At 44.3% G+C, this 71790-nt stretch overlaps 3 protein-coding genes across 5 annotated transcripts in view; all 3 read right to left on the bottom strand.

Annotated features, from left to right (window-relative positions):
* Positions 1-18452, bottom strand: part of LOC126509108 (protein argonaute-3) — a 92349-nt gene extending 73897 nt beyond the window's left edge. The window contains exons 1-2 of the mRNA XM_050154791.1: positions 16937-18452; positions 8178-8349 (exon numbers count right to left, since the gene is read on the bottom strand). Coding sequence (XP_050010748.1) covers positions 8178-8349; positions 16937-16955 — 191 coding nt within the window. The 5' untranslated portion in view covers positions 16956-18452. The remainder of the gene's footprint in view (positions 1-8177; positions 8350-16936) is intronic.
* Positions 18453-24969: 6517 nt separating this feature from the next.
* LOC126509654 (protein argonaute-1) lies at positions 24970-56904 on the bottom strand. Of its 3 annotated transcripts, none has more exons than XM_050155672.1 (19): positions 56699-56904; positions 52017-52200; positions 49975-50095; positions 49346-49527; positions 48838-48974; positions 48485-48619; positions 48263-48350; positions 47502-47649; positions 42778-42897; positions 42279-42410; positions 42020-42153; positions 36668-36852; positions 34172-34331; positions 33908-33998; positions 32818-33012; positions 31171-31305; positions 30499-30600; positions 30006-30205; positions 24970-29794 (listed from the first exon to the last, which is right to left on the bottom strand). In XM_050155672.1, the coding sequence occupies exons 1-19, from the start codon at positions 56721-56723 to the stop codon at positions 29686-29688; spliced, it is 2583 nt and encodes an 860-aa protein (XP_050011629.1). In that variant the 5' UTR covers positions 56724-56904; the 3' UTR covers positions 24970-29685. The 3 variants fall into 3 exon arrangements, with proteins under 3 accessions (XP_050011629.1, XP_050011640.1, XP_050011651.1); XM_050155683.1 differs by having other exon boundaries at positions 42288-42410; positions 56699-56902; XM_050155694.1 differs by lacking the exons at positions 49975-50095; positions 52017-52200; positions 56699-56904 and having other exon boundaries at positions 48838-49056; positions 49346-49484.
* A 3301-nt stretch (positions 56905-60205) lies between these two features.
* The window catches only part of LOC126509628 (protein argonaute-4), a 58890-nt gene continuing 47305 nt past the window's right edge, over positions 60206-71790 (bottom strand). Inside the window, exon 16 of the mRNA XM_050155669.1 lies at positions 60206-61281. Coding sequence (XP_050011626.1) covers positions 61258-61281 — 24 coding nt within the window. The 3' untranslated portion in view covers positions 60206-61257. The remainder of the gene's footprint in view (positions 61282-71790) is intronic.

Raw genomic sequence — 71790 nt, 5'->3', positions numbered from 1 at the left:
AAAATTTCCTTTTATGAGTTGGGCACTGGTGGCGCACGCCTTCAATCCCAGCACTTGGGAGTCAGAGATAGGGGGAATCTCTGGGTTTGAGGACAGCCAGGGCTACATAGTAAAAGTTTCCTTTTGTGGCCATTATTTTAAAGTCCATTTTTATATGCCACTGCCAAATAAATCAAAAAAGTGTACCAACTCCTAGAAGCCCAAACCACTCCAAACAACAACATGGTGGGGAGACAGAGATGGTAGGGAGACTGAGATGTTAGGGCCAAAATACTTGGGAGATGAAAGCATCCTGCTTTGATATAGCACACAGCATTTCCTTAATAAATCTCTAGCAGTAGAAATTTACTTCAGTGGCCTTCCAAAGCTGAGCGGAAAACATCTATGGCTGAATTCAAAAACTTTACTCCAGAGTTAAATCTGGTTTTGTTACCACTTCTATTTAAGCAATGGTGCCTATGCCCTCCTCAATACCCAAACTCCGAACCTGGCTGGTCTCCTCCCTCACGACCTGCCGACCCCACCTCTGCAGCATTCCTAACTCCAGCCTTCACTTCCCGTGCTTTACCACCTCAGACTAAGACTTAGTCCTACGACTTGGCTTACCTAAGTTTTTTGTTTTTAATGTCTTTAGTTTTTTTCTTCTCCAATCCTTGGCGCTATTTATGCAAGGCAGTATAACTAAATGGTTGTGGAGACCACCTGGGCAACAGAGACATCAACAATGTCTCCAGTCTCTATAGCCCAAGCTGGTCTCAAATTCATATCAACCACCTACTTCAGGCTCCCTCCTAAATGCTGGTATAACAGGTCTGAGCCAACACATCTAGCTTCTAAACATTCTAATACCAAGAATGAATTCTAGCAATTATTTGTCTTCTGTTATAACAATATAAATGGGGAAGGTGGGAATATGGTCTTTTTTTTGTTCAAATGTAGAATTTTTAGCAGAACACTGGAGTATATTGTTAGACAATTTCTTAGCTTTATAAGAAGTGAAACTACACAAATAAAATACATAACATTTTAACTTAAAATTTTTAATTAAATTATTTCTTGTGTGTGTATGTATGTATTATGTATTATGTATGTATGTTCGCAGGTAGGTGCACACACCATGGCATGCATGTAGAGGCCAGAGGACAATTGGAGGAATCAGTTCTCACCTGCTGCCATGTGGGCCTCCGGGATGAAACTCAGGAAGTCAGGTCATCAGAGGTGCTTTTACCCACTTAATTCATTTTGTCAGCATTTTTAATTTTTTTAAATGGGGTCCTATGGTATAGCTCTGGCTACACTGGAACTCACTATGCAGACTAGGCGGTCTGTAACTCACAGAGATCCAATTTCCTCTGCTTCTGTGCAAGGATTAAAAGTGTATGCCACTACACCAGGTCAATAAGCCCAACATTTTAACTTAAAAAGATTGTTTAATAAAAATAACTTTGGAAAGAAAATTTAAGTAAATGGAGCTAAGTTTTACCAAAATTTAATGGCTTCCTTTTACTAACAAAATTAACTCTGGGGAAAGGAGAATTCTTGCAGAAAATAATATTCTTTATTCTTCCTAGAACTTCAAACTACAGTTTAAAATTAAGAATTTTTCTGGCACTTATTCTAAAAATGGAACTTAACCTGATTATATTGAGTCTTATAAAGGGCTACAGCCTACCTTCCCACTCCTACCTCAACTATCACTTCCTACATCTTAGTACAAAGTCTGCTGATGCCATCATGCTGTGGAACACAGACTGTAAATTATAATTTAATAAACAAGTATTTAATTTCAACATTTAAATACTGGATAAACCTGAGTAAGGGGAGGCTGCTCGTTCGTTCCCTCCTGCTCAGACTTGAAATAACCACACAGAAACTGTATTAATTAAATCACTGCTTGGCCCATTAGCTCTAGTTTCTTACTGTCTAGCTCTTACATCTTAATTTAACACATTTCCATTATTTTGTGTATTGTCACGTGGCTGTGGCTTACCAGCAAGGTTTCAGTGAGTCTGTTTCCTCTGGTGGCAGCTTATATGAATTACATAGCATCTCCCTGACTCTACCTACTCTCTCTATATATCTTTTCCAGCCTGGCTATATTCTGTTAAGCCATTGGCTGAAAGCAGCTTATTTATTAACCAATGGCAATAAAACATATTCATAGCATACAGAGGGGAATCCCACATCGCCTGAGGTTTTATTTTCTAAAATATATGGATTGATTTTAGTTATTGTGACCACTCACTTCTTTAAAAAAAAAAAAAAAAAGGGGGCTAGAGAGATGGCTAAGCAGTTAAGTGTGTGCCTGCTTTTCCAAAGGTCCTGAGTTCAATTCCCAGCAACCACATGGTGGCTCACAACCATCTATAATGAGGTCTGGTGCCCTCTTCTGGCCTGCAGGCACACATGCAGACAAAATATTGTATACATAATAAATTTAAAAAATATATATTATTACATATATATTTTAAATTTACTTATTAAACCCACCTTCTTTTACCAAATGTCCATTATTTTTCTGTTTTTTATAATTAAAATTTTATTTCTGTACATAAGTGTTTGCCTGTATATATGTCTACGCACTATGTGTATGCCTGGTGCTCACAGAGGCCAGAAGAGCATGGTAGATCCCCTGGGGTTGGAGTTACAGATGGTTGTGAGCCACCAAAGCAGCCAGAGCTCTTAACTGCTGAGCCACAAAGTAGTCATTTTTAATCAAAACAACAACAACAACGCAAAAAGGAGACAAGGCCAACAACACATACACCCAAAAGCAGAAAATAAGTCTAGAGAGAATCTTTGCAGAGAAGCTGACTCACGGAATGACTCATGAGCATTTCCTGGGTATTTCTCCAAGAGAACTCCTCCGGCTACAGTGGAAATTCATTTGGCTAGGATACCTACTCGAGAATTATGATTAATGCCTTAGTGCTAAATATCTGTTTGTGCAGTACAAGAAATGCCTCATAAAGTATTAGAGATCTCTAGCCATTTACAAAGATCACTTGATATTATAGAAGGTAGCAACACAATCTTTACATCAATAAGAAACAATTTGATGTAGCTTTATCCATTTTGAAAATGTTAGCCAGAACTAATTGCTGCATTTTAACCCCTAACTATTTTGGTAATGTTCAGAAGGAACTGAACAGGCGCATGCCCGTAATCCCCATGCTTAGAAGACTGAGGCAGGAGGATCACTGAAAGATCGAGATAAGCCTAGGCTACAGAGTAAGATACTGTCTCAAAAGGGATGGGAGGTTGTAAAAGGTCTATTTAGTTCCTGTTATCCCTACCCCTTGAAGCAGATCTCCTTATATAGTCCAGGCTGGCCTGGAACTTGTTAGATGTAGACCAGGTTAACTTCAAACTCACTGTTTAACTAAGGCTGGCCTCTTAACTCATGGTTATCTTCCTGCTTCAGTCTCCTAAGTGCTGGGGTCATAGGCACACATCAGCCAACCAGCAACAAAGACTGACCATCACAGGTCCACCCTTTGTCAACATAAAAATTATTATTATTATTTTCTTTTTTTTTTTTTTTTTTTTTTTTTTTTTTTTTTGTCTGTGTTTTTTTTTTTTTTTTTTTTTTTTTTTTTTTTTTTAGTTTTTCGAGACAGGGTTTCTCTGTAGCTTTGGAGCCTGTCCTGGCACTAGCTCTTGTAGACCAGGCTGGCCTCGAACTCACAGAGGTCTGCTAGTCTCTACCTGCCAAGTGCTGGAATTAAAGGTGTGCACCACCACCACTATCCAGTGAAACACGCTATTTTTATCCATAGTATTCTATCCCCAGTCCTCAAAGGTTGTAGCAGCTTATGATGCAAAATGCACTCAGTTAATCTAGAGGAGGTGTTCCCCCCAAATCTGAACAGTTCTAACATTTTCCAAACACCCCAGTCGAAAGTGTCTTCTGAGACTCAAGGCAATCTCTTAATTGTGAGCTGTTGTAAAATAAAAACCCAAGTCCTATATCCCCAACAAATAACATCACAAAGAAAATGTTAAGAAAAGAGAGGAATGGGAATAGGAAGTGAAGACCAGGCCAAAGACTGCTACCCAGCAGGGAAAACACCAAACTCTGTGGTCCCAGTGACTCACAGTCTTGAACTGAGCTCAATGGCCATGGGTAGCCCCACCCCTCCCTTGGGCTGGCCGATCCTATGCCTGCAGCTTTTCTAGGTGTGCTTCTCAAGATCCTGGCATCTCTAACATCAACAATTTAGATTTTACTTTCAATGACCTCTCAGGGCCCCTTTGTAGGGACTCTGGCACTGTACTGTGTAGCCTCAGTGGCTTTCCGGAAACTCAGTACAAAGTTTTAGAACCATGCAACCTTTGAATTTTTTCACCAAATTGTGCTATCAGACCAAGATGTAGTCTGGTATTCTGCTGCCACAGGTGAAGCGGCTTCTGTGCACCCTGGTGCTGAAACCAAGAAAACACTTCCATGGGCAGTTGTTTTCTTTCTTTTTGACTTTTCTTTTATTTATTCTATGTGTCTCTCACATCATGCTTTTTGATCCCATTCATTTCCCTGTCCCTTTACATCTGCCCTCTGGCCCTATAAACACCTTCCCCAATAAAACATTATTTAAGAGAAAAAAAAGGGAAGAAATTAAAAATCTCATCATGGAAGCTGCAGAATGACACAGTGAGTCACACAGTAAAGCCTTTTGTCCATGTATCTTTACTCACAAGTGTTCATTGCAAAGAGTCATTGATTTGGTAGAATCTAGGCCTCTGGTTTCTACACTATCGATGGGACTTTTCTTGAATATCCTGTAGTTGCCTGTGTGTGGAGATCCTGCAGCTTTGGGTCTGTGGGTCAGGTCCCTTCACACGCTCCAGCAGATCAGAGATGGGGGGATTTGTTGATGCGAGCCAAGTCATAACCCTGGTTTTAGGCCTGGGCAGCTGCAGGATTGGTCCACGGCCCACTTCTCCCCTGTCCCCATCACTAGGGTGAGCACTGCTAGAGCTAATTCACCCCTTGTAGCAATGAGCGAGGGTCAGGGTCAGTTCTCCTGCCTTCACACCCTAGGGCTGGCTTTCCCACACCTACACCACAAGGGCCAGCTCCACTGTGTTGCCCAGGCATGGTACAGGGACCATTCTCCAAGGCACTACAGTTGGTGAGGGGCAGGGACAGCCCTCCCTCTCCCGTGACCTGTACCAGCCATTGATGGGTGAGGAGGGAAGTGAGGGAAGGACATCTCTCCTCCACCCATGCCACATATCAGATGAGTAATGGGAACGGACCCCCTACATCAGGGCTGGGTCACCCACACCTCTGACAACAGAGCCACCTCTACTATATTGCCTATGCTAGGAGCCAGGCCTGCTTTCCAGAGTATTGCAGCTGGTAAAGGTCAGCTCTCTGTTGCAGGTGGTAAGGGGCAACGAGTAAAGGGGGCATCTCTTCCTGACCCACACCGCCACATGACAGACAAGCCAACAAGGCTGGCTCTATTACCCAGGGCCCGCTCTCCTGAGTCTTGTAGCTGGTGAGGCACAGGAACAGCTTTCCTGCTCTTGTGACTTCAGGGCCAGTTCTCTCACCCACCCCAGGAGGGGATGGGCGGGGTGGGATGGAGAAGGTGGGCGGTTGTCTTCAAGGGAATCCCTGCAGCAGCATTCTCCACGCATCCTCAGTTAAGGCTCTCTCCTTTCAAAGGAGCTGCATGTTCACAAGATGGACTCTTTGATGGTGAGTTTCTGAACTCCTGGCACCTTCTTCTTATCCCAGTACAAGATGAGAGATTTATTTATTTAGAGATAAAGTCTCTCTCTGTCTGTGTGTGTGTATGCGTGTGTGTGTTTTGAAACAGGGTTTCTCTGAGTAGCCCTGGCTGTCCTGGAACTCAAACTCACTTTGCAGACCAGGCTAGTCTCGAACTGGGAGCTCCCTGACTCTACCTCCCAAATGTTGGATTAAAGGCGTGTGTCACCGTCACCTTGCTCTGAGATTTCTCTTTACTGACCTTACTTTCTTTGACAATGGGTCATCAGCAATCAGGTTTGGTGGTACGCACTTTTACTCTCCCCTCCCCTCCCCACAATGACGTTTATCACAGCAACAAATCCATGAGTACTAGTTTTCTGCATTATTTTTCTTGCAGTCGTGACAAATATCTGAAAAACTATTTAAGAAGGGTTTTTGAGAGGTGCAATCCACCACAGCACACAAGTCTTAGCAGCAAGAACAGGAAGCGTTTGACCACACTATGTCCATTCAGGAAAGTCAAGAAATGAATGTTACTACTCAGCCGGCCTCCTCCTTTTTCCTCTTTCATTCAGTTTGGAACCATAGTCCTTGGGATGGTACCACCTACATTCAGGGTCGGTCTTTTGCCCTCAGCTAACCCTCTCTAAAACTTTCCACATTTATAAATGTGGATGGAGTATCTTCTCGGTGATTCCAAACCCAGTCAAGAAGACCAGGACGACTCACCAACACCCCTAGGACATTTGCTCTTCTCTACCTTCTTCACTTTATAATGGCTTCACTGTTGTTGCTTTGTGTTATTTGAAACAGGGTCTCCCAACACAGCTCTAGCTGTCCTGGAACTCACTCTGTAGACCAGGCTGGGCTCAAACACATAGAGGTCCATGTGTCTCTGCCCCCTAAGTGCTGGAATTAAAAGTGTGTGCCACCAAGCCCAGCTATGGCATAAACACACACACACACACAGATGCACTTTGGATAGATGGGCAGACAGGGTCTAATTATTTTAGACCAACTAAATTCATTTTCTTCCAAGTGAAGCTTCTGCAGCTCTGATTCTACCTTTTCTGTTAAAGTGTGTTTTTAAGTCATTTTACCTTTCTGGATTTCATCTATATTGGATTAACTGAACTCTTAAATAACCTTAAGAGATTATTTCTAACAGTTCATTCCAGAATTTTTGTTGCCCTCAAAAGGACTCTGTATTACATTATGTATTAATCATGACATTCATATAGTTACTGTTTTAACATCGTATAATTAACATCATATAATTACATATAGTTACTGTTTTAACATCATATAATGACTCAGTGCTCATTCACTTTCAGTTATAACAGAAATATTAGTAGTTAGAACGGTAAGTCCAAGAAAAATTAATCCAACATTCATATTTCTTTTTTTAAAATATTTATTTTATTTATTTATTATGTATACAATATTCTGTCTGTGTGTATGCCTGCAGGCCGGAAGAGGGCATACAGATGGTTGTGAGCCACCATGTGGTTGCCGGGAATTGAACTCAGGACCTTTGGAAGAGCAGGCAATGCTCTTAACCACTGAGCCATCTCTCCAGCCCAACATTCATATTTCTTACATGTCATACTATTAAATTACAAATTCCTTTTACTTTTCATTTACTTATTATTTTTTAATTTAAAAATGTGAGAGAGGGCGTATACTCCCGCCACCATCGTTTTAAAGCGAGCATTACAAAAATGGTAAGATGAAGTGTGGAGAAAAAAACCACAAACATAAATTAACTAACAGCGGCTGCGGAGCAATCTCCGTACGCTGTAAAGATGTTACTCCCATTGGCTCATAAAGAGCTGACTGGCCCACAGCTGGGCAGGATTAGGTTAAGCGGGAGAGTAAGACTAAGAGAATACTGAGAAGAATGAGGAGGAGTCCGGGGAAATGCTATGAGATGTGGAGCGAGCAGGATGGGAAATATTACATGAAGTAAAGGAGCCCTGGGGCAGCAGGTAGATTAATAGAAATGGGTTAAGTTATAAGAGCTAGCTAAAACCAAGTTTAGGCTATCGGCCGAGCATTTATAATTAATATTAAATCTGTGTCGTTATTTGGGAAGTGGCTGGCGGGACAGGAAAGTCCGCCTACAAACAGAAACACAAAAGACATGCTCAGAATATTTGACCAGATTTCAAACAACATGTGGATATGACTTGGACCTTTTCTATTACCACATGAATAGCATGGAAACTCATACATAATGAAATAATCTGAAGGAAGTTTACAAATTTATCATCCACTGCTGAAGTGAAAAATTCAAAACAAATTACCATGTATTCCTGTCATGTATATACATTCCGTGTATACCATGTCAAAGTGTTATGTCTTATCACTTATTCAAACATGTAAGAGAGAGACACATATAATTTACTAAGGCAAATACAAACAGCAAATGGCAGTTAGACTTCATGATTCTTACCTGTTCACTCTCCTAGGACACTTGTCTGGTTTAATATCTACCTCATAGAGGTAGACATCAATCTTTGGGATTTCAACTTGAAAACAGTTAGCCAGCAGTTTAATGGGTTTGCCCATAGTGCCATATCCAGGTCTTCTGGGCACTATGAGTAGGGGCTGGGCCCCAATGGGTCCTGTAGGAAGGGGAAAAAAGTGTCCCACAGTTAAAAGCCATTTTTATATACTCTTGTCAACTACAGTAGGTTAGAACTCTAGGTACAGCTGGTAGATGTAAAACTTAGTTCCGAAAGACGACGTTATCCTTAGAATTTCTATTTCTTCCTCTCATTTTATTCTCTTCATTAAAAACAAGTAGCTAGGCTCTGGGAGGGATAGACAGAAGGACCACTGTGCAAACTCAAGTCAGCTAGCTCAGAGCAGACCCAGGCAACAAGGGACCAACAGCAAAACCAATGAAAAATAAAATGAAGAACAAAACTTATTATAAAAAGTAAAATGGGGGCGAGGGAGATGATGGCTCAGTGGAAAAGTAAGTGTACTAAGTTCATCTCCAAGTTCAACGTGATGAGATGCGTGTGATTTTATACCTTTGGGCTCACGACTAACCAGGACACACGAGCATGGAACTTCTAGTACGCTCAGAGCTGCTATTCCAAATTCCACTCAATTATTCATAAACTCATCCAAACAGACAGCAGTTACAGTCATACTGCCTACGCCTAAATAATCTCTTGTACAATATTAAACCTGTTAAGGGTTAACTGCCTCAGATGTTAATAGAGGGAAGAATATTTTACGGAATTTTCTCCCTTGAAAATAAGAGCAATCGGGAGGCAGAGACAGGCAGAGTCTCTGTGAGTTCGAGACCAGCCTGATCTACAAGAGCAAGTTCCAGGACAGGCTCCAAAGCTACAGAAAAACCCTGTCTCGAAAAACAAACAAACAAACAAACAAACAAACAAAAAAGACAATAAGAGCTAACATTAAGTAGCCCATTTTGCAATCTATCCATTAACTATTTTGAAAATACAAATAAACACGCATAACTTATGCTGTTAGGAGATTTAGAAATCAAATAGAATAGAGCATCAAAAATAGTATTTAAACAAAAATAAAATTAAAAATAGTACATACATTTAATGTGAATTTTTTTTTTTTTTTTTTTGGTTTTTCGAGACAGGGTTTCTCTGTGGTTTTGGAGCCTGTCCTGAAACTAGCTCTGTAGACCAGGCTGGTCTCGAACTCACAGAGATCCGCCTACCTCTGCCTCCCGAGTGCTGGGATTAAAGGCGTGTGCCACCATCACCCGGCAATGTGAAATTTTTATTGCAAATTTTCTTCTAAAAATGAAAAAAATCTAAAAATGTCTCATTTATTCATGTTTATAGTCTATAAACACCTTCTGATTTCCCAAGAATTTGACAATTATGAAGTGAATAAAATAAGTGTCTGATATAAAATTAAAACTTTCAGATTACTTTATTAAACTGATATTCCAGTCAAAGCTGTGAACCAAATCACAAAATCAACATAATTATAAACTGACATCTATAAAAATAAACTAATACATGTCAATACCAACTTATTAAGCAAACTCTGCTCAAGGAATAAAAGGAAGCAGTACTTATTTATCTTTTCATTCATTTTACTGTTTGTTAAGCAAACTACAAAACTCCACATTTATAAAAAAGAAAGCATTAATTGTGTGAATCTCAATAGTCTTTTTTTAAAAGCATTGGCTAGCCAAAGAAAGTCATTAATATTAACATAGACAATGCAGAAAACCGTAGAAACTCCAAGTACAGAAAGGCTGTTCATGTATCCTAACAGCATTATCATTATGGCTAGAACACACACAATATTCTTTCTCACATCTGTTCTGTTAATAAGTCAAGAATGAGGGTCTATGAGCATCTGAATTAGAAAGTAGGAGTGTCTGGTAAATGCTGTCCATCCTAACACTCTCAGACCAAACAGGTCCAGAAAAGGAGTCAGTTGCAAATAAATTATCTTTTTAGTTTTACTTTCCTGAAAACAGAACTATCACTTTGGCTTTTTTCTCTTATATATTAACTATTTAAAACAAATTACCTTCTAAGGTTTAAGAGCTGTAAAAGAATGTTTTGTTAGATTATCAAAAACACTGACTTCAGTCTTTCAGGTAGAGTAAGGATTTTAAGAATTTAGAAACCAAATGAAACCAGATATCTATATTATAAAGTAAAATAATTTTCAACTAGAATCCAAGAGCTAAAGACAATTTGGAAAGAATTTCCTCCGAGCTAGGGTTTTTCCATATACACGAGGGAACTCTTCCAGGAGCCATTCCCAGGCCTCTTTGCATACTGTCAGGCCAGGCCTACAAAACCAAACAAATGCACTGTTCCCAATGAGAAACACAGCTAATACATATTAATACCAACTTATTAGGCAAAATTTGCCCAAAGAATAAAAGGAAACAGTATCTATTTATCTTTTTATTTATTTTAGCTGGTTTTCACAACAGATAGTTGATTAGTTTCTAGCTTGAATTTTAAAAGTAAGTATTGGTTGTATCATAGTGATAGGCTCATGGTTGTTTTTAAATATCTTCATTATGTTTATAAAACTACATTTTACTCTCTGAGTTCGAGGCCAGCCTGGTCTACAAGAGCTAGTTCCAGGACAGGCTTCAAAGCTACAGAAAATCCCTGTCTTGAAACACTCCTCCCTCCCTCCCCCCAAAAAACCCTACATTTTAAGGTTAAATTTGTTTTGTTTTGACCAGTTCTTTAAAGTCTTCAGTTTTTGAGACAGGATCTCATTATATACTCCTGGCTGACCGGAAGCTCATTATGCAGACTAGCCTATCATAAACTTAGAGAGTCTGCCTCCACCTTCCCAGTGCAGGGCTAAAGTGGTTTGTCACCATAGTGGGCCCTAAATTCTTTTTGGGGGGGGGTTCTTTTTTTTTTTTTGGTTTTTCGAGACAGGGTTTCTCTGTGGTTTTGGAGACTCTCCTGGAACTAGCTCTTGTAGACCAGGCTGGTCTCGAACTCACAGAGATCCGCCTGTCTCTGCGTGCGCCACCACCGCCTGGCGGGCCCTAAGGCCCTAAATTCTTTAAGAGGAAAAAGGGTGGCTATAATCAAAGTACATTATATGCATATATGAAATGGGTTAAAATGTAATAAACTATTTTCCACATTATAAACTTATAATTTCTTTAAAAGAAAAAAATGATGCTTCTTGTCTCCTAATATTCTCTCAGGGTACCCTATTATTAATAGAAAAATTAAATTCTGAAACAATAATCAAAATAACCTTGCATGTTTTTTGTAATTCAAGCTGTCAGTCTTTTTTTTTTTAAATATTTATTTATTTATTATGTATACAGCATTCCTTCCATGTATGTCTGCAGGCCAGAAGAGGGCACCAGACCCCATTACAGATGGTTGTGAGCCACCATATGGTTGCTAGGAATTGAACTCAGGACCTTTGGAAGAACAGTCAGTGCTCTTAACCTCTGAGCCATCTCTCCAGCCCTCAAGCTGTCAGTCTTAAATAGCAAATGCTAAAATGTTGTAACAGTCATTTCAGGAGAGCACGAACAAAATTTTCAGAGATAATACAGTAGTAAAAAACCCTTAGTATTTCCAAATTCCCAACCAACACACAAAGGTGCAATATGACATTTTCCCCCTCAAAACAAATCATAAGTATAAAATTTTATATGACAATAAACACTTCCAAAATGGCACTGTGTATATTAGTGATTGTGAATCCACCACTTTCAACCTCCTCTTTCAATCCTCCCTCTTATTTTGAGGCAGGGTCTCTCTATGTAGCCCGGGCTGGCTTCCGAATCTCAGCTCTCCCCTCAGCCTTCCGGAGTGCTGAGAAGGCAGGAGTAGGCCATTCCAGTATGACCGACTCCATGTCTCATTCTTGATCTAGTTCTAGCTTCCTTTGCATCCAGCTTTTGTTCTTCTGAAATGTAGTCTCAAATGAGCTTTGCTTTTCCTGCACTTTATTTAAGTGTTTTTGTACACGTGCACCCCCATGTCTGTATCTACGTATGTCTGTATTGGTGGAACAACTTTAGGAGTCAGTTTTCTCCTTCCACCATGTGAGAGACCTCAGTTGACCTTGGTGGCAAGTTCTTTTTCCTTTACCCACTGAGCCAGTCATCTTGCTGGCTTCTAACTGACTCAAAAAAAAAAAAAAAAGCCTTTTTATTAATAAAGAAATACAGGGTTCCAGGACAACTATGTTCAGAGAGGAATTAAAAGTTTAACTTAAGGAGACTGGAGAGATGGCTCAGCAGTTAGAGAACTTCCTGTTTTTGCAGAGGACCCAGGTTCAGTTCCCAGCACCCACAAATGGCTGTTCACTAAACTTTATAACTCCAGTTCCAGGGGACCCAGTTCCCTCTTCTGGCTCTGTGAGCACCAGGCACACATGTGGTATACACAATATATAGATGCAGTCAAACACTCATAAGGTAAAAATAAATAAAAAAAAAGTTTAGCTAAGATTTCCCTTTTCTGCAAGATTGTATAAAACTCTCAGCTATGACAAATTGGCTTACATATTAGTAACTTATGATAAAAATAAACGATTTTCCTCCTTAGACATCTTCCCCTCTGTTGACTGTTTCTGTCCTGCCTAGTTTCCGCAGTCATTCAGTCCCAAAGAAATCACACAGAGGTCTACATTAATTATAAACGGATTGGCCTAGTATCTCAGGCTTCCTATTAACTCTTATAATTTATATTAGCCCATAATTCTTGTCTGTGTTAGCCACATGGCTTGGTACCTTTTTTTGGCGAGGCAGTTACATCTTGCTTCCTCTGTGTCTGGATGACAACTGCAGACTGAGATTTCCTCTTCCCAGGATCCTCCTGTTCTCCTTGCCCTGCCTCTACTTCCTGCCTGGTGGCCCAGCTACTGGCCAATCAGCGTTTATTTAAAATATAAGTGACAGCACCCACAGCACCCCTCCGATGCTGGGAATGGAATTCTGAGTGTGCTCGCAAGCAATCTATAACTGAAACCCCCAGGCTTCCCACAGATTACTGGAGAATATTTACATTTAAGTATAATTCATTTCTGAACAACAGCTGGACTTTACCTAAAAATATAAACTAATGTACTAGACTTCAAAATATAAGTAGCATTTAAATAACCATTTCCTGGTTTTCCTATCTCATTTTATTTGGACACAAAGTACAGTTGTAGACCAGAAATACAGCTCAACTGTAATTAGACCAGAAACATAGTTCCATCAGAAGTACCCTTAAGGAATCATAGATATGCATGTAAATTATTACACAAAAAATAATTACTCTAGGGGCTGGAGAGATGGCTCAGAGGTTAAGAGCATTGCCTGCTCTTCCAAAGGTCCTGAGTTCAATTCCCAGCGACCACATGGTGGCTCAAAACCATCTGTAATGGGGTCTGGTGCCCTCTTCTGGCCTGAAGGCATACACACAGACAGAATATTATATACATAATAAATAAATATTTTTAAAAAAATAATTACTCTATTTTTGATTAAATCAATGTTCGGACGGTAGTGTGAATAAAAATGGCCCTATAGGCTCATAGGGACTGGCATTATTGGTAGGTGTGGCCTTGTTGGAGGAAGTGTGTCACTGTGGGCAGATTCTGAGGCCTCAGATGCTCAAGCGAAGCCTAGTGTCTCAGTTCTCTTCCTGCTGCCTGCTGATCAAGATGTAGAACCTCAGTTCCCTCTCCAGCACCATGTCTGACTGTGTGCCACCATGTTTCCTGCCATGATGATAATGGACTAAACCTCTGAAACTGTAAGCCTGCACAATTAAATGTTTTCCTTTATAAGAATTGCCATGGTCATGGTGTCTCTTCACAGCAACAGAAATCCTAAGACACATGGTACTAAATTGGTGGGCTGTATATGAAAAATCAAAAAATCCCTTACAAAGCTAGGCACAGTCATACACATCTTTAATCTATGCAATGAGGCCTAGTCTCAAAAATAAAATAAAACCCTTGTAATATTTCATGTGAACAGGAAAGGAAGGATAAATATTTTTAGTGAGGAATGCTCCATCATGAAATCATTACATGATATTTATATTTAACGTCCTCCATTGCACTACATAAATTTAAGATTTCTATGTATTCACATAATAAACAATCTATCAGCAAGTGATTCCTGAGAAGATCCATTCAAAAGAAAAACAGAAGTTGAGAACCAAAAATTTCAGTACTAACCTAACGGGCTATTAAAGAACATCTATATCTAGTTTTTTGGGGGCAGGTTCAAAACAAGGGTTCTTTGTGTAACAGCTCTAGATGTCCTGGAACTTGCTCTGTAGACCAGGCTGGCCTCCAATTCACAGAGATCCTCCTGCCTCTGCCTCCCGAGTGCTGGGATTAAAGGTGTGTGCCATCACTGCCTGGCATATATCTCAACATTTTTAATTTAAGATTTATTTTATTGTTTAATGCGCATGAGTGTTTTGTCTGCATGTATGTATGTGCATCATATGCTTGCCTGATGCCGTTAGATGTCATAAGAGGGTACCAGATCCCCTGAGACTCGTGTTACAATTTTAAGCCACCGCATGTTGCTAGGAATCAAACCTGGGTCCTCTGCAAGAGCAGGCAGTGCTCTTAATTGCTGAGCCAACTCTCCAATCCATATATCTAAGAAATGTTAAACCAAAATATGTATTTGTCAAATTTTGAATAAAAAAATCTAGTTGTCAATTTTCCTAAGTATATTTCCAATTTCACATTCACCGTTAACAATTACACAAACGATGCAAGAACAACAATAAAATATCTCTCTCTTTCTTTCTCTCTCTCTCTCTAAAACAGGGTCTCACTATGTAGTCCTGGCTAGCCTTGAACTCATAGAGATCCACCTGCCTCTGCCTACCAAGTATTAGGGTTATAGGTGTGTGCCACAATGCCTGGCCCAAAAAATCATTTCTGATGTTAACATTCTTGATCCTGATACTAGACAACAGCCAATCACAGATAAACTTTATTGAAGAATAAACTCTGTGTTCCACGATGACCAAGCCGGATTGACAAAACTTTTTGTTTTAATTTTAGTTTGTTTGTTGAGACAGAGTCTCACTATGTAGCCCCCCTTGGCTGTCCTGGAGCTCTCTTTGTAGACCAGGCCAACCTCCAACTCACAGAGATTGAACCATCTCTGCCTCCTAAGTGCTGGGACCAAAGGTGTGAGCCACCATGCCCAAGCTAGTTGGTAAATCTTAACTATACCTGATGTGAAGACACATCAATTACTCTATATTTTATCAGAAGAATACCCAAAAAGAAAAGGTAAAATTCATTTTCCCTAAGTGTATCAGCTGACTAGGTGGTCTGATATCACAAGTACTTTCTAGAATGTTGTCAATATTTTCATGTGAAAATACTTAATTTGAGGGAAATACCTTCAAAAGTTTTAGACAGATGACTAACCAAGTATTTGCTTTCATGCTTAGTTTTTCAGGCTTGACGACAAGGTAGCTATATAAAAATCAGATCACTGGAAATAATCAGTTATCTTATAAAGTAAGAACAGTACAGATAAAACGTAAAGTTTAAGAACAAGGAAAAGACAGGCTGGAAATACACAAATTGGTAATAAGAGTCTAAAACTTCAGTCTAGACAGATTTTGCATTTTAGAAAATATGAAGGAAGATAGAACATAGAAGGAAAAAACGGTAGAGACACTGTGAAGAAATTCCGTGTGATAAAGGAAATGCCTGTTTGTATCCACTTGACAATCATGTCACTAGTTTCTTTCATATTAGGTTTTCTTATATTTGGGGACCTTTCAAATTGGCAAAGGAAGATAAAAAAATTATGGGACTTGTTATACCATAATAATAAGACAGTCCCCCAATTATTATGGAAACTGTACATTACTGATCTTGTGGATGAAGAGAACTTTCAAATTTAGGGAACAAGGGCGATCACTTGGTAAGCAAACCGTTATGTAACACCTATTTCATGTCTCTCTCTCTCTCAGTTACTTTAAAAGCGAAGACTTCTTTTTCCTTTTTAAAGACAAGTCCTGCGCAGGCTGCCATTTTTTTCTCTCTCTCTCTCAAAAGGCAAAACTGTTTTCTAAATCCGGATTTCCAGGTATATGCCAAGTGCTGCTGTAGGGAAACAGCGGCCGCATTCTGAAGATCTACCTTCTCACACAAGCAGGGATGCAGACTGAGAGAGCATCTCTTAGCGCCTCGGAGACTACATGCCACACTGCCACAGCCGCTGCGAATCTCGGATGCAAGCAATGCCATCATCTTGCATCGGACGTTGCCCGGACACCAATTTCAAACTCAATCCCATCGGTTATCTCAGAGTATCCTCACGCTACTCTAAGAGGGGAGAAAGGGTGGTGACTGACTGTCCAGCCTGCATGGGACACGCGACCCGGTTAAAGGATACGCGCGGTCTTGAACATTTCCAGCTGGAATTACAAAAGCAAGGGCAAACTCCTCCATATCCTCAGGGGAGCAGCACTCCAAGGGATGACATCGCCGGGATAAACCCAAACTTCAACCCTCCGGGTAGTTTTGCCAACTCAGTGGTCCCCGGAGAGTAGCTGCGGGGCTGTGGAGAAGCCACCCGCGTTGGGCCCGAAAACCAGCTACTCCTTTCCTTTCACGACGCACGCTGACAGCACCCGAAGTGGAAGGAGCGAGGATGCTCAGGGGACACCCGTGGGGTAACGACCTCGCCCGCCCCGTCCGGCGGCCCCGACTCACCTGCGGAGCCGATTTCCATTCATGGAGCTGGGGGGAGTGCTTCACGAGAGAACGGTGCCGCCGCTGAGGCGACGAAGGGACGCCCTCCGAAAGCTCGGGCGGGGCAGAGGAGCCGCTGTCAGGCGAGGACAGAGAGGGGCGTGAGGCGAGGACGCTGAACCCGGTCCGGAACTTGCGTCGCCCGCAGCTGCTGACGCGTGCACCGCTCGCTCCCCGACCCGCCGCCGTCGCCGCCGCCGCTCGCTCTCCCCGGTCGCCCCCGGAAGCACGCCCGCGTCAGTTCCGCTCCCCCCGATCGCGCCCCGCTCGCAGGGTCCGCAGCTCGCCCCGAGCCGGATCCGCGCGGGCACGACGACGTCCGCGCCAGCTCGGCCAGTGCGCCGAGGACTCTGGGGAGCTGTGGGCGGGCGAGCGGGCGCCCGGCCGGCCGGGGCGGAGCCGTGAGCGCGCGGCCGCCCTGCTCCCGCTGTGCCTGACGGCGACAATCCCGAGCGAGCGGCCGGCCTCTTCCCCGTGACAGTCTCCGGTCGGGGACCAGCCGGGACCGCTGTCTGAGGCGACGTCGCTGCCAGCCTGAGGAGTTCACCTGAGGGACAGCCTACCTGAGAGTGGCGGGTGACCATCCGAGGACATCCTCTGCCTCCTAGCTCCGCCTGCCACGCCCGCTTGGAGCACAGGCACTGGGCGGTAACCACCACAGGAGATTCGCTAAGTACGCAGAGTTGCTTTTTACAACCTTTTATTGAGATGGATTAAAAATAAAGTCCAATATAGTTTTAAAATAAATGATTAAGAAACGGGACATTACCTGAGTACTAGAAGGAATTATTTCAGTGTTTAAACACTCTCCGAATCCCTTTGAGGAACCCAAACTCCTTCCTGGCACTAAAACACCTAGCTAAGGAGCCCTGGTCTTTTCCCTCCGAACTCCTCAAGACTGTTTTACGACTAAACTGGTCCGCTTCCAGTTTCCCCGAACTGGTCGGGTGCTTTTCTGCTGAATTGGAGCCTTTGGGATCCCATGGCTAGGAATTCTCCCCTTCCCATCCCATCCCAAACTTTGACATAAGTCATCTCCAGAGGCCTTTCCTGGAACCACCGGTCTATGGTGGGTGACTCTGCTAGCCTTCCCTAGGAAACCTTTCTCCCGATGTCTAGGTTGTGGACTACTTCATGAACTGCCTCCAACCCATTAGAATGAATCTAACCAAGAGACTAGATCCAGCACTTTATCACGCAAGCAGTGCATCCTTAAAAAAATACTTGGCTCAGTGACTCCAGATACTATTTTATGCGGGTTTAGCAAGGATTCATTATAATCCCTGTGTCCCAATGAATCAGTAATGTTTTGACTTTAAATACATGTGTGTATATACATATTTATATACATATTTTATTTTCATTATCCTTTCCCTCCCCACTAACTTTGGATTTAGTCACTTTATCTCTTTGAACTTCAGTTTTCTCATCAGAAGAATTGAAAGACCAACATGTACAATGCACAGACAGCACAGAAGAAACCTCCCAAATGTTAGTAACAAAAATCTTTGCTATGGTTACAGTTTTGAAGCACTTAATGGATGTGCTTACTGTATAATAAATGGAGGGGGCTCCAAGCCCATCTGATACAGCAATTCTGCCTTGCTTTCTTCTTCCTGTTGACTGAAACACCCTTCCGAATTTTAAAATATCAAATAACCAGATGCAGCACCACATCTTAAAAGGTAAAAATCCAGAGGCCAGGCAGTGGTGGCGCACGCCTTTAATCCAGCACTTGGGAGGCAGAGGCAGGTGGATCTCTGTGAGTTTGTGGTCAGCCTGGTTCACAGAATGAGTTCCAGGACAGGCTCAAGAACTACAGAGAAACTGGGTTTTTTTTTGGGGGGGGTGTCATGATCTAAGCCTGAAGAGTAAATCCCAAACCCATGCAAGGGCCTATCATACCCTCACCTCTTGATTCTGGAACTAGTCCCTCAAATGAATGCCAGCTTATCTAGCTTCTTCCAGAAAACACGGCATAGTCACAGACTGAGTGGGTTTGTTTGTTTTATTTTCAATGTGTATGAGTGTTTGGTCTGCACATAACTCTGTGCACATGGGTGTCTGATGCTCATGGAGGCCAGAAGAGAGTGTCAGATCTTTGGGATCAGAGTTAAGACAGTTGTCAACAGCTGTGTGGGTGATGGTAATGGAACTTAGGTCTTCAGGAAGAGCAGACAGTGCCTTTAGCCACCGATCTATTGCTCTAGCCCCAAGGTACCATCTCTTTGAACACTGTAACAAGATTTAGGCCCGTAAATTCAGTAAAATCCAACAAGTGTCTATGATATGTTCCTATCTACTTCTGTTATGCAGAACCACACCTTTGTAGAGTAAGCCCGTGTGAAAGTCTCATGAATTAAAATTTAAAGCAGGGAGGCAAGAAGGTCTTGGAGATTCTTGCCAAGGCAAAGGTATGTGAGGCTTTCTCCTTGACCAAACACTGTTCTGAGGTAACACACTTCCACAGGACACAAGGTTTTGTGTATCTTGTTAACTGCCTCAGCTTCAGTGCCGAGAACAATGCTTATTGCTGCCCTATAAGAACACATTAAGTTAAAAAAAAAAGGAGCACATTAAATAACTATTTGGATGGATGGATGGACAGATGGATGGATGGGCTTCAAGGACAGGGCACTGATTGTTCTCAGAAGGAAGAACTATAAAATACAAAATCTCAGATGTAGAGAAGTCAGTGCTCCCTGAGCACTGAGCACCTCAGCGGCCACCAGGAAATGAAAAATTTCTTTAAATGCCATTCAAAAAGCATGAACTAATAAATTGGACATGAAAATGGGAAACTTTTTCCTATTCAAAATGAAAAGGCAAGCCATGGATTAGGAAAAATTAATATACGCAATATACATACATGCATAATATATACACACATATATTATGCACAAATGTGATATACATATATATTATGCATATATATGATATATATAATACACATATTTCCAACAAAGAACTTGAATTTTATACCACCCCCCTACCCCCACGACAGGGTTTCTCTGTAGCTTTGGAGCCTCTTCTGGAACTCATTCTGTAGACTGGCCTCGAACTCATAGAAATCCTCCGATCTCTGCCTCCCGAGTGCTGGAATTAAAGGCATGCACCACCACCACCCGGTGAATTTTTAAAGTTTTTATAGCTCAGTGAGACAATCCAAATTTAAAATGAGTAAAATAGAAGAAGAATTTAACAAAGATATCAGGATAGCAAGTAAGTACATGGATACACGATCAACACCAGAGCAAAGCACAGTGAAGGACCAAATACTCAGGGCACTCAAAGGATAGAGTGCCCAACTTCCTGCCTTAATAAGCAGGAAGACCTCGGAGCTCACAAGTGAGATGAGGAAGAGTGCCCACTTTCTTCCCATTGCGACTACTACTCTACTACCCATAGTGCATCTGTCCTCCACTTCCTGTGTTAGCTAAGACACAATCTAGAAAACGATAGTCTCTACCAGTGGTTTCTGCAATAATGACTTGGCACTTGCAGCGAACACGATATAAAACACGGGCTTTAGGATCCAAAGAGCCAAGACCAGAGGCTCTCTGCTTCTCACCATAAGCCTGGATATCCACTCTTTGTTCTTTCGTTCTTTCTTTCTAAAAAGATTTATTTGTTCATTAACTATACAGTATTCTGCCTGCGTGTATGCCTGCATGCCAGAAGAGGGCACCAGATCTCATTATAGATACTTACATGTCACCATGTGGTTGCTGGGAATTGAACTCAGGTCCTCTGGAAGAGCAGCCAGTACCTTTAACCTCTGAGCCATCTCTCCAGCCCACCTGCTTCTTTCTTGTTAGACATAACTAACCTTCCTAATCCTTATGATTTAAAGGGTAACTCCCATCTAAGTCATATAAGAGGTCATTTTGGCTTTGCCAGTAGCATGGGAAAATAAGCCGATGAGACATAAAGCCTGAACTGCTAGGGCATCCAGGGGGAGATTTCCTTGTTTTAGAATGAAACACTTGAGAGGGTAGGCAAACAAGTTCTCTGACTTCTACAAGAAATTGTTTTGTCATCATTTCCTTCCTGGAATTACAGTGGCCACCCTGAGAGCATTTCATGAACCAACACTACAAAGGCTAGCAGAGAAAAAAAATTAATAAATAAAAAGCAACCCAGTTCTTTGGTGTTGCATAGTGGCTTAACCAAATCAGAACTTCCTGTCGTGTGAAGCTATTTTCCTTATCTAGGCAATTCAGTCACAACTGTGTAACATGCAATGGAACATGATTACTATGAAGATGAAGATATACCGTATAAAACATTGGCCAAGTACTTCAAAGTAGCCATGCCCTCCAAGACCTTTCCCAAGGTCCAAAGACCTATCCCAGACCTCACCAGTTCTATTTCCCTAAGAAAAAAGCTGCCTGCCTTTGGAAGGTAAGGGTTGCTGAGGGCTCCCAAGAATGACCCCTTTGGATACTGCCAGATCACAGGCTTCTGTAGTTCAGTACAGTGACAGTATGCTCCTAACAAGTAAACCACCCAGATCACAGTTAGGCTTTTGTAGTTCAGTACAGTGACAGTATGCTCCTAATAGGTAAACCACAAGGGCCTTGTTGCTTCCTAGGAAAAGCAGTTGCCGGTCATAAATGGAGAACTTGAAAATGTGTACCCCCATTCTTCAGCAACCCCACTTTTCCTACGTTTCCCTCCTGATGTGGCTGCTTTGAAGGATTGCTTCTTTCATATCCTCTGTATATCTTCCAAGCTTATGAGCCTTCCTCAGGCTACAGCCAAAACAATGCCAGGAAAATGAGGAACACTTTAATATTGTAATTCAACATTATTGAAATAAGCTGGGAGATGGTGACGCACACCTTTTATCCCAGCACTCAGGAGGCAGAAGCAGCTGGATCTCTGTGAGTTTGAGGCCAGCCTGGTCTACAGAGTGAGTTCCAGAACAGCCAGGGCTACACAGAAAAACCCTGTCTTGACAAACAAATGAACACTCAAATATTGAAGTAATACAGACAGCAGTCTGGGGAAGTATGGTTGAGGTTTAGGAGTCCTGTTTTTCACTGTAACTTTAACCTCCAAACCCTAACTGCCATAGGGTTCTAGGGTCTAAGGCAAGCGATATCCACAATGTCCATCCTTACTTGCCTCTGGGTGTATGCTACGTCATATTTTTGCTAATAAGGCAGAGGGAAAGCTGCTCAAGCAGTGCTTATAAAAGGGTATCTAGGGCTGCAGAGATGGCTCAGAGGTTAAGAACATTGGCTGTGCCGGCGCGGTGGTGGTGCATGCCTTTAATCCCAGCACTCAGGAGGCAGAGGCAGGCGGATCTCTGTGAGTTTGAGGCCAGCCTGGTCTATAAGAGCTAGTTCCAGGACAGGAACCAAAAGCTACGGAGAAACCCTATCTCGAAAAAAAAAAAAAAAAAAAAAAAAAAGAACATTGGCTGCTCTTCCAGAGGTCCTGAGTTCAATTCCCAGTAATGGTGGCTTATAACCATCTACAGTGAGATCTGGTGCCTTCTTCTGGCATGTAGGTGTGAACCCTGTAGACATAATAAATAAAATTAAAGAAAAAGAATAAAGGCTCTTTTAAAAAAATTTTTTTAAAAGAGGGGGTATCTAGAGATACATAAATAAGCCTTCAATCAAAACTTGGAACTCCAGGGCCAGTTCATGAAAGTTTGAGAAGCAACTAACTGCCAAACCGTGAAGTCTTTCAAAAGAAAAAAAAATAAACAAAACCCAAATCATTCTTTGTGTCTTCCTCATGGTGATAAATTTATCTTATTCCAACTAGGAATATGTGGTTCGAGTTCAACCAAGCTTTAAGCTTTACTGTAGCAAGGGTCACAGTGTCTAGATGAGTATATCCCCCAGGAACCTGACAGGGTACCCACAGGCTCAGTGTTATGATTTGCACAGTCATAACACTTGGCCTCCAGAGAACTGTTAGACCTAGTATATGTACACTGTCTGCCAGTGATGATTCCTCACTGGGCTCTCTGCCAGAACCGTTCTCTGAACCATCTTCCCCAGCGTTCAGAAATCGCAGTGCTTTAGTAGTACCAGGGAAGTATGCCAGCCCTTACAAGTTTGACAACTATGCCACTAGCCTAAGGTACACAACCAAGGATTGTCTACAGCTGGGGGTGAAAGTGTTTGAAAAGCTAACTCCCCAACATGAAGAGGTCTTTTCCTGCTCTGCTCTGCCTACCTGAAGATGCAGGAAGATTCGATTTCAGCTTACCCAAAGGTTCAGGATTGCTGACTCCATCCTGGGCACTCACTATCTTTTTTTTTTTTCTTTTGTTTCTTTTTGAGGCAGGTCTTACTACATAGCTCTGACTGACCTGGAGCTCACCATGTGGACCAGGTTGGCCTTTGACCAGAGATCATCTGTCTCTGCCTCCTGAATGCTGGGGTTAAAGGTGTGCACCACCACACCTATCTCAGTATCATACTCATGATGTCTGACTTGTTTCATTATTAAATATAACTTTCCCGGTATCTGCTATTATCCAAAGATGACAGAATGGAATGTAGTTTCTATTAGTAGGGGTTCGCAGTCCCTGGGGAAGACAAATTTTAATAAGTACAGCAAGCTGTACCAGCAAACAATCCATGAAATTTGTTAGGGACAAAAGTAGAATTTGCTTTTTTTTTTCATCTAAGAACAAGAGGGAGTTGAAAACGATGGTGGTATTATCTGATGGACAACTTGCAAGTCCTAATCTCAGACTTTATTATTTTTCCCCTAATATGCATTTTTGAGTACTAGAGATGATCAGTTTTATTGTAGACACAAGACAAATGGAGAGTAGGCTAACTTGAGCAAGTGTGGCTGGGACTTCCTTTCTGTTCTGGTATTTTGTTCCTTTATTAAACCAGCCCAGGTGGCTTCAGCACCTCTAACAGCAGTTTGATATTTTGCAATCTAAGGGTGTGTTTATTGGAAACTTTAACTTTATTCCTGACTGGAATCTCAAAACTCCAAAGACTGGCAAGATGCTGTGGGCTTCAAATTCCAGGACACAGGAGGTAGAGCTCAGAAGATTGAGTTTGAGATTCACCAGGGATATGTAACAAGACTCTCAAAGAAAACCCCTTTGTATACCATGCTAATTGTCTTTCGTCAGATGTACCATATTCCTTCCGTGGTCTCGCAGATCCCTACTTTTTTTTAATATTTATTTATTTATTATGTATACAATATTCTGTTTGTTTTTTTATTTTTTATTTTTTTAGTTTTTTAGTTTTTCAAGACAGGGTTTCTCTGTGGCTTTGGAGCCTGTCCTGGAACTAGCTCTGTAGACCAGGCTGGTCTTGAACTCACAGAGATCCGCCTGCCTCTGCCTCCCGAGTGCTGGGATTAAAGGCGTGAGCCACCATCGCCCGGCCAATATTCTGTCTGTGTGTATGCCTGCAGGCCAGAAGAGGGCACTAGACCCCATTACAGAGGGTTGTGAGCCACCATGTGGTTGCTGGGAATTGAACTCAGGACCTTTGGAAGAGCAGGCAATGCTCTTAACCTCTGAGCCATCTCTCCAGCCCCCGCAGATCCCTTCTTGATAAGAATGCTCAGTCTACTCATGCTCAAGTGGAAACACGAGCTCTAGATCTGCTACTGGACTCTCCCAGCAGTCACGATGTCCTTTACACCCTGCTTCTCAAATCTGCCCTTTCCTCTCCATCTTCACAGCTACAGCTTTGGGCCAGCCACTTATAATCTTCTGTCCCGGAAGACTTTGTCACCAATGGCCTCCCCAAGGAACTCTGAAGACATCCTGTTTTTATCAGTTTGGAGTTGCGCCTATCTTTCCCACAGTACTTCTGGCACGGAGTTTTGCACACTTGTGAAATGAAGAATACAAAGAGGCCTCGTGAAGTATGACGCCATGACAATCTAGTATTCTACCCTAAAGCCTATCAGTGATGTAATTAATCCCAAGTTTATTTTGCAGGTAGAAGAAAAAAAAAAGAAAGAAAAAACCAGAGACTGCACTTTAGAAATGAAAGCCACTGTTGTCTTTATAAAACACAGAATTGTGCTGCTGCTGTTGCTTGCTTGAGAAGGAACTGTACATTACAGCTGCTGGGATAATCTCACAATGGACGGGACAAGGTACAGCTCAAAGCAGGACACAAACACAAGTCTCAGTGGGAAACAAATGCAAACAAGTACACAGCTGCGGGGCTCAAGGGACGTTTCCCCATCCATGCTGGACTTGAGAGGAATAAAAAGTTTAGAAAATAAAGTGAACCCCAGAGTAGTCACACATGCCCACCACATGGCTGCCAAGTGCAACATCATACGCCAACCAGGTTGGCCTGTGTGCACTGGAGGTCATTTCATTTTTCCTTATTGCTATGACACCAGAGGACTCAGTGCATTGAGACACGTTGTCTTTACTTACACAGTTCTTGGAGACTTTCTGATTTCCCTTTTTAAGGAAGGAAATCTGCCTTCCTTACATTATTCTGTTTTGAGCCCATTCTTCCCATTCCCTTTCCTGGGCTATCGTACAGCAGCCAGAGGTTCTAAGTCAGTAGGAGCAGAGTAGGGGAGAGCACCAACCCAGCCTCTCCTGGCTCAGGGAGAAGGCAAGTCCTAGTAAGTGGGGAGAAAGAGAAAACCAGAGAATCCCTCTTTCCCAGTCTGCTTAGAAGGCCAAGTAGGAAAGACTGCCTTGCATATCCCTGCCATGATCCCTGCCCAAGGAAGGCATCTTAACTACCATCCTGGGTTACCCAAAAGCCCAGTAAATTAAAAAACAAAACAAAACAAAACTGTTCCTGACACAAATTTCCCAGACTGCCTTTTGGCTAGGTGAGAGGTGACTTTTACCCTGAAAGGGAAGAACCTTCATCCTCCTTTGTGATGCCTGATGCCAGGTTGACCACACTTAGTAGCCCTGTAGACATTCCATTGGCCGGGCCAGCAAAGGAAACTGTGTCCCCTGGCATCATTCACACAATTCTGGTTAAAAACATTGCTGCTCAAGCCAGAGAGGAGGCCATGGAGAAACTATGTTGCAGTAGAGAACTAGACTGTTGAGTAGTTTCACACTTCTAAGTTACTAATGTTGGACTTCAGTCATCTTCCAAGCCCAAGTTCCCAGTCACAGCAGCTCCAGGCTGATCCCAGGTGGCTGGCAATAGCACCTCAACCAGTGGCCACACTGGACCCAACACAAAGCCACGCTCTCCTTTACCACCTCCTGTCCAAACCCTCTCCATTCTTTTTACTCTTCTTCTGTGTCCATCCTCCAGCTGGCTCTTTTATACCCAAGTAGTTCAACTCTAGGACATTCTCAGCAGAGAGAGGCCCCAGGTAGTGAGAAAAAGCAGCAGAGTTAGAAACCAGAGTGCAATCAGGTCCACAGAATGGAGAGGTGTTGAAACTGCCAGGAACCCTACTGATTTTGTCAGTTAGACGAGCCCCCTGATCTGACCTAGTGTAAGCTTGAGGACAGTGTGACCCAGGGTTAACACCCTGGGCACGAGAAACAGGTTTTTGGTCTTCTGTAGTCAATGAGCTAAGCCTGACCTTGCCAACTAACAGTGGGATCACTGCAGCCATGCAGAGAATTCATTATCACACAGGCAGACAGGCAGGAAGGCCAGCCAGCAAGCAAGCTGAGAAAAGAGGGAAAAGGAAAAGGAAGCCAGGGAAAGCCAGAAGAGGAAAAGGAAAGCCAAACAGTGAGGGAGAGGGAAAAGGAGAACGAGGTCTAAGATGAAGTTGGACTCCTCCCAGTGCTTCCGTGGAGCTTGGCACAATGCACCACTTAAACCAAATCCAAACGAGCTGACCCTTGCTGCAACACGGCTTTTAATGTGTGTGTACTACCTTTCAATGAGGAGAACCCACATGGTCAGTAGTAGCTAAATCTCAAGGATTTGTTGGTTTGTTTGTTTTTTGTTTAAATCACAGCAATAAGCTGTATCACCCAAGTTACTTTTCTCGCTTCCTTTTAACTATTATTATTATTTTGAGACATGGTTCTGCTACATAGTGCATCTGGCCTGGAATGCACTGAGCAGCCCAGGCCAACCCTGAACTTGTGGATCTCCTGTTTCGGTCTTAGAGCTGAGATTATGGAATTACAGATGTGGGGGCCATCAGGCCCACGATTCTCTTGCTTTTGTTTCTCGAATGGCACATAAATACCAAAGGACTAAAACTGCTTTCCAATCCCTAGCTTGAAACCCAACTGGAGAGAGTGAGGCAAAGAAAAAAGAACAAAAACTTGTTGCTGGAGTTGTGACAGCCACCTGTTCCCTATGGGCATCTGCAAATGCTGGTGAATGATTGGACCCTCCAGGAATAGTGCCCTATCCAAGCCCCCAAATGTACCCAAGTTGACAGCACACATCTGTGGAGAGCTCCCCCCCCCCCCAAAGGGTGACGGAATAAGAAGTAGACTGTATGTGAAGGCGATGGACAGGGCAGATGGAGTGTTGGCATCACTCTCTTTAGGCACTTGTGTAAGGAATGTAGGCTCTCCAGTGAGCTGCCTCTTCCCAGAGCCCTCTGTTCTGTTCTTCAGCTGGGCTCGTGCCCATGGGGCACTCCATATTGTAGACAGCAGAAAAAAGTACAAGAGGAACTGCTAAACAGTCCTGGGCTTTTTCCATAAGGAATGTTTGTGCTACCTTTTGGGAAGTTACTGAACAATGTAGCCAGCCACAACTGAACCTGGACTGTTTGCATAGCAAATCTGAGTCTGTACAAGGGCTACTGGGGAGAGGATCTGACTCCACAGGCCAGGATTCAGACCTTCCTTTCTCCAGCTGGCCTCTAAGCCTGGGCTAGATCTGAATATCATGGCTTCATCACCAGAGTAGGGCAAATCTAAGCTCAGACTCCTTAGAAGGGGACTCTGTACAGCAAGTTTCAAATTCCCCATCCCAAGCAGCAGTGCAGGAAGAGAAAAAGAACAGTCAAGGAAAGAGGGCACCTTGCTTCAAGATCAGCAAGGACAAAGCTAGAACCCACTTCTTTTCCAGTCCTGCAAAATAGCTGAACCCCAGTATCTCGAGAGGAAGAGAAAAAGAAAAGCCCATGCCACCCACTCACATGCCCTAGTGGGGAACAGGAAAAATTCATTTGTGTAAACAGAAGCAATAGGGAGCAGCAGAATTCTCTAGCCTGTCCAGGGGACGTGCCAGAATCTCCATTAGTCAAAGCATCAGAGGACAGTCCAGTCCAGAAAAAGCAAAGATTAACTTAGGAGAAAGAGCGCAGGATGGGGCAGCGGAGGGAGGCTTTAGCAAGAAAAGAGTACTATTTGCCGAGAGAGAGGGAGGGCAGAGGCTGAGCCCCATCTTAGGGACACAACCACCCCCTCCTTAGCCAGGCCAGAATATAAGTCAGGGTCACAGTTCCTTCTGATGGCTCCATGGTTCTGGGATGCAAACTCATCCAGTATGAGAGAGAGTTCCAGATTTTGGCAATAGACTCAAGTTATGGTATAAAAATAACATTTAGTTTTCTGTTTTCTTATTTTAGTCCTAAAGATCTTCTGTTATAAGACACCCCAGTTAAGAAATATTGAAACAAAAGAGACTTGACCATCAGGGGAAAAGGAAGCGAAGAATGAGAAATGTTACCGCAGTAACTCTAGCCCTGGCGGGGGGGGGGGGGGGGGGGGGGGGGGGGGGGGGGGGGGGGCCAAGGGGAAAGGCCAAGGGCCAGTCATCTCAGCAGCTCGGAGACTTGTCACGTCTGAAAGTGCAAATGTCAATGGACTTGAACCATTTTGAGGTTGTGATCTTTTTTTAAAAGCTCAATGAATGGAAGTCAATTCCTTCAAATGAAAAGTAGCTGGCATTCTGGCTGGAGGCTTGCTGGCGTTGGGCTATTTCTCCCCTCCCTCCCTGCCTCCTCTCCCACCCACACCCCACCCCACAAAGAAAGGTACAAAAGGTTGCAGTTCTGCAGCATTACCGTTACAGGGAAGGCACTGTTACCCACCAGCAGGCGGAAGGAAGACAGGGTCGTGTCACTTCAGAGCTAAGTGCCATAGTGCCTTAAGTGTTACTAGGGGCTGGATGTCTGTCAGGGAAGAGGCATATGGGGTAGAAAATATGGAGAGGAATAATGGGGGGGGGGGAGTGGCAGCTGGGGAGGAGCAACCCAAACCATTAGCATTAAAAATCTTCCTACAAACTGGATTCTGAACCCATGAAAACATCTAGTATCCTAAAATATTGATCTGAGTCTGTTTTCATTTTTCTTCTTAAACAAATCTAGACCTTTTCTGATTAAGGCTCCTAAAAATTCCTTCCCTCCTCCCACCCACTTTCTCAAGCCCCTCACTTTCTCATCTAGAATCATCAAACCCAAACATAGCAGATTTGACCACAGGACTGCAGAGCTGACCCGAGTAAGCTGTCAAGCACGAGTCTTTAGCACTGTGAGTCACGTGAGACAACTATGTGTATGGTGGGCGCCAGGGCTGCCCCTTTTGGTCCAGTGGGGTCAGATGTGACAAGATGGGGAGAGGGGTGGAGGACATGAGGTTGCTATCAGAGATTTCTGGCTGGTAGTCTGTCTTGCTGGTCCTCTTCCCACCCTTACATCCCCTCTGTAGATAGAAACAAGGCCTCCTAGACTCCTCCCGACCCCACCTCCCTCTTCCTTGCTTCCTCTGGATTTGGGTGGTACAGCTCCCAGAGCTTGGAAAGCTTTCTTCTATCCAGTGAGGTAACAGCGTTCTGCCTTCAAGCGAAGTACATGGTGCGTAGAGTGTCCTGGTGAACCTGCACGGCCTTGGCCAGGGCCTGGGGGTCTCGTCCATTGCTCTGCCCCGATATGTGGCTTCCCTCTCCACTGAAAAAGAAAAAAGAAAAATATGAAAAGTCCTTCCTGGCAAACTGAACTGCTGCTAATTCCCTCACTCATCCCTACAGTGCCAATTCACATACCAAATTAAGAGAAAACACCAACCCAGGTTTAGGTAGGGTAACATCCACTTCCTTCTATCAACTAAAGTTGAAAGGATCGGTAGGAGAGGCTGAAGCAAAAAGAAAACAGTCTTTACCTGTCATGCTCCTTGTCCACCAGGTGGTATCGTGCCCGGAAAGCCACCAAGCGGGCATAGTAGGCAGGTGCTGGGATAGAGACAGAACGTGTGCATCGTACATAAGTGTGGCACAGCTGGTATGTCAAGATCTGGAGTTCATCTGCTGTGAAACGGTTGTCATCCCAAAGCACATAGTAATGGGATGGGCGGCTGGTACCCTAGGAAGAAAAGGAGATTAGTGGTCCCTGATTGGGCAGAGGGGATGGCTGCTGAAAAAAGAGCAAAACTAACCAAGAATATGGCTAGGCTGGATGACCATACTATACCCCCTCCATGAAGACACAAGACACAAAATCACAAATATTATAAAGAAACCTGCAAGTGTGCTTGGGGCTTACTAACAATAGTTCTGCTTTTAATATACTCAGCCATAAGAGACATATTCTAGATGCAGGAGGAATAACCAGCTAAGCCTTGACCCAATGAAAGCCCCAGGACATGGTCCAGCTACCTGGATGCCTGCATGGCTGCACAGATAGAAGTCAAACTCAAACGGGTGGGTGATGTTGGTGTCCACAGTGGTTCCAGCGGGGATGTTACCACTCTTCCCAATCTGTAGAGACAAACACAACCAAGATCCCAAGACCTGACTAGGGCCTTAGCTGGATTCTACTCTCAGTCTCCCAGAATTCCAATAACAAAGAAGTTTCTATTCTCACGGGGAACTAGGTCTTGAAATACTAGGCTTCTAAGTCAAGTGTTTGAATCCTGGTTTTGCTCTTTACTAGCTTTGTGTTCTTAGCAAGTCATTTAACCTTTCTGAGGTTAAACGGAGATATTAATAGTACCTACCTCACAGAGTTGCTGTGAGGAAGATTCCTTGAACAGTGTCTGGCACATAGGAGAAGTTCAATAAATGGTAGTTCCCTTTCCCTTCTCTGAGAGCTGGTCTATATATAGGGTCTAGGCCAGGGAGCTAGGAGGAGGAGAGGAAGTATGAGGGAAGGAGGGGAGCAGGAGGGACTAAGGGAAGGAATGTGGTGGAGGATGGCCCACAAAGCCATGGGGAAAACAGAGCCAGGGAGGACACACAGGAAAAACAACTAAATTCCCAGACATTTTCTCTCTCAAGGTAAAGGAGACAGGATGAGAGTACTGGCGACCTCAGCACGTCCTCACTCACTCGCTCATTCTTGTCAGCACAAAAAAGGCGGGTGTGATGGCGTTTCTGCACCACAATATAGGTGATCCCAGGCTGGTAGTCTTTTTCCAGTTTGATGCAGGCATCTCGAATGGCAAGCAGCTCATAGTGAAGAATCTAGCACAAGGTAGAGAGCGAGAAGACCCAAGGCCTTTTTTAGTTCATCACCGAACTAAAAACATTACAACTTGTATATGGCTTTATGCACATAAGCTTTCTAAGCTGATGCTCAAAAATTAGAAAGGAGAGGTCCTGGTGCCCATATTCATTTGGTATATTCCTAGAAAACCTCGGAGTCTTGTCTTGGTATCAGAAGACAGTACCCATCTGGTCTCCGTGCAAAAAGAGATCTTACAAAAGTACATTAAGACACGGAACTAGAAAGGTGTGGTGGTGCACACCTTTAGTCCCAGTGCTCAGGACAAACGTCACAGAGAAGACCCTACAGATTACAATGTCCAAACTTAAGACTCTGGGCAGTGGTGGTGTATACCTTTAATCCCAGCACTCAGGAGGCAGAGGCAGGGGGATCTCTGTGAGTTTGAGGTCAGCCTGGTCTACAGAGTGAGTTCTAGCATAGCCAGAGCCGATATATACAAAAACTCTGTCTCAAAAAGCCAATAAGTAAGTAACTAAAAAAGTAAATAAATTATCCAAACTTAAAAATCAAGATTTCTAAGAGTAGAAGACAGGGTTAAAAACACCAGAGAAAAGTAGATGTCCAGTTCCTGCAATGCATATAGAAGGGGATGAATATAATTTAAAAAATAAACAAACTGTATCAGGATTATAAGAAAATAGACATGCTACAATAGGCAATGGATACAGAAAGTCAAAACAAGTAGGGACCAGAATATAACTAAAGCAAAGCACATGCCTTGTATGCATACAGCCTTGGGTTCAATCTCAAGGAACATAACAGAAAAATAATTTCATAAACTGAGCATAATGGTGCAAATTAGAACCGTAGACTGAGGGGGTGGAAGAAGGAGAATCACAAGTGTATAGCCAACCTGGGCTACAAGAAAAAAGAACTATTTGTATGGTATAAATGATGAACATTGCAATTAGCTAAAACTAGATTTCAACAAGTTTTAACACCCCAAGTCTCATTTTTACCACATCTATTGACTTTACTAGTAGGAATTACCTCAGGCCACTATGGTAACTGATAATTAACTGAAAAAAAATGAAGGCACAGAAGTCTCAGTGGACCTTAATAGCTGCTGACAGCTTAGAGAAAACAGCTGAATTTTAACATGCTCTGTGAAATGAGGGGGTATTCAGGCAGTGCTAACACCGGCCTGGCTGCGGACGGTGGCTCACATCTTTAATCACAGCACTTAGGAGGAAGAGACAGGGAATTTCTGTCAGGTGAGGCTAGCCTGATCTACATAGTGAGTTCCAGGCCCAGCAGTGCTACACAGTGAGACCCTGCTTCAAAAGAAAGAAAAAGAGCCACTGGTCTAAATGGTTCAACACTAACCACCAAAGGGCACTGAGACGCACGTGTGGAAACAGCGGTCTATGAACACTAGTCTGCTCCTCAGTTGTGATCCACGGCCTCTCCCAGCACCACCAGTTCTGAAAAAGTAGCCCTCTGACTGCAACAAGAACTAGGAACCATACCTGGGGGAGCTGGCCCTCAGGGACCCCATCTCGGTAGAAGATGATTCGGGTGGGCTTGAAACGGGTGGACTTGTAGAACTGGATAAGCAGCTCCCGCACCATATAGGACAAGTCTTCAATGATCTCCTGCCGTGGGCGCTGCACACGCACGGTAGCACAGTATCGGCTGGGGTGTGCATCCATGCTGCCTACCACCTGACAACAAAGAAAGCACCAGCCTCTGGGATACCGCCTTCCCTTGCTGTGACACAACGGGCCTGGGGAAGGACTGCTGAGAAAGAATGCTGTATAACTGGGTGAGTCCACTCAGGATGTTCCTAGACCAGGAGTCTTGGCAGCAGAGGACAGTAGCTACCTGGTATCCATGCAGAAACACTGAACAGGGTTTAGGATCCAAGAAACACTGGTTTCAATCTGTGCTGCCACAAAAGCAGAATTCACTTAATATGTGACAAGAATGTTTGCTTTTAGTGCCCTTGCAGTACCTGGAAAACACCTATGCTCATCAGACTGACATGAGCCCTAAAGACAAGGTCATTCAACTGATCCACATTCATGCATTTTATACTGTTTTTCTTTCTTCGTTGTTCCTGTCAAATTAAGTGCCCTAGGGGTGAGACTTGTAGTTCAGGATAAAATGCTTTCCTAGCAGACCAAGGCTCTGGGTCTGATACCCACCACGAAAGGTGAAGGGGAAAAAATTAAGTGCTCTAGATACCGTAGGGAGTAGAGAGACAGCTAACCCAGTTGATGGACCAATGGTCGAAGTAAAGTTAAAAAAAAAAAAAGGTCAATCCTACAATTAAGTAATCCCTTAAAAGAGATTTCAGAGAAGAGATACATAGTCACTTCCTCACCCTCCCTAAAACTGAAGTGAGAAAGAAAAACACAAATGTAGAGAAAGCTATTGAGAGACAAAGTTTCTGGCCACAGGCTGTGGTCTCAGTGCCCCACTTCCCAGATCCTACTCTGACTCTTCCCTCTAAATGGTGCCACTCAGGGTTAGGTTAGCGGGTAACAGGGATGGCACACTGGCTGGACAGGGAACTCATGAGCACGCTTAAGGACTCAGAGTTAAAGAATCACTCACTGCTGTAATAGAAGGCTTCTTCCCGTCCCCAGCCGGGGGGTGTGTAACGTCTGCTCCCAGGAAAATCACTGGTTGTTGAAAAACAGCAGAGCTGAGCAAGGAGAGAAAACAAAATGGTGAGGAATTGCGTCTTCTCTGGCTGGTACCATCCAGTCCCCATTCTAGTCTTCCTCTTCTGCTTCAGCCACTCTGGAGGTGGTTCTTGTCTTTTCATCCATCCCCAGCAGGTTACCTCGACAAAAGCAAGCGAATGGGAGTTCATACCGCTGGTGTGGGACTAGGATGTTGTTAATGCCACCAAGTTTGACATTGATCTTGAGGCAGAGGTTGGACAGGGTCTGAGGTGAGGTCTTGACTACATTCTTCACCTGCACACACTGTGTTGCCATTCCCAAGAGTGTATCTCCAACACGCTTCACTTCAGCTACGGGCAGAGAGAAAACTGATGAGTGCATGGCAAATTTACTGAAAGTCTACTAGATGTTACACAGTATATGAAGTTCTAGGGAATACCATGACTAGAAACAAGGATTCCTGGTCCTTATTCTTACAGTGCTTAATATCTAATACTAATCTTTAGAACCACAAAAAAATGTAACTGGTAAACTGAGCTATAAGAATGTATAAGAGGGGTAATAAGGAGCATGTAATAACTCAACTGAGATCTGGGAAAGAGGGGTTTCAAAGAGGACAATCCCAGCAGAGGGGAAACATGTAAAAATGTACCCTGAGCCAGATGTGATGGCTGAACCCATAACCCCAGCAACGGAAGCAGGAAGACATGACTCCCACGGCAGCCTGAGTTACACAGTAAAAAAGAGCAAGCAACAGTCTACCTGAAAACAGTATTTTCGAGTAATTCAGAGTAGTGTTTGAAGTGAGGACAATGGTCCCCCCTGGAGGGAGGGGGCTGTAGTGAGGGACCCCAGTGGTAGCAAAGTTCTAGGCATATTTGTTACACTGTGGTGATACTTTGTGAAAAGTCATTAGAAAATGAAGTATAATTTAAACTAGGTTTTGAAAGGAGGAGAAAATTTTAAGGGTAAGATACGCATTCCAAGTGAAGGGAAAATGCCGTGAGAAAAACACAACCAGAGTGGAAAGCACCAACCCAGAATGAGCATCTAAAGCGCCTGCTCTTGCCAAGGTCTCTGCTAGACACTGCCTTTTACATAACCAACTCAGGAAGCTCAGAGGAGCTGGGCAACTCGCCTAAATTGGTTGACTGGTATAAGGAGGACTAAGGCTGGGTTCTCAGTGACTTTGTAGTAGGTTTGTTACATGAACAATGCAGGAGAAAGCTGAAAGCCCTGTATGCAGCACTGAAGGAAAACCAGTGAAGTTTTTTTTTTTTTTTTAAATTTTTAAAATTTTTTTTTCCTTCGAGACAGGGTTTCTCTGTAGCTTTTGGAGCCTGTCCTGGAACTAGCTCTTGTAGACCAAGCTGGTCTCGAACTCACAGAGATCCACCTGCCTGTGTCCCGGGTGCTGGGATTAAAGGCATGTAACCGCACCACTGCCCAACTAGTTTTGGAGTTTTGTGGTTGCTTTAAAAAAATCTGATCTGGGGGGCTGGAGAGAGATGGCTCAGAGGTTAAGAGCACTGGCTGCTCTTCCAAAGAACCTGAGTTCAATTTCCAGCAACTACATGGTGGCTCACAACCATCTGTAATGAGATCTGGTAACCTCTTCTGACCTACAGGCATACAGAACACTGTATACATAATAAATAAATGTTTTTTAAAAAAAAAAAGTCTGACCTGTTAACCTATTCATGAAAGGTATGAGGGACTAGCGACTAGTGGGGATTCAGTAGGGGTATATGGGGGAAGTGTTTTCACAAAGCCTGATGACTCAAGCCCAATCCCTGGAACCCATTTCATAGAAGAGAACCAACTCCTCAAGTTATCTTCCAACCTCCACGCACATACTATGGCAGAGATGTACACACACATACACACACACACACACACACACACACACACACACACACACACACACACTAGAAGAGATGACCAATAAACCTGTAGAAGGAGAGAGGACAAACAAATGGGAACTGAAGAGAATTCCAGGGCTGGTTTTAAGATGATAACAGTACTAAGCTGGGCAGTGGTGGGACGAGGCAGAGGGACGCAGGCTAAAGAGTAAGTGCTGGTGAGGAAATGCGCCTAGAATGTAAACCAAGGAGAAAGCCCCAGACACGCTGCAGAACTGCTGCAGTGCGCTTCAGGACAGCTCCTCTGAAGATGTTTAAAGGTTGAGAAGTAGGACGTCCCCAAGGCACCAAAACTGAATGGAAAATGCAGAAGTGAAGTAAAAGGAACAGCACAATGTCTGAAGCAGGCAGAGGAAGGGAAGGAACAGAGCAAGAGACTTACAGTCATCTGGTAAATAATAAAGGGGAAACAGGGAGAAATGTTAGCCTAAGCCACTAGGCACAACAGCAGCAGAAACACTACATATGCAGCTTGAGCTCCTAATGTCCTAAGAGCCCACTCCTAAGTGACCCCTATCTGGCCTGACCCATCTCTGTACCCTCCGCCTGGCAGAAAGACCCTGTCGCAGAAAAGCCTCGGAAAACACAGACTCAAGGGCTCAGACAGAATATTTCTCCAATTAAAAACAACAACAAACAAAAAACTGACATTAATGAACATCTCTGGCTAAAGCCAAAATTCTCCACTGACTCTCTAGAAGCCCCCAGAGGGCCACTGCGAAACGAATCCTATCACTATGATGACGGCCCCAGGAGAACTGTACCATACACTGGCGTCTTCCCGGGCAGGATGACGATAATGAGCTGCAGTCCTGAGTAGGTGTTCTTGAGATGCCGGAACATGGGCTCCACGCTGTCTGCTCCCTGCGCGTATTTGCAGAAGCAAGGCTGACCCTGGATGGGCATCCCCGCATCCTTGGAAATCTTCCGCAACTGGTCCGTGAAGTTCCTGTAGTGCAAACACGGTCATGGCAGGATGTGATAAACCCCACTGGATCTGATGGACCAAAGGCCTCCATCCTGGGTCTTCAGCACTGTGAGATTCTAACATGAATGATCCAACCATAGTTGATGTAAAAATTACATTTAAAGTAGAGGAAAGCAAGACAGAGCTTGTTCAACTAAAGAGAGCACTAAGGGAGCTGAAGAAAGCAGACAAAGGACTTGTGGGAATTCTCAGGGATCTGTCTTCCTTCTCACTCTGTCTGAGTGAGAGAGCTGTAGATAGCTGTACTTGTCACATGTCCACAGGGGAAAACAAGCAAACAGATGCCTAAGTGTAAGGCTTCTCTGCCACAAGTAAACGGGGTCAACCAGTGATGGACGCGCAGAAGGTGCTCAAGGAAACGATGAGCTCCTCCCACCCCCTGCTCACTCCCTAAGGCGAAGAGCCAAATATTAAGCAAGTTTCTTTCCTCTGGCTTTAGGTTTAATCCTGAGAAAGGCAACAGAGTTGGTAAAGAGGGTGGATGTAGCTACATAAATATAAAAAAAAAAAATGAGCGCCAAGTATTTTAATTTTTAAAAATCGTATTATTTAAAGGAAAAGCAATGGGCTGTGAAGTGCTTGTCTGGCAGGTACAAGGCCTTGGATTCACACACAGCACTGAGTAAAAAACTTAATAAAAGCAGGAATCGACAAAGAGAACAGAGATATGCATGGATCCTGCGGGAAGGGGAAACAAATTAGATCTGAGAAAATTGGGCGGAGGGGGGGAACAAGGGTGGATGGGGGGGAGAACATGAGGGAAAGGGGATGCTCAAAAAGAGGGAAGGACAAAGAGGCAAAAAAAGGAAAGAGATATCTTGATTGAAGGAGCCATTAATAGGCTAGTGAGAAACATGGCACTTGGGGAAATTTCAGGAATCTCCAAGAATGACCCCAGCTAAGACTCTAAGCAACAGAGGAGAGGGTGCCTAAACTGGCCTTCCCCGTAATCAGATTGATGACTACCTTGACTGTCATTACAGAACCTTCATCCAACCACTGATAGAAGCAGATACAGAGATCCACAGGAAACGGCTGAGCTAAACTTCAGTTCAAGACCATGATGGGGATACCCACGGGAACAGCTGACCTGAGCGATTGGGAGCTCACTGACTCCGGACTGATGGGGGGAGGGTCTGAGAGAGACGGGACAGGACTAGATGGGGACCTGCACAGGACCAAACTAGGCCCACTGAATGTGAGGGACAGTTGTGAGGCTTGTGCAGATTGTGGGGCCACTGGCAGTGAGACTAGGATTTATCCCAAGTGCTTAAAATGGCATCTTGGAGAACATTCTCTTTGGAGGGATACCTTCCTCAGCCTAGATATAGAGGGATGGTCTTGGACCTACCTCAAGCCTAGATATTGGACCTATCTTGAAGTAATGTGTCAGACTTTGTTGGCTCCCCATGGGAAGCCTTACCCTTTCTGAGGAGTGGATGGGAGGGTGGGGTCAGAGAAAGGATGAGGTAGAAGGAGGGGAAGGAGTGGGAATGGGGATAGCTATATAAAATGAGAAAAGATTAAAAAAATCCTTACATAAAACAACAACAACAACAAAAAACCCAAAGAGGACAGAAATGAATGTTTCAAAAACATATACCATATTCATATCAATGGCAGTTCAGGATGTATTTTTTCACATATTTAATAAAAATATGTAAGGTAGAAACAGCATTATTTTGTGTAAGTATAAATCATATATACACTCATAAAAAATCCTGGGTAGTAAGATTATAATTCACACCAGCAACCATATGATTAGAGAAGCATGAAACTGCAATGCAGGACATCAGAGAATGTCAAGTTTACATTTTTTAAAAAGAATGATGTAAACATGAAGAAACTGTGAATGCTGACTATGTGGGTGTGGACTATATTATTTCTACATTATTATTGTGCTGGCTAACTTTTCATAAACAACAAAAAGCTGGAGCCACCCGAGAGGAGGGAGCCTCAACTGAGAAAAACGTCTTCACAGATTCATCTGTAGACGAGCCTTTGGGCAGTTTTTAAATTAGTGATTGCTGGGGAAGGGCCCAGCCGAAGGGGGTGGTACAGGCCCTGGGCAGGGGTGGTACAGGCCCTGGGCAGGTGGCACTCTGGTGCATAAGAGGACAGGCTGAGCAAGTCAGTAGGCAGCATTCCTCCACGGCTTCTACTTCAGTTCCTGCCCCGAGTCCCCGCAGCGATGGACTGTGATGTGGAACTGGAAGCAAAATAAACCCTCTCCTCCCAAAGTTGTTTATGGTCATGGTGTTTATCACAGAAACAGAAACCCTAAGACAATTTTGGCTTTTTTCCCCCAAGACAAGGTTTCTCTATATAACAGTCCTTGCTATCCTGAAAAACTCACTCTCTAGACCAGGCTGGCCTTGAACTCAGAGATTAGCTGGCTTCTGCCTCCTGAGTGCTAGTATTAAAGGCGTGCACCATCACTGTGAGATAGGGTTTCACTACGTAGGCCTGACTGGCCTGGAATTCACAATACATAGCACCAGGCAGCCTCAAACATGAGGCAATTTCCTGTCTGTGTGTTCTGAGTGCTGGGATTATACGCATTGAGGTATCATGTCTGATAGCTGCATTATTCAAAAAAAAATCTTTTAAACAAATAGAAACTAATAAATAATAACATTAAAAAACCCTATAATCTGCAGGTCTCAAGGCATAACATACACTCATAATTCTGACATTTGAGAGACTGAGTCAGAAGGACTACCATGAATTCGAGGCCAGCCTGAGAGATTCAGAGTGATACTGTGTCCCAAGAATACTTATGTCTCAACATCCCCACTCAAAAACTGGAATTTATGAAAAAGCACTATAAGCTAACCACTGCCTCCTGTAAATAAGCAATAAGGCTTTAATGGTCTGCTAACACTATTTCTTTCATTACTCTGCTTCACATACAACTATAGTATAGCTACCAAAACATTAATCAAAAAATTTTTTTAAACCAGATTTCATTAATAATGGGTCTTTACTTCAAGAGTGGGTATTCCCTTTCTTCCCGCCAATACCAGACTATGACTGGGATACTATGTCTAATGCTAGGAACCAAAAAGTACTGAAATATCTAGACTACGGAAGGCCATACCCTCAGTGACGCAGTTACAGCAATAAAGCCAGACAAAGGATGGACACGTCTCCCCACTTGGTGGAAAGGATGCTTTTCTCTGCTCTGAATCCTATGTCCTCCTCTATATTTAGGAGCCTTGGCTTCCTTTACTTCCTAGCTTTTCTATTCCCAGTTTCTACTTTCTATGCATATTTTCCCTAGAGTCTCCTCTACATGCCACAGTTTTTATGGCTGAACATGCAGGAATCTTTATCTTTGGCCCAGAAGTATGCATTAAATCAGGTACCACGGATCCAGACACACAAGTTACTTTCCTATGCCCTACGTGTAGGGGTCACCGAGGAGAGAGAGCCTGATGCACTGAACTCCTCCAAACCTGAGGTCTTAGGCTTATCAGTCCCTGGCAAACCAAAAAAGCGACAACAAACAAACCAGGGCAGGACAAGGAGTAGGAAAAGGATAGCGGTACCAATGGGCTTACTATGACATAAGGGCAAAGAGCTGGGGGCCCTTCTAGTGCTGCCGCGATGTCAGATCTAATGCAGGACCGCCTGGCCTAAATCTAACGAATCCAGGAGAGGACACTAAAGAACAAATAAGGAAATAAAAAAATTCCAGTGAAATTACAATTATGATGGTGGGGGCTACGTGTCTGTGTGTGGGAGGGGGAAGGGAGGCCAAGGGCCTGGAAGGCCTGCGTCCAGCAGGAGCTGATAGAAGTAATTCTATCAAGGACAGAAAGAGCACAAATCTCCATTACCTTTGTCAAAGTCAAAATGGTCACCTCCACTGACTCCCTCATTATCAGAATACAATGACCCGATTCCCATCTATAGAGCCACCACTTAAATAGACACCAGAAACTAAACCATACCTTTACGTATGTGCACTTTTTGATGTTTTAAGCTAACTCAATAAAACTTTTAAAAAAACTAAAGCCTATAGGAAAAGTGTCAAGTGAGTTTTCTGTTTGCTCATTCAGGCTGTTACTTCTCTAACATCTACTCTAACAGGCTGATAACTTCTCTTAAGCTATTTGACAATTATCTTCTCCTTCCTTGCTGCCATCTATTCCCAGCCTCTCAAGGATGACAATGGGCCTCTCAGCTCATGGACACCTACTTCAGGTCACTTGGGTCTGACTCAACTATGTACTGATGAGCACAGCTCAGAGGATCAGCTGCTGCTCCTTGATAGGAAAAAAAAAAAAAAAAGAGTTTCTAACTAGAAATATAAGTTTTGAAGCTCCTATCTGGTTTGATCCTAACTCTGAACCTTTCCTGATGTGCGCACTTTGGACAAGTTATCTAACCTCTTTCAGCCTCAGTGTCTTAAAATATTACCACATTTGGTTTGAATAAGAATAGCCCCCATGGGCTCAGATATTTGAAAGCCTGGGCCCAGATGGTAACCCCGTTTTCAGGAGGGGTGGCCTGGTTAGAGGATATGTGTCCCTGAAAGGTGGGCTTTGAGGTTTCAAGAGCACACACCATCCCAGTTTGCTCCCTCTCAGATGTGAACGCTCAGCCAAGGCTCCAGCATCACATTTGCCTGCTGCCACATCCCAGCCATGATGGTCATGGCCTCCTCCTCTGGTACCGTAAGCCCAATAAAGTCTTTATTTTATACATTGCCTTGGCTGTGGTGTTTCATTATAGCAATAGAAAAGCAACTAAGACACCACCTACTCACGCTTAAGATGAAAGAACATAAATTAGTCACTTAAGTGTATAATGTTAGCATAAACATTATAGTTACTACCACTACTATTTATTACCAATTATGATAATTAGAACAATAAAATGACTCAGGCCTCCCTTAGGTGATTCATACCCTAAAATTCATCTCTGACATAGATATGGCTCCTGGAGTCTTCTGATCACACACACACACAGAAGAGAATAGGCAGAAATGTGAGTAGGAAAAAAAAAAGCAGAGTTAAAAGAGAAAAGGCAGGTCAATCTTGACCCTAGAGGTTGTGGGGTCAACAGTTCTGGGATCCTTCCCACTCACCCACCCCCAAACCCAACTCTCTTCCATCCTTACTTGAGCACCTCTTCTCGACATTGTTTTTGGGGTGCGAAGCAGGCGATGGCCCAGACTTTGATCTCAATCCCATTGTAGAACTGTTTCCCACGCATGTCCCAGACACCTTGGTTGGGTGTAGCAATGGCCCGGTTCTAGGGACAGGCAGAGGGGGCACCCAGGTGAGCCTCAGTAAAGCCATGGGAGGAGGGAACAACAGCCCCTAAGCTATGTAACCCAACTGCCCCCGGATGCCCCAGAGATGTTGTCTGGCCCTGACCCTGCTCACCCGGCCGCCATACTGCAGGATGGGCGCCGGCAGCACTCGCCCCGTCACCTCCGTCATGTCGTCCTTCACTTTGATCCCAAACTCCTGGATGTAGGGATCTAAGTTGTAGCTGGCATTCTTCATCTGCAGGGCAAAAGAAGGGGATCTCAGGAGACCAGCAGCTTGGCAAGATTGCTCACGTTCTGGGTCCCGAGGAGAGAGCCCTGAAGAGAAGCTGAGGCTGCCAAAACTTAGCCCTAAAGAGGGGGTGGGAGAAACAGGAAATGAAGGGAGTGGAAGTGCAAGTGGGAGCTGAGTCAGAAAGGAGGGAAAAAGAAAGAAGTAGCTAAAGGCTCAAGAAGCAAGAGCAACCTTGAAAAGTCACAAACAATAAATCCAGACAGGTTTTCCTGAAGGGAGGTCTTGCTGGACCCACCATTAAAACATCTATGCTACGGAGGGCCCCAAAGGCTCAGGGAACAAGCATGCATCACTCAGGAGTCCCACTGACCAGGCGACTGATCTCCTCCTGTCTGTCTGGGGCCGACCTAGCTGTAGCCTTTATCATGGTTGAGGTCTGGTTGTCAGTCAACTTCTTAATGCATCGCTGCCCAGCCACAATATTACAGACCTGAGGAAAAGGGGGGCAAGTAGTTATGGCCTGAGCACAGCCTGTCCTTATACAGTAGCTTAGCATTCAAACATGGGGGAGAGGACTACAGAGTTGTGTATAAAAAAATACACTGTGACCAAGAGTTTGGGATCCAGGTCTGTGATCAATCAGGTCTCATGTAGTAAATGAGAATAATTACAATCCCATAGGGTGTCCAGGAATTAAATAAAACACTTAAAGAGCGGAGCACAGCTCTGGAACATTGCACTCAATAAATTACAGCATACATTATTATTTACCCAAGGACTAAGTACACAGCTCTTTTGAATATTAAAAACCCAATATAATCTAAGCGAATCAGATTCCTATGGCAGCTCTCTATGGTGGCAGAAAGTACGTTGCTCCATCTGCAACCAACCAGGAGCAGAGACAGCTAAGAATTCTTGAGCCCCTGAGGTACAGAAAGTACAGGAATCATTACTTCATTTTTCTTTTGTGTGTGCTGGGGAACAAGGGGTATATGTATGAGAGCAGGGTATGTGCAGAGACTGAACCCAGGGCTGTATGCATCCTAAGTAAGCACTGTACTGGTTGAGCTGTCTCTCCAGCCACAGAAATCACTATTTCTATTGACTGGCGGTGTTCCTTGTTAGTATGAGGAACATGATGCTACTTGGTTCCACTGTTCTGCACACAAGATGGAGATCAAAAACAATGCCTAGGGGCTGGAGAGATGGCTCAGCAGTTAAGAACACTGCTGCTCTTCTAGAGGACCTGGGTTCAATTCCCAGCATCCACATGGCAGCTTACAACCATCTGAAACTCCAGTCCCAGGGGATCGACACCCTCACATAGAGTATATACAGACAAAAACACCATGCACATGAAATAAATAAATCTTTAAAACAAAAACAAAATGCAAGGTCTAGTGACAAAAAAGACTTTGACCTCTAATCAGGACACAGGGAGAGGAAAGCTTATAACAGGGTAGAAAGCCAACTGGTCTCAGGAGACTTGTGTTTGAAGAAAAGCTCTGTACTTCTAAATGATGTTACCTTGGACTTATCTCTTAACTGCTCTGAGACTCAACTTCTTTCATCTCAGCTATGGATAAAAACAAATAAAAATCACTAGCTGTCTCAAGATGTTCTAAAGTCAAGAAGAAAAAGTACTTGTTCTGTAGGAACAATGTTCTGTATGCACTGGCATTAGTCCTAGCTCCCAGCATTCATACAAAACGATAGGAAGGAAAGCCAGGCCACGGGCACCTGCGTTTAAATTACACATTTTAAAGAATATACATGAGCACCCAGGATGGTTGGAATTTACTTTCCTAAAGATGCTTTCAAGTAGTGGCACTCCACAGGCGGGTACAGCTTTACAACTAACACAGCCAGAAAACCAAGTAAGGACTAAAACCGGAACTGTGCCTTGCTGGTGGGAACACAAACCAGTGAAGCTGCTGTGGAACATGGTATTGCTACTCAAGTGTCCATCAGCATTAAAAAATATAAACCAAATATGATATTGTGTATTGCACCTTAAATAGGAGAAGAATCCTAACACACCACAACAACATGGATACCCCTGAGGACATCGTGCTGAGTGAAAACAAGCCAGTCAAAAAGGATGAATATAGGCTTCTCCTTACATAAAGAACCTAGAGAAGCAGTCAATTCCTAGAAAGAGAAAGTAGAACAGAGGCTGCCAAGGCTGGAAGGGGGGTTGGGCCCTACAGGGTGTAGCTCCGGTTCCAGATGAGGACAATGTTCTGGAGATGGACAGTGATGAGACACGGACGACAAAGTGAATGTACTTAATGTCAGAGCTCCACGCTCAATGCTTAAAATGGTAACTTTTATGCTGTGCACAGCTGCCTACAATTTGAAAAAGAAAAGATCAGTGCAGGAACGAACTGACTTGAACATGAACAAATGATTCTGCTGGGTCTCAGTGGCCTGAACAGCTGCATAAGGACCACAAAGACCTAGGTTGGTGGCACTGGTTGTTTTTAGTTCCTATATGTGGGGCTTCATGTTATCCTCATTTTCTTACTTAAACCCTCCACGGATTCCCAGTATAATTAAAATAAAACCCCTCCTGACTAGAAACTGAAACCCCCACTCACTGCTCACAGGACTGCAAAATGGAGACAAATCTGGCAGCACTCAGGACGCTAAATAGCTACGTATACATTTACTCTTGTGTATGCATTCAAGAGAAATGAAAGCGTGTTCAGAGAAAACAAGTAAACGAATGCTTACAGCAGGATTTTCCTTCTACTAGTCAAAAAGCCCATCAATGATGAAGAAACAAAATGATGTATCCACATGATGGAACAACCCTCATCGCAATGAGGATGAATCCTAGAACAATTACGCCAAGTGAAAGAAACCACTCACAGCTAGGCATAGTGGTGCACACCTGTAATCCCAGCACTTTAGAGGCAGAGGCAGGTGGATTTCTGTAAATTCGAGGACAGCCTGGTTTACAGAACGAGTCCCGGACAGCCAGGACTACACAGAGAAACCCTTTCTCAAAAACTCGAGAAAAGAAAGAAAGAAAGAGAGAGAGAGAGAAGCCATTCACAAAAAGGACATAGACTGTATGATTCTGGTTATGTAATTTGTCTAAAACAGGCAAATCCAGAGATAGAAAATGGCTTAATGGTTACTAGGGGCCATTAGGGAAAGAAGTATGGGGTTTTTCTGAGGGTGATAAAACACCCTGAAATTAAACAGTCATGATGCCTGCATAATTCTGTGAGTATACTAAGTACCACTAAATTATATATTATCACATTTTTATAATGTCGTTTATGTCTTGATAAAGCTATTAAAAATGTTTTAAAATCCTCAACACCTAATATAATCTAACCCTCCACCTTTTCCACCATCATCTCCTATTGCTTATTTCCCCTAATATACGACGGTCCTCTGTCCCTTAGAAAGACCCAGACCGTCTTGCTTCAGGACTTTAGTAGCTGTCCCTCCTGCCAGGAAACCTTGTCCCTGCTATTATTACAAGAACGGTAGCCATAATCTGGGTCTCAGATCAAATGTCTCCTAGAAGGGGTCACCCTTGACAACGATAACTAAAATAGCCACTTGGCCTCTCACATCTTACTTCTATCCCTTAGCCTGCTCTATTACTTTTACAGCACTCATTACCGTTTGAGATTACATACGGTGCTCGTCGATTTCTTGTCTGTCTTTCTAGAAGAATACAAGTTCCCTGAGAGGAAGGAACCTTTCCGTCTACTTAATCTCTATACTGCTAGTACCTAAAACTATATGTAACATATATTATGAGCTTAATAAATACTTGTTAAATAAGCAACAGTACAAATCAAGGTATACAACTATATAAATAATTCACCCTGAAAACTACCGTTTCACATAAATAACATTGTTTACAAACTTCCAGCTCGCAGTACATACCAAGTTAGCTGGAACTGTCTCTAAGGACCTCAGTTTAACCTCCAAGAACACACGGCCTCCACCCCCTTTCTGCACATCAGCTGCTAGTAAACAAGCCAGAGTTCTGGCTTTGTTTTCTTCTCCCTTTAGTCTCCCTTTCTTGGATTAGGCTTTGGAACCCTAGAAGCTCAAAAAAAAAAAAAAAAAAAAAAAAAAGCTTGAGCTTTAAGTTCACAGAAGCTGCCCAACCCTACTGCTGGAATAAGTGGGGGTCTGTGTGAGCACATCTCCAACTCTAATGTACAGACGACTCCCCCTTTAGATAGATGGAGATTCTGCCTTTTAAACCAGCTCAGGTGAGGCCTGTCCTAACAGCACACTGATGATGCTTCACGGTCACACACCAGACCGGAGAATAGGCGGTAAGAAACTCTACACGAGACTTTGCCAGGAGACTCGACACTGGCATCCTGTGACTTAGACAGTATTACTATCCTCTTGTTGACTGCTGTATCTCAAAGGCTTGTGAAGTACAAAGGCACGAAAATCTGGAGATTTGAAACTTTCCCAGAAGAGAGCACACTAGCCACCGAGGTAACAGGGAATATTTATCTCCATTTTCTTCAGAATAAAATATAATTGTATTTTCAAGTAACTCATCATCCTTAACTGTAGAGAGCAGGGTGGAGAAATGAAGAGATAACATGTGTGTGAATATCTGAAATCTCCATCCTGACAATAAATACAAGGCCAGGGACACAACTCAGCACAGTGCTTGCCTAGAATGCATAAAGCCTTGGGTTCAATTCCCAACACCCCATAAACTGAGTATGGTAGTATATATCTAGAATCCCAGTTCCTGGGAGGTAGAGACAGGAGGATCAGAAATTCAAGGTCATCCCTGTCTAAATGTAAGTTTAAGGCCAGCTTGGGCTATAGACCCAGGATGTATATTTGCCTTAGATAGACAGATAGACAGACAGACAGACAGACAGACAGACAGCTTGCCCTTCTGCCTAGCAGCCCTGAAAGAACATGAGAACAAAGCTGGGAAAAGAAAGGAATTTAGCAACTAGAAAATCCATATTTCACATGAAGACAACCGTAAACCTTCCTAGAACATCATCTTCCCAAACTTGAAAATGAGGAGGGGAGACAATGACTGGCTCCACAGGCCCAATGACCATCTCTGGTGAGCCTTACCTCGAGGGGCAAATAGGTATGCTTCTGTTCTTGCCCAACTTGCAGACAGGGCAGGTGGGGATACTTGAGCTGAAGGTTGTATTTCTGCTTGAAATACTGTGCCACGGTGCATTCCACAGTCTGCCCACTCTCCAGCTGCAAGGGAAACCTGTTTGGAGGAAGGGAAGGAAGTATGTAACTCAGCACCCACCCCCACCTCTCTGCAGATCCAACCAAAGAAGGCACCAGGCCTTGCTTCCTCCTCCATGTCACTCGTGGGACAGCAAGTGCCATGAGGCTTCCCTGGAAAAGCCAAGGGTTGGATACACAAGTTCCACATCAGTCAACTGTATCAGACTCATCTGTATTCTAAAGCCTAAACAGAATAGGTACCAAAGACAAGAGTCCAACACAGCCTGGCACCACAAAAGGGGCTGCAAGTTGATGATTTCCTTACAGCTCACCCAGGGATCCTGACTTGTTTTATCAGAGGGAAGAATAAATTGAAATGTTCTTTATCTACAAACCCAACAGTAATCGGTGGACCGTGCATGCTTTACAGAATAGGTCCAAGGAAGAAACCAAGAGATCAAGAAGGTAAAACACATGGGGTGCTCAAACAATCTGGGAAGGTCAGGGAGAGGACACCAAATTCTCATCACTTATCTGGAAGCACAGGCCAGTGTAAGTCTTATTCTGAAGGACAACCCGAGAAGGGAGTGGGGTTACAGAACTTAGCCCTCTGCTACCAGTTGACTGTGCTTAGCAATGCTGCAACTTACGTCTGATGACTAGCAGGGCGGCGGGTAACATTACACACGCGGTATTTCCTCTTCATCTGTCCACAGTGGGTCACTTCCACCTTCAGGCCTGAGATACACACACTACTTGTCAAGGTTGAAACAGGTTGCTCACGGTCCCTTGCTTGGCCTTCTCCCAGGGAGGTTTCCTGTTGGGGTCAGAGAAAGCAGCGCTTTCCCTTCCCCATTTGGGTGGATCCTCACCTTTTATCTCCTTGGTAAAGCGGACACGCTGGGAATCAGTGAGGGGCTTGGGTTGTTCATCTATGTTCCTGATGTCTAGGACCTCACACATGAACTCAATCACTGGCTGTGCTTTGTAGAAGGCAGTGGCTGAGACTGTGGGGACAGGGGAGAGATAGCTTGACTCAGAGTCTTTCAGAAAAAAATATAAATAAATAAAAATAAAGGCATTACAATTAATACCCTCTTCTTTGCAGGGTACCAGGACAGGACAGGGACAGGGTGCGCCAGGACGAGGAGCATGGCTGCAGAGCTGGGAGGGATGTGGTCACTGGATTTAGGGTGCCCCTGGCTCCATAGCTCTCCCAACTCACCATCAATGTTGAGCATCATCTTCCACATGGCAGGGCGCACAGACTGGTGAAAGCCGAACCAGACCTCGCGCCCACCCCCCAGCGGGTGGTAGTAGCCCTCAGGCGGTGAGAAGAAGGAGCGGCCCACAGGGGTGTACCTGGCAGGGACAGGCAGAGAACTGGTCCCTCGGGCACAGGCCCCCACCCTGTGAGGCATCCTGGGCACGGAGGAGCCCTGGCCTGGAAGGCAGGACACCAGGGCTTTAAAGCCTGCTCTGTTCTTGGGCCAATAGTAAGACTGACCTTGTACAAGTTTCTACCGTTTCTCTGCCCTGCGGGGATAGTATGTAAGGATAGGGCCAGGGATCTAACCATCTAAATGTATATATATACTTGCCTGACACATGGGAAGACTTCAGTTTCTTTATCCCAGTGACACACTGTGGGACCTTAATCCATACTCACTCCCTCCTCCCCCAGCAGCAGTTTTGCCAACACCTGTAGCTTAAATAATAACTATACTCAGTACCTCATAGATGCCAGGTGCCTCATGGCCACATCCAGGGCTTGCACAGACTCCAAGGGCACAGGGATCTGGCCACTGACCAGGGCTTCATGCAGCATACGCCAGCTCACAATGGCCAGCCACTTGATGGCGACCTTAAAAATTCTATCTTTCCCTTCCCCAGGGATTGTCACCTCAAAGTCAACCTTCAGAACAGAAAGAAGGAAAGGGTCACTGTCACATTCCCACAGCCTGGTCCTCCTGCCCCATGCACTGGCTCCTATTCCACAGATACGCCATAACTCTTAAAGTCACCAGGGGCTCACAAAAACAACAACCAAAACAAAACAAAACAAAAAAACCTACAGCATAAAAAACCCCACAGCCCTCTTTCCAAGGATGACGCTTCAATGTTTCTGGCCCTCTCGACCCGGAAGAAAATCCTTTGGGTCTATGTTTTCAGTCTAACCTTGATCTGTTTGGAGACAGGCACACAGTACACTGAGCATCAACCCTGAGCCTCTATGTCCCCAAAATAAACTTTTCAGAACAAAAGAAAAAAAGGATCCTTGGAATACCAGACCCTAGGTGGTGTCTATGTGCTCTGGCCCACTGCAGACCCGACGCCCGCCTGGCCACACCCCTAGCCTTACCCTCTCGTTGCCAATGGGCAGCGCGGTGACAGTGTAAATGTTCTTCTTTCCATCATACACAGGCTTGCGGTCCCCGAAGATCTGAGGCTTGAAATGCTGGACCATGTACTCCACCACTTCCCTGTGGAAGACAGACGTGGCATGTGGAGTCTGAGTGTATCACTGCAGGCCTCTGGAAACTGCTCAAGGTCCAGGCACTGTCCCGTCTACTATGCTCACTCGTAACGTCTACTCTACGGCAGAACTTCTCAAGCCTCAACATTCCTATGAATCGCCAGGAGGTTTCCTTAATAGCAGCTTCTGATTGGCAGGTCTGCAGCATAGCTTGAAAAGCCACATTTTGACATCCTAGGTGTTGCTGCTGGTCCTCAGACCACCAAGACCTTCGAGGGAAGAAGGGCTCGTTCCCGGGTCTATCCTGAACCTTCCACAGCCTCTAATTCCCTGTCTGTCAAACAAAAACACAATGGGGAAAGAGCTAGCCAGACTAGAAGCACAGTAAACCGGAGAGTGAGAGAGCGAGTTCATCTCTCCAGCTCTCTGAAGTTCTACCACTGTCTTCTCTCCATTATCTCCTTGTCCCCAGTCTCACTTCCGGCATTCTCCTATTTACGTCCCGCATAGCCATCATATTTTCAGACTCCCAACTATCTGTCCTTCCGCTTTCTGGACCAAACTCTTAAGGACTGCTGTAACATTAAACATACTCACAATGGTCCACTAGAAACAATGGCAAAGCAAGTGGTTACAATCCCAACCAGGCTAGTGATACCCAGAAATTCATCTTGATTACTTACATCCCTCATAGACTGATTATATGAAACCTTTCCCACCAACTTCTAATAGCCTTCTGTCAAAAAGCTCTAACATCAATGAAAAGAGCATTGAATAGCAGCTAAGGCCACTGAGTTCTCAGACACAAACACAAACATGCTTACATAGGTACTTACCCTTCTACTAGCATTTGAAACACCTCTTCCATAGATTGTTACATATGCGTTTATTTTTATATACATGTTTCACAGATTATTATATACACATATAATAGAAACATGTTTTAACTTCTTTCATTAGAGAAATACAATTTAAAATTAGATCAAGATATAACTATCTACTTATTCAAACGCAAAAAAGAAAAAGAATCAAAGATACTAGGTTGGTGTAAGTATATGCAATAGAACCTCTAAATTCTTGCAAGGTTGGGGTAAATGAAAATTGGTTTTATTAAAAGCAGCTTCTGATTTGCAGGTCTACAGTGTAGCCTGAAAACCTACACTCTGACATCCTAGATGATGCTGCCTCTAAAAATTGACAAAGTCTCAATTTAAACAGTCTTGTACCAGCAATCCACTCCTAGGATTTTATCTTACAGATACACTTACTTAGTGAAAATATGTATCTTTATATAACACTTAATAGCTTCAATCTTGTAGCAAAAGCTTAGACTCAATCTAAATATCCCTCAATAAACCAAGCAAGGTATATGGCCATTCCACGGAATATACAAAAGAATGACGCAGATATACTCATACTAATACGTACTATTTTCCAATATATTAGCTAAAAAGGAAAATGGACAATATGGAATAAAGTATATAGGGTTGTACATTAATATTACATATACATATGTTTCTGCATGCACAAAAAAATCTGAAAATACACTCCATATTGTTTCAAAAATGTTCTGGGGACAATAGTTTTTCACTGCCAATTCTTAAGGTTTTTAATGTAAATATGGTTTCAAGTCATAATCAGTTTAATCTGCCTCTTCTAAGACTAATCCCTCCCACTGTGCATCCCACAACATCCTGCTGCCTTAGCAAGAATATTCCACTCTTATTCCTGCCGTCTCTAGCCTTGCCTTTAAACCTCTCCTCTACTAGCTCCTTTCCCCAGACTCATTCTTAAGCCTCTACTCATCCATTTCAACAATGCTGGACTGTGCTAGGCACTGTACGCCGCTCGTACAGCGTCCTCTAGCCAACATGCCCCCTTTCCCTGTCTAATAGGTTGGACTGGTGTCATCCATGTGCATCGCTTACCGGTTGACTCTGCGGGGACACTTATCCGGCTTGATGTCCACCTCGTAATGGTAAACGTCAATCTTAGGAATGTCCACCTCAAAGTAGTTGGCCAGAAGCTTGATTGGTTTGCCCACTGTGCCAATGCCAGGCCGGCGAGGTGCCTGGAACACCTGCTGCAGGGGCGGCAGGTAGGCACCTGCAGCTATGAAGACAAAGAGGCCAGTGAGGACGGATCTGGCAATCTTCTAACTGCTGTGATTAGAGAAAGCACAGGCCTCTCAGACCCAGACCCAGACCCAGACCCAGGGAGCAGAGGTCTCTCTCCAGTTTCTCAGCCCAGCAGGGGGCTTCCTTCCACTAGCTCAGACATTCCCAGGCTCTTAAACTTCATCAAGTACACGTGTAGTGAGTTCCTATCACATTAAGAGAACAGGCCAAATCTGGTTGCTAGTTTACAAACCCTTCCTTCTCTGTATACCAGACTGAGACACCTATCTCTAGATCCAGGTTATCTAGCAGAGCAGAATGCTCTGCTCTCGGCTAGGAGCCCCTTCACCCGTCAACACCCAGAACACAAAATGGTGTCAGGACTTTGTAATAACATCCTCTGTTAATGTGGACAGGAAAAAGACCCCAAGAGAGCCCTGGCTGGGAATGTCGATGCCAGTGCCTGAGACAGGGTTAAGTCAGATGTGGAGTGCTTGGAGCTGAAGGGAGATAAAGGAAGACAAGGCAGGAGGGAGACGAAAATAAAGAGAGGCTGGCAGGGGTGGGAGAAAAGATCAGATCTGGAGGTCACAGGAGAAGATGGCTTGACTGGCCAGGAAAAGGAGTGAGGGCTAGATAGTTGGGGGATAGGGAGGGACTGTCTCAGTGAAGAATGGGGAAAGAGCTAGAGGCTGTGGGCAGGAGGAAGAACAGTAAGGGAGACACTGAGTCAGGAGAATATAAGACCCTTCCCATGCTTCAATCTTTCTACACAGAGGGGCCAGACAGCAGAGGGGATCGATTTCAAGACAGAGGGGACCCTTGGGAAAGGGCTAGGAGAGGCCAGCATGACTGCTATTCCCAGTGTTGTTTCTAGCTGTGTGTGTGTGTGTGTGTGTGTGTGTGTATGTGTGACTGACTAAGTAAGCCTTTGTCCTCAGCTACTATTGTTCTTGCCAGTAGAGGACCAGCCCAGGTGGAAGGAGAGAGGGATAAACTTGTCCAGAACCTCCTCCCTTAACAGACACAAAAGACTGGGGTGGGAAGGGGTAGGAGGGCCTGGAGGGCCTGGAGGGCCTGGAGGGCATCTTCAGCAAGGGTGTCAGGAAGAGGCCAGAACCAAGTGTGGGAGGTACAAGCTTACCAAAGCTGAGGCACTTGGTCTCCCTCCAACCACTGGTCAAGTCAGCCCCAGCCCCTATCTACAGAGGGAAATCCTAGTCCAACCGAAAGGCAATGGGGCCTTCAGAAAGCAGCTACAAGGGACCTGAACTACTCACACCTATACCTGTCCCAGAATGAACTCAACAGAGACTACAGACAAGCCCACAGGCAAACATTCCTATCACATACAACCTGGCCCTTTAAAGTTTCTACAGGCACTCCTCGCTATCCTCTGGGCAGTTTCAAAAGACGGGGCCATCCCTGACTTGGTCACCACTCAAGCTGATGCCAAGCATAAACACAGGTATTCAGTATATTCGTGAAATAAACACACAAGTACACCCATAGGCACACCGCAAGAGTGCACAACCACACAAGCATGCTTGCAACTGTCCCAAACGACAAACCCTACACAGGAGAAGCATTTGACCTCTTTGCTGGGGGACAGCTTTCCCTTCCAAACTCTGACTGGGAGGCAAATCCTGGGAGAAAGGCCTCTCCTCCACCCCAGTACTAGGAGTTGAGCTGAAATGCTAGGGAGTGGGGCAGACACTCCCCTCAGGGCCTTCTCGTCCCCAGAAAGGGATAGCACACCAGTGCCTTAGGGCACTCTCCTCCCCAGGAGTAAAACCGGGGAACAAGTCTATCTTCATTTCATCCCCAAACTAGGGAAGCAGGCGGGAGGAAACGGCCACCACTCTGCCCTTCAGCCCCCTGGAAAGCACCAGAGCAGCACAGAGCTCTCCACTCCCCAACCTCGCCCAGCCCCCAGCTTTTAGTCTGAGAAAGGAAGACACTTCCCCTCAGACCCAGACAGGGACAGACGGCCACTTTGTGATGCAGATGAGGGCCCCAGCACAGAGGACAAAGCTCCAGCCTAGGGGGAAAGGGGCGGGGCCCTTCCCTGCAGACAAAAGCAAGAAGGGAGGGGCCCTGAAAATGACACTCCCCCTCCCCCAACCAGCACTGAGAAGGAAAAGTAACCGAGCTCAAGGCCCAGACCCTCCCCATCAACTCAGAGACTCACACACCTCCTGGAGAACCTGACAGCCTACTCAAAGGGCAGGAGTCCTTGGTAAGTTAGGCAGTGAGTAAGAAGAGGCTAAGAGACCAATCTCTCCAAAAATATTTGTCCACAAACATTAAACACCCACATGCATAGACACAAATTACAGAATATGCACATGAGTTTAACCATATGTTCACACTTGAATGTGATCTCTGAGTCAATTAATAAACACGCACTCTATGTCAGGGCCTCCATGCACCAGGCAACTGCTGCCGCCACAGGTAAGTCAGACAGCATCTCCACCCTCAGTGCGCTCCCAGGCCAGTCCACATGCCTGAACACACCTGTACATTGACGGCGCATCGGGCCACGAGCAACAGTGCCTTGGTTTTGAGGCTTCTCAGATCAATACTTCAACATCTTCCTAGAGAATAAATAGTACTACTGCCCAGGGCCAGGAGGAAGCAATTATGGGATAGATCTCCATCACAGTTCCCAGCCTGAGTTTCGATTGCATCTTTTGATGAGGCAAATCCACTCAACTAACATCTTCCCACTGACACAGCTGAGGCCATGCTCCAGCCCTTCACCTAGAAGCTTCTTGCTTGTAACAAACAAATCCATTTCTTCATCACCCCAGAACTCACTAGACATTCATCAAACCAAAGTCATTAGTAATCTAGGACAGTGAGCCTTCATCGGCGAGCCTGGACGTGGGCGGCCTCACCACCCTACTCGAGCCCACAGGTTGTTTGGAACAGTCTCCAGCCTAGAGAACTAGAATTCACACTCCACCTCACAAGGCTATTTGTGTTTGGAGAAACGCAGTCACGACACATCAGAGACCACTGAATGAGAGACTTGAGAGTTTTAAGATCAATACCTGAAAAACAAAGATGTTTCCTAAAATCTTTACAAAGTGAACCAAAACCCTGTTGCCATCCCCAAACCAAATGGAAGGAAGGGGTGCGAGATAACCTGAAGGATTCTGGGTCCAGATTGTCCTTTCTACTACAGGTAAGAGACCATGAACACAAAAGTTATCATAAGAGTCTACAGCCCATCCTGAGGACTCCAGTAACCTCTGGGCAGTCCTGCCTCGGTTTCTCCTCTATTCTTATTCTACTTTTCTCCTGCCTATAAATAGGACAAATAAGTTAGGACTACTATCAGGGTCAATAACCATGTCCCCACCTCCAACAACCTGTCTATCAGACAGACTAGCTTGGCAGCCTTGGGTCTAATGACATGCCCCTGACACGGGAAAAGATCCACTGGGAGAAACGAGTCACAAAAATACAGAGACTACACTGTAACGTAAAGAACCAGTTCAAGAAAAAGGACACTATCCTTGGATTACAAGCTCCCATCTCTCCTCAGTAGTGGTCTAGAAACTTGAAAAACACGTGGGTCTGGTCTCTCAGTGACCAACACTTTTCTAAGGCCTATCTTCAGGGGGAACCAGCTCCCCAAAGCATGGCTTCGGTCCCAGTCTTTCCTCATGTGGCAGAAAAAGGCACTCTGGCAGTTTACCTCAACCCATTCTTTGGCAAACTGCTACTGCAGGGCTTAAGGACCAAGTGTCAGAGACCCCAAGACAGGGATGAAGGCAATTTCCATTTGTACTCTGCCAACTGAATCTAAGAGAGAATGCACACATCAGTGCGCTCCTTTTCCCAAGCCAAACAGGGCAGAGGAGGGGTAGGGGTATTCAAACAGCCACGCCCCCACCACACAGGGCAGCCCTTTAGGCTGGTACCTCCGCGCATGCTCCCGCGCCACCACTCAAGTCCCCAGCCTAAGGGGGAACTCCCTGGGCTAGATCCCCACCCACCGCCCCCTGACCCTCACCCTCGCTTCAGGCCCAGTTAGGGCGGAGCACAGAGCCCGGCTCTGGCGCCTTCTCCCTAGAGACATTAGCTTAGCCCAGCCCAGCACGGCCGAGCCCCCGCCCCTGGCAGGCGGTAGTTCCAGGCCCATCTGTGTCGCCCCCCTCCTCTGTTGGACACCTGGAGCCCGCCCCCCTGCCACCTGCCGGGCCTCCCCGTAGGCCTCCCCAGACCTCACGGAAGGACTCCTGTGCATTCAGGCCCTTCTGCCAGATTACTTCCCACCCTCAGGACTGCATACTGCTTCCTAGGACAAACAGCCCGGCTCTCAGATCTTCACATGGCTCTCCGCCGGAACTGCACACAGCCCCCTTCAAAATGGGCCCCTTAGCCCCTGAGAGCCCCTCTCCTCACTCTGGAACCATGCTCTTGCCGCGGGAGCCCCCAGGGCTTTGGAACACACACCGCTCCCCGCTCCCGAGGGCCCTTACCTGCTCCCGAGGGTCCCGCTTCCATCCCATATACCCGTGTGGAGGACAGGCGGCCGGGAGACTGAGGAGTCCAGCGTGAGGGGCCTAGGTGCCTCACACTTGCACTGCTCGGGCTCCCGGGCCGGGCTCGGCTCCCCCCCGAAGCCCGGCCGCTCGCGCCGTCGCCCCCGCAGCCTCCGTTGCCGCCGCCGCGGAGCCTGCAGCAGCTCCCCCTGCGAGCGCCCGAGTAGCGGTGAGTGCGCAGGCGCGACCGATGGGCCCAGGGGGCGGACGGGAACGAGTCAAGCGGGGCGCTCGACGGCAACAAAGGCCAATGGAGAGGGGCGGGGGCGCGGGGCCCATGCAGCGGCCCCTGGCGGCCACCCGTGGCCGTGCAGCCTGACGGGAGGGCTCCGGTGGCGGAACCGCGCAGTGGCGTAAGTGGGGCGGGGCTGGGCGACACCCCTTCCCCGGCTGCAGCCTGGGGCCCTGTCTTTTCCCTAAACAGGTCTCTGGGAACCTGCCCGCAGCCCCCGCCCTCGGCACAGAGCCTGGCTTCCACCTCATTCCCGGACCCTCTTCCCCTCCAACAGCCCATCATCACCCAGGGGCCCTGCCTCCCACCTCTCCCAATCACCCTCATCCTTTAAGTCTTGGCTGCCTCTGCGAAGTCAGTATTTCTGCGTCCCTAGTCGCTGATCTCACTGACGCCACCCTCTCTTCCAGGCCGCGTGCCGGGCGCTGAGACCACAGATGTGCTAGAGACCCTGCCTACTCTGGAAGATGTCACAGTTTCAACTCAAGTGCAGAAACAGAGCTCTCTAGCCGCAGGACCCTGGAAGCACCTGCCTCCACGTTCTCATCTGCAGAATTTTGTTCTTACCAAATCACTTAAATGACTTTTGTGTCAAAACCCAAAGGCTAATTTTCCATTATTTCCCTGCAGCATCTGACACTATACACCGTCCTTTTTATTTTTTTGAGACTTTTCTTGACGTCTTCATTTTCTTACGTCTCCTAACGCCTGTCCTGTTCAGCTTTCTTTAATGACTCCTGTTGTTTTGTTCACTGCACTTCCAACCCGAGATTTATGTTCTACTCCCCCTCTCCTCTTCGTGGCTTCATTCACTCCTAAAGCCCCAGTATCTATCTCTAACCACATACTGTCTGCTGGACAGCTCCAGGCGGGTCTAACTCTTCAAATTTAAGTCCAACCCGCCCCCTCCAAAGACATACGCACTTGTCCAGTCTTAATGAATGCATCTTCATGCCAAAAAATGTCAGTGCCCATTTCCCTTGCCTATTTGTACTATTTAGCTATATCCTGACGTGCTTACCTCCTGAACACTCCCAAAACAATTCCCTGTCATGCCCATAGTTCCCTGTGTGGATGGATACCCTCCATAGCAGAAACATCACCCCTGCTTTCTTGGTAATCTCACACAGCATTGGTCATATCCTTCCCATTTGGTCTGCTGCACACAGGATAATTATAGTGAGACCCAGTTCAAACATCTCTCTCTCTTTCTCTCTCTCTCTCTCTCTCTCTCTCTCTCTCTCTCTCTCACACACACACACACACACACACATTCATATATATTTTGAGACAAGGTCTCACTAACTATGTACCCTTGGCTGGCCCAAGACTTGTTATGTAGACCAGGTTAGCCCCCAAATACCACCCCAAGCACTGGGACGAAAGCTGTGTGCCACCAGACCCAGCTCCTATGTGTTTTCAAAGTCTGCTTTACACCAGATGCAAAGGCCTAGGACTTAGGAGATGGACCATGCTCAGACCAGTAAGATAAATGTATGACACTCATTTTTAGCATGCCTAGCCTCTCTTCAGCAGAGTTTCTCAAACAGCAACCATCACAATTACCTGAAAGGCTTGTTAAAACATTGACTGCTGTGCCCTGCCTGCAGAGTGTGAGTCATAGGTCTTAAGTTGGATAAAAGAATATATGGTTCAGTTAGGCGGGGTGGTACATTCCTTTAATCCCAGCACTGGGGAGGCAGAGGTAGGTGGATCTCTGTGAGTTGAAGGCCAGCCTGGTCTACAGAGTGAGTTCTGAGACAGCCAGGACTACATAATGAGACCCTGTCTCAAAATATATATACATTAAATATATTAATAAATTAACAAATATATTTAATATCTTAAAATAACTTCCCAGATGAGGCCGCTGTGGCTAATCTGAGGACCACACTGAGAACTACTGCTCTCCGGTGGAGAAGAAAGCTCTAGAGCTGTCTTGATTTCAATCCTCGCCCTGCCATTCACTAGCTCTGTGACACTGGACAAACCGTCTCACGTCTCTGTACCTCAGTTTTCTCTCGTGCAGCACGTGGTGATCCCGTGCTTCCATCGTTGGGTTGCTGTGAGGATGAAAAGGATTCACAAGGAAGGCTCTAGAGCAGGGCTCGAAAGGACGCGAGCACAGTAATAGCTGCTGCCGTGCCGTCTATCCGCCTCCCACACTCGTGGAACACATCAGAGGCATTTCTGCCTCCTTCGGTGTCTAGCAAATGTGTGTAATGATTAGTAGATTTGGTTTAGCTGAATCAAATAGAGCATTAAAACAACAACAACAACTAAACAACAACTTTCAGAGAATAACAAGACCTTGGCCTGGGTTAAGTGAGTGGGAAGCATTCCCTAAGAGCCTGAGCTTCCTTTTGTTAAGACACAGCCTTGTGTTTAATTTTAAGGAAAAGAACTGGTCACCACTCATCTGGTCTCCCATGTATACAGTGGAGTGGAGCCCAGCTTTCAGAGTTTTTCCGCAGACTGCCTCCATCTTTAGGCATTTCACTCTCGGCTAAGAAAAGTGGTATAAGGAAGGTCAGAGAGCATTTTGCTTTTCAGGCTGATAAACAACTTTCAGGGCTTCTCTTTTTCTAATTATTAAATTACAGTTTTGTGTGTGTGTGCTTGTGCGCGCACGCGCACGCACCATAGCATGTGATTGGAAGTCATAGGACAATATAGATCACAGTTATTAAAGGCTTGGCAGGTCATCAGGCTTGGCAGCAGGTGCCTTTGCCACATTGAGCCATCTTACTAGTCATTCAGTAACTCAGTATACATTCCTGGACATCTATTGGCTCACTCTCTCCAGTTCAGGTCTTACATTGTTCATTGCTAACATACAGAAGGGTTCTATCATCTGTGTAGCTCATAGCCAACATACAGAAGGGCTCTATCATCTGTGTAGCTCATAGCCAACATACAGAAGGGCTCTATCATCTGTATAGTCCATAGCTAACATACAGAAAGGATCTACATCTGTGTAGCCCATTGCCAACATACAGAAGGGGTGTACCATCTATGTTTATCAGTCTAATCACCTTTCCTCTCAGAACTTTTTAGAACTGAAACAATAAGAATGACAACAACAACAACAAAAAGAGAACTGTATCTCCATCTGTGCTTTCCTCTTCTGAACATTAAAAACATTGTAAAATACAGACACAGTGGCCTATGCCCATACTTCACACATTCACGCTGAGGGTAGAAGAATCTGTTGAGCCCAAGAGTTTGCTACCAGCCTGGACAACACAGTGAGACCCCCTTAAAAAAAGAGGGATTGGAGGGAGAAAGAGAACAGAAACAAAATGTGAACAAAGAAACCATTGTAAATAAATGGGAAAATTCAAGGAAATAAGCAGCAACGTATAGCATTCATTGACTAGTAATAACCAGGAGCAACGATGGCAAATATGCAGTGTGATCTAGAAATAGGCAGAGAGATATTTGTGATTTTTATTAAAACATGTGTCTGATCTGATAAGAACCATATCCTCTACCCCTCCCCCACCCAAAAAAACTGAGGAAAGGAAAGAGACCTAGTTCCTCAACACAAACACAAAATAAAGTAATAAGGACTACCAGCCTTGGTATTCCAGTCAACTATAAGAAGTTGAGTCTAATCTAGCCCAGGATAATCAGGGTAAATTTCCTAGAGGCATGGGAAAATGAACAGAAGTTAATCCAGCAACAGAGAGATAAAAGAAAGGTGGACAAAGCCGTGTTAGCAGACGGTGCAAAGGTCAGAACCTGTACACCAGGTTGGAACTGTCAAGATTGTTGGTGTTCTAACATAAAGACAAAAGAAAGCAGTGAGCAAAGAGGCTAGAGAACCCACATCCACATCTCCCCCCACTCTCTCCCTAGCCCAAGCCAGGGGAGGGGCTGCAAAGACGTCAGGAGCTGTCCCTGGTTCTGACACCCAGGCTGGAGATGAAAGACTCAAAACAAAACCCTGGCTTCTGCAGCGAATTTACCCCCAAGGCCTGAACTTGGCCTGGCTGGATAGATGAACCTAGATGCACTGGACAGGCTGCCTCTGAATAGAATGGTTACATTCAAGAAAATCTCAGTCTACGGCGAATAACTCTGAACTTTAGGGTCGGTCTTCACAGTTTTGACTTTCAGCAACAGCTGCGGTGGCTCTGAAGTCCCCAGGGCTCGACACCCCCAACTTTGAAGTGCATCAGTCTGAGGAGATTCATGGCACAGATCTGCGTTCAATAGCTGAAGACCACGGCTTTGTTATGTCAGATCCCAGCACAAGCAATTAGCTACCATACCGAGGAATGGGCTGAGGTAGAAGAAGACAAAAGAAGAAATCGCTTAGGGTAAGCTATTGGAAAACCAGAGAAAACCATCTACCTGATAACAGAGGCAGATGTATAGCTTTATTACATCAAATGAACCCAAAGATGGTAGCCAACAAAGGGGTATCTATCTTAACCCCGCAGGAAATGCAAACTGGCAACTCAACTTCCTTTGCTTTGGTTCTTTGCCCACTCTTCTCTGTGTCTGTACTGCTCCCCCCTCTGCTTTCGATACTGGGGACTGAATCCAAAAGGCTTCCCACTTGCAAGTACCCTACCTCTGAGCTATATCACTATCCTATAACAAGCCAACTCTCAACCCAAAGTCCACTTGAATGTTATGAAGCTGTTGATCGGTGGTAAGGTTAAGTACAAAGTTAACTCCTATTATAGTCCTTCACCCCCCATTAATATATGAAAGAAGCTCAATGGGAAAATATTTGTAGTAAATATTGCCTCAGTATATCAAATGGTCAAGAAAAAGGACAGTCTACATAAACAGAACCATATAATTAACAACGACACATAAGAAAATCAGTATGGAGCAGGGCAGTGGTGGCCCGTGGCTTTAATCCCAGCACGCGGGAGACAGAAGCAGGTAAATCTCTAGGAGTTCAAGGTCAGTCTTGAACTACAGAGCTAGTTCCAGGAGAGCCAGGAATACACGCAGAGAAACCCTGCCTCAAAAAAAAAAAAAAGTCAGTACAGAATAACTATACATTGACTAATTTAAAAAATGTTGCCATTGATATCAGTATAATATTCTAGAAAGCAATTTAATACCATTCATCAGCAGTCATAACCTTTCTACTCCTCGATTTAAAGGTCCACCTAGTGCAGACTGAAACACAAATATAGGTGCTAATAAAGGCAAATACAGGTAAATTCTCAGCTCTGCCTCATGCAGACATGTGGTCCTGAGAAAACCATAGTCTTACCAAAAACTTTAATTCGAATGGTTAACAAATATCAAGAAATACAATTGAAAAAAATTAAACTACAGGCCGGGCGATGGTGGTGCACGCCTTTAATCCCAGCACTCGGGAGGCAGAGGCAGGCGGATCTCTGTGAGTTCGAGGCCAGCCTGGTCTACAAGAGCTAGTGCCAGGACAGGCTCCAAAGCTACAGAGAAACCCTGTCTCGAAAAACTAAAAAAAATTAAAAAAATAAAAAAAGAATACACACAGAGACACGCAATGCTGCAGGGGAGTTCTGCTAGATGCTGGGGAAGATGAGAGATCCCTGTACATATATATCTGCTATAAACTGTGTCAGTCCGAAACCAGTAGAGCAATTCCTAAGTCAGCACAACCATCTCACCAAAACCAGTGAGGACTGCACAGGAAAGCAATGTCACAGGCCGGTCTTGCTCACTCACTAAGGCTGCAGAAATAACTGGAACCGTGTCTGGCACTGGATTTTGATTTTGATTTTAAGTCAGGGTCCCCTAGTTAGCCCAGGTTGACCTCAAACTGGCAGTCCCCCTGCCTCAGCCTCCCACAGCAGGATTACAGGTGTATACCACCACTCCTGTAATGAAAACAAAGCTCAGAGCTGAAAGAAGCAGCACTCAGCAGGCAGAGACAGGAGGATCACAGCAAGTTCAGCAAGCCTGGCTCATGTAGCAAGTTCTAGGCCAGTCAGGTCTATAAAGCAAGACTCTGATGAAAAATTAAAAATTTTTTGTTTGTTTTTTTGAGTCAGGGTTTTTCTGAGTAGCTCTGGCTGTCCTAGAACTCTCTCACTCTGTAGACCAGGCTGGCCTAGAACTCACAGAGATCCACCTGCCTCTGACTCCTGAGTGCTGGGATTAAAAGCGTACACTACCATGCTTGCTTTCTCTCTCTCTTTTTATTTTGAAACATACATTTTTAAAAAGTTTAAATAAATAAAACTTTATTAAATTTGATCTATTCCAAAAATAAAAGGTTGATCTATTATTAGGTAGTCTATAAAAGTTGGACTAAATGGCAATTTGATCTACTCATATAGGATAATCACTTAATAAAATTCAATGCCTACTCACAAACAAAATTTTAAAAAATCTTTTAGCAAACTAGACAAGTAGGAGTTTCTTAAACTGTATATTTGTCAAAGCCCTAGAGTAAAGACTTCAAATTAATACCATAAATAATAAAAAAATGAAACAAATACAAATTAAATAAGATTAATATTGTATTATGGAACTTGTCCAAGCATGTACAAAATTTAAGTGACTGGTATAATGAACTCTCAAATGTTCATATCTAGATAGAAGAGTAATGAAATAGAAATTCCTTTTTTTTTGTTTTGTTTTGAGACAAGGCTGTTCTTGAACTTATTATAGCCTAGGCTGGCCTTTAAGCAATACTCCTGTCTCAGTTACCTGAGTGCTGGAGTATGAGCCACCACGCCCAGATTTAAACTTCTTTTTTCATTTGGTGTGTGTGTGTGTATGTACTCATATGTCACAGAGTATGTGTGAAGGCCAAATAACAATCTTTGGAAGTCATCTCTTTCCTTCCTCTATGTGAGCGCTGGGGCTCAGACTCAGATCAACAGCTTTGGAAGCAAAACCTTAACCATAAGCCATTTTGCTGGCCCTAAACTTGGTTATTAATAATAAACATTAGAGCGGGGCGATGGTGTGCACACGTTTAATCCCCGCACTAAGGAGGCAGAGGCAGGGCAATCTCTCTAAACTGCAGGTCAGCCTGGGCTACGTAATAAGACCACGTCTCAAATAAATGAATGAATAAACAAACAAGCAAACAAACAGGGCTGGGGCTGTAGCTCGGCTTGATAAAGCTGTGCCTAGAATTGACAAAACCATTAGTCACAGCACAACATAAACTGGGCATGATGACACATATCTACAATCCCAGCATTCATGAAGTGAAGCTAGGAGGATCAGAGTTCAAGGTCATATTCAAATACACACAGAGTTTGTGTGGCCAGTCTGGGACACACAAGATCCTGACACACACACACAAAAAACAAAACAAAACAAAACAAAACAAAAAAACCAACCAAACAAAAAAAAACCCAAATGAAACAAATGAGCAAACAATAACAGTAATGATAATTTACAATGGCAATATGGTTAAAAAGGTATAAGTATATGCAAAACTTAATTTGTTTTAAATGTCATGAGGGTCTGAGGCTGTATCGCTCACTTCGTATACTATTTGCCTAACAAGCATGAAACCCTAATTATGACATCCATCAATTCCTTAACCAGCAAATCCCAGTGCTCAGGAGGCAGAGGCAGAAGATCAGGGTTTCAAATCCATCATGAGCTATGTGAGACCCTATTTCCAAAGATAAAACTAAAAAAAGGATATGAGCTAGTTCCAGCAGCTCAGTCCCATAATTTTAAGTACTTGAGAAACTGAGGCAAGAGGATCAGAAGTTCAAGACTGGAGGCATAGAATGATTTCAAGACCAGCCTGGGGAGGGGGCGGCAATTTAGTAAAACCTTGACTCAAAATTAAAAAAGCAAACAAACAAACTTCAGAAGGAAGGAAGATTGGAAATGTGGCAGCGCACTTGAGTGAAGGCATAGTCTCTACTGTTCATTAATTTCCCCATATTTTGAGGGTGAATACCATGGAAGCAGAAGAAGGGTTGTTTGGGAAGAGGAGGGCCAGCAGGAGTGTCTTTAAATAGGTCAGTTTTGCTGTGATAAACAAAGGACCATATGCAACTTGGGGAGGAAAGGGCTTATTTCCTCTTAGAACTCTCTGGTCACACTCCATTCCAGAGGGAAGTCAGAGAAGGAACCCGGAGGCAGGAACCTGGTGGCAGAACTGAAGTAGAAGCCATGGAGGAATATTGCTTCTGGCTTGTTCCCTTCTCTTTTGTCCTTTTTTCCTTCCTTCCTTCCTTCCTTCCTTCCTTCCTTCCTTCCTTCCTTCCTTCCTTCCTCCCTTCCTCCCTCCCTCCTTTCTTTCCTTCCTTCTTTTTTTTCTTTCTTGTTTTGTTTTATGACACTGTCCTGGAACTCACTCTGTAGACTAGGCTGGCCTCGAACACATAGAAATCTGCATGCCTCTGCCTCCCAAGTGCTGGGATTAAAGACGTGTGTCAGCACCACCCAAACTAAATGGTCTGCCTTCTTACACCAGTCAGAACCACCTGCCCAGGGATGGCACATTCTCACCCGTGAAATGGGTCTCCCCACAGCAATCATTAGTCAAGACAATTTCGTATCAACTTGCTCACAAGCCAATCTTTCAGAGGCATTTTCTCAGTTAAAATCTCCTCTTCCCAGATATGTCTAGGTCTGTGTCAGTTTGACACACCAAAAGGGACATGGGGTGAACATTATGAAAGAACGTAATATGCCCATATGACAATCTCATTATGGGGCCTGGAGAGATGAGTACACGGTTAAGAGCACTTATTGTTCTTGCAGAAGACCTGGCTCCATTCATAACACCCACATGGCAGCTCACAAGCACCTTTCAGTCCAGTTCCAGGGAATCCAATACCCTCTTCTGATCTCTGCGGATGCCAAGCACACTTGGTAGCTACACAGACACACATACACGTAAAATAAATAATTGAAAACCTCATTATGAAATGCATTATTCTACACAATTAATATATGCTAATAAAATGTCTTTAAACAGCAGGAGGAGTAAATTTGACAAAAGGTCTACAATAACTCTATAAGAAATAATTATAAAAATTTTATTGAGAAACATTAAGGTACAAAATAAATGTTGAGAAAGATTCTTCTCCTAGGTAGGACATCTCGTGACTGTATTCTGGAATTTGTTTAGAGAGTCAGTGATATAATCATTAAAGCCCCATTGTGTTTCTGTATACATAATGTGACAAGCTTTTTACTTCTTATCTCTTTTGAGATGGAGCAGTTGTGATGACAGGCATCTGTCACTGCACCTGGCTGACAGTTTGAAGAGATGGTTCAGTGGCTAAGAACACTTGCTGCTTTTCCAGGAGACTCAGGTTCACTGCTGCCTATAACTCCATTTCCAGGGAATCCATCTTCTAACTTCCACAAGTACATACACACACACACACACACACAAATAGAAGTACAATTGAATCCTTTTTGAAATGTTTTGAAACGAGCCAGCTACTGTAGTGATACTTTGTTTGTAATCTAACAAATGAAAATTACCTGAGGATCAGAGTGCAGAGCTAAATAAACTACTAGTTAGCCAGAGAGGCCAGGCAGTGGTGGTACACTTTAATCCCAGCACAGATTAAGGAGGCAGAAACAGACAGATCTCTGTGAGTTCAAGGCCACCCTGGGCTACACTAGATTGATTCAGTCTCAAAGAGAAATAGAGTCAGGCAGTGATGGCTCACACCTGTAAAGTCAGCCATGGATTCAAACGCCAGGACCATGAGAATTAAACACAAAATCTGAAAGATGTCCATTGGAATTTGCAGCGAGGAAGTCAGGATCAATTGTGATGAAAGCAATCCCTGTGGCTGGAGGGAGCAGATCACGACTGAAGAGATCTGAGGAGTCTCTAGGACAGATCTACTAGAAGATCAGACAATAATGGGAAGTAATGAATTCTGGTATTCGATGAAGTTGGAGTAGTTTGTATCTGCGGAATGGAAGAGGTTTGAGGACATGTGTACACTGGAGAAGAACTGAAGAGAGAAGGATTGAAAATACTAGACAGAAATAAAGTGTGTGATGAGGGAGACCGGGAAGGAAGTAGAGAGAAAGATCCTACATGTAAGCAGAAAAACTGAGAACGAAACAGAAGAGACTATTAGAGCATTTTCTAACTTAAACATATTTTACATCTGTGTGTGTGAGTCAGAGGATGATTTGCAAGTTGCAAGAATTGGTCCTCTCCTTTCACTATTTGGGTTCCTGGGCTAGAACTCATTACCTAGACCAGGCTGGTCTTAAACTTGTAGTGATCTTTCTGCCGCTGCCTCCTGAGTCCTGGGGTTTTAGGTGTGCAGGACCATAGCTGACAAGGAGTCCTCTTTTCTTTCAGTTTCTAGAAAGGCAGACTCCTTTACCCTTCGTCTGCCTTTAAACATCTGTGTTCCTCAGGACTCCACGCTTTTCCCATCTGCCTGACCCTCCTTTTACCACACTTGAATGCTTTTAATCACCACTGACACACTGATGTGTCCAATCTCTTTCTTCAGTCCAAACACAATGGCCCTCCAGTCCGATTTGCCTGAAACTGAATTTACCATCTCCCTCCTTCCCATAAGCCTGCTGATTTCCTCTGTTAGTCCTCTTAGTGGCACTATTGTTTATCCACCTACCCAGATAAGAGGCTGGAATCCCTAATGAGTTTACCTCCCTCCCCTCACTCTCCATATCTGCTCAGCTACCAAAGTCTTTTCTATTTTCGTTCTCATCTCTATTCCCTCTGACCGCACCTCACTGCTCAAGTTCAAGCCTTGTCCATGTTTGCTCGCAAAAATTACAAAACCTTTGAGCTTCTCTTAGCAGAATTTCAGCTTCCAGCTGTCATACTATTCTTGCCAGCAAAACTAGCATAAAGCCCAATCTGTGCCTGTAAGACAGTTTCTAAACTTAAAATGCCATTCAGGTCCTGTCCTGAGAATCATCGGTGCCTCACCCTTAGCTAGCCTTACCACCTCTATTTCCTCCCCCCTCCAGTCCTTAAAAATCTAAGAATGGGCTGAGGTTAAGAGCTAGGTGATACAGTGGTTGCCTAGCATGAAGGAGGTCCTGAGTTCAACCGTCTGCATTACGGTAAAAAGGTGATGGGGGAGAAGTAGAGGGGGTGGGGTGGTTGAGCTGGTTAGAGTCTACACTGCTCTTGCAGAGGACCGGACTTCCATTCCCAGAATCCACAGTAAGCATCTCACAACCCACCCTGTAACTCCAGCTTCAAGGGATTTTGGAGCCCTCTTCTGGCTTTCAGAATTTTGTGGTAAGAATACTTAAAGGTTGGCTTTCTTAGTGATTTTCAAGAAATAAACCAACATTCACCAAGCTGTTCAATAGAGCTCCTGTGCTAATTCTATTCACCCGAAACTCTGTATCCTGTGGTGCTCACCTAACTTGCTCCTAGTAACCACCATTCCACGCTACTTCTTTTTTCAAAACATTTATTTATTCATATACACTATTATGTATATGAGTGTTCTGTCTTCATGCACACCAGAAGAAGGAATCTGATCCCATTACAGATGGTTGTGAGCCACCATATGGTTGCTGGGAAATAAACTCAGAACCTCAGGAAGAGCAGTCTAGTGCTCTTAACCACTGAGCCACCTCTCTGGCCCATCCCCTCTACTTCAAAGAAACCAACTATTTTACTTTCTGCACATAGGTGAGATCATGCAGGGCTTGCTGTTCTATGCCTGGCTTCTTTAACATATCAACCATCACATTCATCCATGTTACCAACAAGACAGGATTTTAGCCATTTAAAAAAATATTAAAATTTTTATGTGTATGGGTATTTTTGTCTGCATGTATGTCAGTGCACCAAGTGTATGTCTAGTGCCCACAGGGGACAGAAGAGAGCAAAGGATCCCTTAGAACTGGAGTTACAAATAACTGTGAGCTGCCTTAAGGGTGCTGGGAATAGAATCTGGATTTTTCTGAAAGAGCAGTCAATGCTCTTAATCACTGAGCCCTCAACCATTTTTTTTTTCATGGCTGAGTAGTTCTCTGTCACTTCGTTTACATGAAGGGTCTTGCTGTGATAGCTCAGGCCGGACTAGAACTTGTTGTACAGACCAGGTTGGGCTTTAAAATGACAGTGATCCTCCTGCCTCATAAAACTGTTCTTTATAAGACAGCTAACTCATCAGTTCCCATATAACAAAGGGATTCTGCCTCCCAGAAGAGGAGTAAGAAACCATATTCAGACAATTATAGCTTCTCTAACCTGCTATGAGGGAGCAGTGTGCCTAGAGTCTCCTCACCTCCTTCCTCAGCTTGCTTGTGCTTTATGATCTGTCCCAGCCGCTAAAACTGTGAAGCCTTTCTTGACTCCCATGGCAAATTCTTTGTTTGGAGCAGCATCTGTCATTTTATGCTCAAAAGTCGGTGAAATGAAGTTAATAAAAGCATACACTTAGATTATAGCTTTGCCACTCAGTAATTGTATATTTAACCTCTCAGCTGATTGGCTGGTTTTATTTGTGCCATGCTAGTGACTGAACCCATGGCCATATGCATACATTGCATAAAGGAACTATATCCCCCAAGCTCTTTTTTTTTCTTGAAAAATGAAGATTCCACTCTCAACCTCCAAGAGCTGTTGCTAATATTAAAGATGTCCCTGTTAAGCCCCTGACGAGTGGGCATTCATATGTTAGCTACGTTGCCTCTTCCTCCACCACATGCCCTGTTAGAATCAATTGTGCATGCATCTGTGATGTGTGTATGCATGTTCACATATGTATGGGTGCACATGTGTGTAGGCATGTGCACTCATATGTTATGTGGAGGCCTGAGGCTAACATTAGGATTATCCATTACTCTCTACTTTATTGAGGCAGGGTTTCAAAATGGCCACCAATGTGGATAGTCTAGCTAACCAGCTTGCTCCCTGGACTTTGTCTTCATCTTCTTTTTCTAAAAAATAATTTTTATTTTATATGCATTGTTGTTTTGCTTATATGTAAGTCTGTGTGAGGGTATCAGATCTTGGAGTTATACTCAGTAGCTAACTGCCATTGTGGGTGCTAGGAGTTGAACCTGGATCCTCTTAACCACTGAGCCATCTCTCCAGCTCCTGTCTCCATCTTCCAATTGCTGAATTACAGGCAAGCTTCCATGTCCACCTGGCTTTCATGTGGGTTCTGGGGATCTGAACTCTGGTCCTCAGACTTGTATGGTGGGCACTTTACTCACTGAGCCCTCTTCAAATTCAGAATGAACTATTTGAGGAAGCTGTTGTTAACTCTTCCATGTCCTGAGTATCGAGGTGGAGATTGTAGGCACTTCATTTGTGATGCATTCTGATAGCTGGCACAGGACAAACTGTGCCGGCGGAAAACCAGAAGCCACCTTCACAGAAATTGTTTGTATGCAGGACTTTCTCTCCTGATGAATGAAAGTCCCCAAGAATAAAGTTCAGATTGGGCAAATTCTGCATTACTATCATAACTCAGCAAAAGGTTTATTTTTAAGTTTTAGAGGTCATGAGCTGGGCATGTTAGCTCATGTTAGTAATCTTGGAGTTCTTACGACGGCAGGAGTAAGAGTTTAAGACCAGTCTGGCCTACACAGGGAGACTTTGCCCCCAAACCAAACAAGACAAGAGACTGGAAACCCTGTTTTTGTGTGAATTTGGGAAGCTTTAGAGAACTTAAGTCATAAATATAAGCCATACTGTCTTCTTGGATCTTTTGTTTTTGTTTGTTTGCTTGTCTTTGAGACACAGTATAATGGTTTGACTGAAAAATGTCCCCAACAGGTTCAAGCATATGGACTCCTGGCTCCCAGTTGGTGGCGCTATTTAGGGAGGCTATGCAAGGGCAGGCTTGCTGGATGAAATTCATCCCTGGAAGCAGGTTTTGAGAGTTTACAGCCTTGCCTCATTTCCAGATCACTTTCTTCTTCAAGCTTGTGGTTGAAGACGTGATTTCTCAGCTTCTTGCTGAGGTTGCCTGCTGCCACGTTTGCATGCCATTGTGGACTCTCCCTCTAGAACCATAAGCAAAGGAAAAAACCACTTCTTCCGTAGGCCATTTTTGGTCATGTTTTATCCATCAAGAGAAAAGTAGTTAATACACAGGGTCCCACTCTAAAGCCCAGGATGGACTCAGAATCGTAATAATGTTCCTGCTTCAGCCTCCCAACTTCTGGAATTATTGGAGCGAGCCACCACACCTCACCAGTTTCCTTAAAATATCACTTAATCAGAGCGTCCCTTCCCATAGAGAGCAGTACTAGAACCCTGATGAATCTTGTCAAAGTTTCCATATATGAAGTGGTGCTGGGAACCCTTCAAAAACTCCCAAATGGCAATTCCTAAACATAGGGAGACCCAGAATTAAACACAGTTGTTTCATTTCTCTTCTTTGTCCAATTTCTCAAATAGATGAAATTGTTTTTTAAAAGTAGCCATGTATGATGCCATTACAATATATTCCATATTTATTACACAATTGACAAGAAAAACAACTTTTAGCACAAGAATGCCAATTTATCTCTCCCACCCACCCCCCTACCCATCTTTTTGGACACATGAACACAAAATATCCCTGCAGGCCAAAAAAAATTTTTTAAACAACCATCACCTTATTTCACACAGGGATACAAACCCTTCCTTAATAGCTTAGAAAGTACCTCGTATTGCTAGAGACAGACATCCAGTCCAAATTAATAAAAATACATTTTAAAACATTACAAGTCTAACCATAGAGAAACAAAAAACCACACCGTTAGTCAGATGAACAAACAAACATTTTCAGCCAGTAGACACAGAAAAAAACATGAATCTGTCAATAACAAGGGAAAAGAAAACGGTTGGCCAATAAAGATCTTTCCTTTAATTTTACAAGAAAAATTTCTT

Source organism: Alexandromys fortis, unplaced genomic scaffold, assembly GCF_014885135.2.
Source record: "Alexandromys fortis isolate MF-2015 unplaced genomic scaffold, M_Fortis_MF-2015_v1.1 scaffold_26, whole genome shotgun sequence".
NCBI lineage: Eukaryota > Metazoa > Chordata > Mammalia > Rodentia > Cricetidae > Alexandromys > Alexandromys fortis.
Note: the sequence above shows the minus strand (reverse complement) of the source record. Positions and strands in the feature narration are given on the sequence as shown.

Coding starts and splice junctions, on each gene's coding strand:
- LOC126509654 (XM_050155672.1), bottom strand. CDS start 56,723: ATGGAAGCGGGACCCTCGGGAGCAG. Junction 48,620..48,837: donor GATGATGCTCAACATTGATG/GTGAGTTGGGAG, acceptor CTGTCCCCACAG/TCTCAGCCACTGCCTTCTAC. Junction 48,351..48,484: donor CTTTACCAAGGAGATAAAAG/GTGAGGATCCAC, acceptor TGTGTATCTCAG/GCCTGAAGGTGGAAGTGACC.